The sequence below is a fragment of the Lucilia sericata genome, unplaced genomic scaffold, assembly GCF_015586225.1.
Source record: "Lucilia sericata isolate MDLA Ls3-8-SP2 unplaced genomic scaffold, ASM1558622v1 Contig001330F_arrow, whole genome shotgun sequence".
Taxonomy (NCBI): Eukaryota; Metazoa; Arthropoda; class Insecta; order Diptera; family Calliphoridae; genus Lucilia; species Lucilia sericata.
The window spans coordinates 9,561-81,649 of record NW_023995275.1 but is presented as its reverse complement, the minus strand read 5'-3'; the positions used below and the strand labels follow the sequence as shown (position 1 = coordinate 81,649).

The 72,089-nt window shown below is 32.9% G+C and overlaps 3 protein-coding genes and 1 pseudogene across 3 annotated transcripts; 3 read left to right on the top strand and 1 right to left on the bottom strand.

The window, feature by feature from the left end:
* The first annotated feature begins 46,115 nt into the window (after positions 1-46,115).
* On the top strand, positions 46,116-48,768 carry LOC119610982 (prolactin regulatory element-binding protein). Its single transcript, XM_037966424.1, has 5 exons — positions 46,116-46,685; positions 46,742-47,298; positions 47,372-47,786; positions 47,848-48,010; positions 48,086-48,768. The coding sequence occupies exons 1-5, from the start codon at positions 46,545-46,547 to the stop codon at positions 48,169-48,171; spliced, it is 1,362 nt and encodes a 453-aa protein (XP_037822352.1). The 5' UTR covers positions 46,116-46,544; the 3' UTR covers positions 48,172-48,768.
* A 518-nt stretch (positions 48,769-49,286) lies between these two features.
* On the bottom strand, positions 49,287-50,788 carry LOC119610983. Its single transcript, XM_037966425.1, has 3 exons — positions 50,202-50,788; positions 50,027-50,144; positions 49,287-49,961 (listed from the first exon to the last, which is right to left on the bottom strand). The coding sequence occupies exons 1-3, from the start codon at positions 50,630-50,632 to the stop codon at positions 49,440-49,442; spliced, it is 1,071 nt and encodes a 356-aa protein (XP_037822353.1). The 5' UTR covers positions 50,633-50,788; the 3' UTR covers positions 49,287-49,439.
* A 463-nt stretch (positions 50,789-51,251) lies between these two features.
* LOC119610986 lies at positions 51,252-59,021 on the top strand. Its single transcript, XM_037966427.1, has 3 exons — positions 51,252-51,902; positions 51,962-52,253; positions 57,860-59,021. Exons 1-3 carry the CDS (start codon positions 51,463-51,465, stop codon positions 58,133-58,135), a joined length of 1,008 nt encoding a protein of 335 aa, XP_037822355.1. The 5' UTR covers positions 51,252-51,462; the 3' UTR covers positions 58,136-59,021.
* Positions 58,181-58,604, top strand: LOC119610987 (annotated as a pseudogene).
* Positions 59,022-72,089: the final 13,068 nt, after the last annotated feature.

Below are 72,089 nucleotides of genomic sequence, written 5' to 3'. Positions count from 1 at the left end.
CTAACTAACTAACTAACTAACTAACTAACTAACTAACTAACTAACTAACTAACTACTAACTACTAACTAACTAACTAACTAACTAACTAACTAACTAACTACTAACTAACTACTAACTAACTACTAACTACAACTAACTACTAACTAACTAACTAACTAACTAACTAACTACTAACTAACTAACTAACTAACTAACTAACTAACTAACGAACTAACTAACTAACTAACTAACTAACTACTAACTAACTAACTAACTAACTAACTAACTAACTAACTAACTAACTAACTAACTAACTAACTAACTAACTAACTACTACTAACTAACTAACTACTAACTAACTAACTAACTAACTAACTAACTAACTAACTAACTAACTAACTAACTAACTAACTAACTAACTAACTAACTAACTAACTAACTAACTAACTAACTAACTAACTACTAACTAACTAACTAACACTACTAACTAACTACTAACTACTACTAACTAACTAACTAACTAACTAACTAACTAACTAACTAACTAACTAACTAACTCACTAACTAACTAAAAACAGAACTAGAGTAGAACTAGAACAGAACTAGAACAGAACTAGAACAGAACTAGAACAGAGCTAGAACAGAACTAGAACAGAACTAGAACAGAACTAAAACAGAACTAGAACAGAACTAGAACAGAACTAGAACAGAACTAGAAACAGAACTAGAACAGAACTAGAACAGAACAGAATAGAACTAGAACAGAACTAGAACAGAACCAGAACAGAACTAGAACAGAACTAGAACAGAACTAGAACAGAACTAGAACAGAACTAGAACAGAACTAGAACAGAACAGAACTAGAACAGAACTAGAACAGAACTAGAACAGAACTAGAACAGAACTAGAACAGAACTAGAACAGAACTAGAACAGAACTAGGAACAGAACTAGAACAGAACTAGAACAGAACTAGAACAGAACTAGAACATAACTAGAACAGAACTAGAACAGAACTAGAACAGAACTAGAACAGAACTAGAACAGAACTAGAACAGAACTAGAACAGAACTAGAACAGAACTAGAACAGAACTAGAACAGAACTAGAACAGAACTAGAACAGAACTAGAACAGAACTAGAACAGAACTAGAACAGAACTAGAACAGAACTAGACAGAACTAGAACAGAACTAGAACAGAACTAGAACAGAACTGAACAAACAGAACTAGAACAGAACTAGAACAGAACTAGAACAGAACTAGACAGAACTAGAACAGAACTAGAACAGAACTAGAACAGAACTAGAACAGAACTAGAAACAGAACTAGAACAGAACTAGAACAGAACTAGAACAGAACTAGAACAGAACTAGAACAGAACTAGAACAGAACTAGAACAGAACTAGAACAGAACTAGAACAGAACTAGAACAGAACTAGAACAGAACTAGAACAGAACTAGAACAGAACTAGAACAGAACTAGAACAGAACTAGAACAGAACTAGAACAGAACTAGAAACAGAACTAGAACAGAACTAGAACAGAACTAGAACAGAACTAGAACAGACTAGAACAGAACTAGAACAGAACTAGAACAGAACTAGAACAGAACTAGAACAGAACTAGAACAGAACTAGAACAGAACTAGAACAGAACTAGAACAGAACTAGAACAGAACTAGAACAGAACTAGAACAGAACTAGAACAGAACTAGAACAGAACTAGAACAGAACTAGAACAGAACTAGAACAGAACTAGAACAGAACTAGAACAGAACTAGAACAGAACTAGAACAGAACTAGAACAGAACTAGAACAGAACTAGAACAGAACTAGAACAGAACTAGAACAGAACTAGAACAGAACTAGAACATAGAATAGAACTAGAACAGAACTAGAACAGAACTAGAACAGAACTAGAACAGAACTAGAACAGAACTAGAACAGAACTAGAACAGAACTAGAACAGAACTAGAACAGAACTAGAACAGAACTAGAACAGAACTAGAACAGAACTAGAACAGAACTAGAACAGAACTAGAACAGAACTAGAACAGAACTAGAACAGAACTAGAACAGAACTAGAACAGAACTAGAACAGAACTAGAACAGAACTAGAACAGAACTAGAACAGAAACTAGAACAGAACTAGAACAGAACTAGAACAGAACTAGAACAGAACTAGAACAGAACTAGAACAGACTAGAACAGAACTAGAACAGAACTAGAACAGAACTAGAACAGAACTAGAACAGAACTAGAACAGAACTAGAACAGAACTAGAACAGAACTAGAACAGAACTAGAACAGAACTAGAACAGAACTAGAACAGAACTAGAACAGAACTAGAACAGAACTAGAACAGAACTAGAACAGAAACTAGAACAGAACTAGAACAGAACTAGAACAGAACTAGAACAGAACTAGAACAGATAGAACAGAACTAGAACAGAACTAGAACAGAACTAGAACAGAACTAGAACAGAACTAGAACAGAACTAGAACAGAACTAGAACAGAACTAGAACAGAACTAGAACAGAAACAGAACTGAACTAGAACAGAACTAGAACAGAACTAGAACAGAACTAGAACAGAACTAGAACAGAACTAGAACAGAAACTAGAACAGAACTAGAACAGAACTAGAACAGAACTAGAACAGAACTAGAACAGAACTAGAACAGAACTAGAACAGACTAGAACAGAACTAGAACAGAACTAGAACAGAACTAGAACAGAACTAGAACAGAACTAGAACAGAACTAGAACAGAACTAGAACAGAACTAGAACAGAACTAGAACAGAACTAGAACAGAACTAGAACAGAACTAGAACAGAACTAGAACAGCTGCTATGAAGATCCACTGTTGAACTATTAAAGATCCATGTTTCTCTACATCTCTCTCTCGAAAGCGAGATGAAGATCCATAGTTAAAGTTCGAAAGGTACAAAATTGTTCTGTGAAAGATCAACAGTTTTGATATCAAGAACATCGACATTTTCCTTCGAAAATAATCAAAATTTCGATAGAAAAAGTGAAATATCCGCGATTTCCACTGAAAATATCAACAATATCCTCCGAAAAGCTTCCAGAGCCTCTAGCAAATACACAAATTGGTAAAATTAAATTTATACTTTGCTTTTCACCATAAATTTGTAATAAACTTACAACTGCTGTAAACTAAAGAATAAACTAATAGAAACAAATTTGTCACAAACTGAAAAACAAAGTTTTCAAATCAAGTTTATTTGGGATGCCATAAATTATTTGCTAAATATTTTTTTTCATGTTTTGGAGCAAACATTTTCCTATAAACATGTATGAAAGTTTGTATGGCCAAATCTAACGAAAAAAAAAAATTTTTCTAATGAAATGAAAAAAATTGCCAAAGAGAAGCAAACAAAACATACAAGGATGTACAAAATCCAACCATTTTAAAAGCACATACAATAGTGATACAAATTAAGTTTAAAAGTGCTCAATCTAAGTGCAATTGTGCAATGGAATTAGACAAGTTTTTAAAAGTTTTTGTAACAAAAAAAAAAGAAAAATAAAAAGATTTTAATGTAAAAATAACCACCATTTTAAACTTAAATCCTTAAACAAACCTTGCTTTTCTAATTTTAAATTATGAAAAAAATTAAAATCAATTCCAAAAATCCTTGATCTGATTTTTTATTCAAAAATAATTTATATCATCCCCTCTATTAATGATTATATGCCATTAAATTTCATTTGAATTTAAATGAGATTTTCACACATTTTTCTCCATTAACTAATTTCAACCGTGTGTTAAAGAGTAGATTCTACCATATAAAACACCTATTGTTGTTGTATTACGTGCATGCAAAACAAACGCCACAGCAGCAATAGCATATGACAACTCACTCACTCCCACCAGAGCACCACACCACCCTCCTAAAAATAGTCTACAATTTACACGTGATTATCATAAATGTTAAGGATAATATAACTTATTACCCATTTAACATTGAATGTAAATGTGAAAATATTTGTTTGTCTGTGCCCGATATTCTTTGTATTTCTTTAAGGTGGAGTTTTCAGAAAATTGTGAATATATTAGAAACGAAATAAAATAATAAGATATTGTTTAAGAAGCTGGTGATGATGATGACGATGGAAGAAAATATGTACTTGAATTGAGGCCTTTTTGTGCTTGTTGGGCCTCATATACTTTGGATGGTAGAACTTAAACAAGACAGTAATCATTATTCCGCGTGAGTGATGGTAGGAAAAAAAATATACATTTGAATGAAGTACACTGTTTCCTTGGAAGACTAGAACTAGAACTGAACTAGAACTGAACTAGAACTGACTAGAACTGAACTAGAACTGACTAGAACTGAACTAGAACTGAACTAGAACTGAACTAGAACTGAACTAGAACTGAACTAGAACTGAACTAGAACTGAACTAGAACTGAACTAGAACTGAACTAGAACTGAACTAGAACTGAACTAGAACTGAACTAGAACTGAACTAGAACTGAATTAGAACTGAACTAGAACTGAACTAGAACTGAACTAGAACTGAACTAGAAGTGAACAACAACTGAACTAGAACTGAACTAGCATTGAACTAGAACTGAACTAGAACAGAACTAGAACAGAACTAGAACAGAACTAGAACAGAACTAGAACAGAACTAGAACAGAACTAAACAGAACTAAACAGAACTAGAACAGAACTAGAACAGAACTAGAACAAACTAGAACAGAACTAGAACAGAACTAGAACAGAACTAGAACAGAACTAGAACAGAACTAGAACAGAACTGAAACAGAACTAGAACAGAACTAGAACAAAACTAGAACAGAACGAACAGAACTAGAACAGAACTAGAACAGAACTAGAACAGAACTAGAACAGAACTAGAACAGAACTACAACAGAACTAGAACAGAACTAGAACAGAACTACAACAGAACTAGAACAGAACTAGAACAGAACTACAACAGAACTACAACAGAACTACAACAGAACTAGAACAGAACTAGAACAGAACTAGAACAGAACTAGAACAGAACTAGAACAGAACTAGAACAGAACTAGAACAGAACTAGAACAGAACTAGAACAGAACTAGAACAGAACAGAACTAGAACAGAACTAGAACAGAACTAGAACAGAACTAGAACAGAACTAGAACAGAACTAGAACAGAACTAGAGCAGAACTAGAACAGAACTAGAACAGAACTAGAACAGAACTAGAACAGAACTAGAACAGAACTAGAACAGAACTAGAACAGAACTAGAACAGAACTAGAACAGAACTAGAACAGAACTAGAACAGAACTAGAACAGAACTAGAACAGAACTAGAACAGAACTAGAACAGAACTAGAACAGAACTAGAACAGAACTAGAACAGAACTAGAACAGAACTAGAACAGAACTAGAACAGAACTAGAACAGAACTAGAACAGATCTAGATCAGAACTAGAACAAAACTGGAACTAAAGAAATTTCTGGGTAGAGTAGCCTCTTTCATAATCAGCATTACCTTAGAAACGGTGTAATTCTCTTTAGTCCTTTAGCTTTAAAGACTTCAATCGGATAATGTATTCACAACTCGTACTTATACCAAAAAACAAAAAAAAAAGTTCCTCACACACAGCTCATAACCTTTAAGGCTAAATAGTTGCTTACATTTGCCTCTATTTACAGTACTTTGGCATTTTGTACTTTGTGAAACCCAGTTTGGGTTTTCAGCTTTCTATTAATGTCGCAATGAGAGAGTGGGTGTTTGGTGACAATTGTTATTAGGTTGTTGGGGAATTGAAGGCATTCTTTTTTCTTACTAGCTTCCATATGACTGGTTTTTGCGTTGCTACCCACAACCACCACCCTACTGTGTGTTAATGCATACTCATTTTAGAGAGTTTTGGTTTTTTTTTCGGTAGAGTAACAGGGTTGGTTGGTGAGAGAAATTATAAAAGTACCCAGACAATTGAAAAAGTTGTTCAGTGGGCCTTCAATTTATTCCTATCTTGTTGCATTATTTTACAATTTACTAAAGAAATCATTGATGTTGTGTAATAGCACCAAAAAAGTACCTTAAGGGGCCTTAAAATGGTACATTTGTAGTTAAAGGTTTTGTTTTTTTTGCCTAAAAATAGTCGTCATAGAGTCCATATCTTTGTTTTTCATCTCATTTGATTATGTTTTTCGTCTTATTTTATTTTCGTTTATTTTTTCTTTTTCTATATAAAATGCATAATTTAACCTTTTTGTGTTTTGCTGGGGTTGTCCTGCGGCGGGGGGCGCATTCGTGATGTTATTTTTGGTTGTAAATATGGAAAATGTTTTGTTGTTCTTATCCTGACAATGTCATCTTAATTTAATGTTGTATGTTTTTTGTTAAATGTGATCTTTATACCTTTTGATATGATGTTTTTTTGGGGTTTGTAAGGGGGAAAATAGGATTTAGTGTCTATTGTGTTAACAAGTGTTACCTGTAGCAACTGTAGCAAAGTATTGGTATCTTAATTTAAGGAGTTTATCCTGTTATTAAGCTTTTAAGGTAGTAAATCTTATTAACTTTGATTACATACAGTTTCAATTTCATTGACAAAAGGTTTAGTTATTGTAAGTGGAATGTTTAGCAATAGGATTAGTTTATCAAGGGTTTCAGTGTATTATGTCAAAAGGTCAATTACCGATTTGTAAATTTTACTTTCGTAAAGGTTAATATGTATATTAGTTGATAATTTAGGTAGTTTATTGTCATAAAATGTTAATGATCCAGTTGAACTTATTAGAAAAAGCTTCGTATCAAGGAAAATAAACAATGATCAAGCTGACCATAGGATGACCAATGAAATATAACTTAAAAGGAAAAGCTGCAGTCAAGTCGAACCTCAAAGAAAAAGCTAGGATCAAGCCGATCAAAGAACGATCAATCAAATTTTAAGTCGAACGTTATAGAAAAAGATTTGATTCAGTTGAATTTTAAAGGAAAAGTTGCGGTCAGAAAGAAATTCAAGGCAAAAGTAGTGATCATGCCAATCATAGGAATATCAATCAAATATTAAGTTGAACTTTATAGATGAAGCTGTAATCCCGTTGAACAATCCAGCGATCAAGCCGGTCAATAAAATATTAAGTTAAACTTCAAGAAAAAACTTCGATCAAGTCGAACTTCAAGGAAAAAGTACTGATCTTACCGATCAAGGAACGATCAACAAAATATTAAGTTGAATTTTATAGAAAAAGAAATGATCCAAAGGAAAAGCTGCGATCAAGTCAAACTTCAAGAAAAAAACAACAATCAAACCGATCATAGGACGATCAATCAAGTAGTAAGTTGAAATTTATAGAAAAAGCTGTAATCCAATTGAACTTAAATGAAAAAGTTTCGATCAAGTGAAACTTCAAGGAAAAAGCAGCGACCAAGTCACTCAATGAACGACCAGTCAAATCTAAAGTTAAACTTTATAGAAAAAGTTGTGATCCAGTTGATCTTCTACAGAAAAGCTTCGATCACGTCGAACTTCAAGGAAAATGTAGCGATCATGCCGATCAAAGAACGATTAATCAAATAATTAGTTGAACTTTATTCAAAATGCTGTGATCAAGTTGAACATCGAGGGAAAAGCTTCTATCAAGTTAAAGTTCAAGGAAAATTCAGCGATCATTAAACTTTTTAGAAAAAGCATTTTAGAAAAAGATGTGATCCCGTTGAACTTTAAACGATTAAGATGATCTTTAGGGAAAAAAGCTTCAATCAAGTCGAACTTCAGGGAAAAAGTTTCATTTAAGTCGAGCTTTAAGGAAACGGCTGCAATATAAAAGAAGTGCTGCGATCATGTTGACTTTTTAAGGAGAAAGCTTCGATTAAGATGATCTTTAGAGAAAAAGCTTCCATCAAGTCGGACTTTAGGGAAAAAGTTTCATTTAAGTCGAGCTTTAAGGAAACTGCTGCAAGCAAGTTGATCTTTAGGGATAAAGCTGTAGAAAGTTCAAGTTAGAATCAAGTTGAACTTTAAAGAAAAAACTGCGATCATTAGGAACTTAAAGGAAAGAGCTCAAGCAAAAGATCATGTTCAACATATAAAGTTGAACTTTAAAGAAAACTTTAGAAGAAAAAAACTGAGCTCAATTTCAACTTTTAGCAAAAAGCTGTAATCAAATTGAATTTTAATGAAAAATCAAGTTGAAGTTTGAAGAAAAAGCTATCACCCAATCGAACTATAGGGAAAAACAGTTATCAAGTTCAACTTTTAGGCAAAAGCTACGATTATGTCGTACTTTAAAGAAAAAGCTGCCACCATGTTAAACTTTCGAAAAAAAAAATACTGGGATCAAGTTCAACATTTATGAAAAAGCTATCAAAGTTGAATTTTGAAGAAAAAATAGCGATCAAGTTAAAAGTATCCATAAAGAGCAAAGTTTAAGAAAAAGCTGTGATCAAGTTGAACTTTTAAGAAAAATATGCGATCAAGTGGATCTACAGAAAAAATGATGTGATAGAGTTGAACTTTAAAGAGAAAGCTGAAGCCAAATGGAACTTTTAAGAAAAAAAAAACTGCTATCAAGTTCAACTTTAAGGAAAATTCTGCAATTAAGTTGAACTTTAAGAAAAAAAGAGCGATCAAGTTCAACTTTTAGGTATGAAACGATCAGGTAAAAGCTATGATCAAGTCTAACTTTACGAAAAAAGCTGCAATTAAGTTTAACTTGAAGAAAATCGAATGGAACTTTAAAGGAAAAGCTACGCTCAAGTTGAACTTTAGGAAAAATGCTGTGATCGAGTTGAACTTTAAAGAGAAAGCTGCGATCAAGTTGAACTTTAAGAATAAAACCATTTATGATCAAGTTGAACTCAACAGAATGTTATATTGATCTTCATGATTCATTAACAGGAAGTAGTTTCTTTAGATGTTTAGAATGTTTTAAAATTTAAACTTACCTTCTTTGGACTCAGCAGAGACTTGCTCGGCGACAGCAGCAGCAACAACATTTTCAGCTGGATGAACCATTTTTGTAATAATTATAATTGTATTAAAATCTAAAAAAAACAAAATAATAAAATAAAACAAATTAAAATTATATAAAACAAACAAATTAACTAAATAATAATAAAATTAAATAAATCATATGGACTCCTCATACAACCAACTACCCTCAAGGTAAAAAGTCTTTCTTCATTCACTAACTTCCCCTTATATCATAGTTAATCTTAGTTTAAACTTACTATTACCCTTAATTTATCGTGTCTGCTCTATAATACGCAACAAACTTAAAGTTAATTTGTGTTTTAAAAATAGTTGGCGTAATTTAATTGCCAATGAAATAGCGTGACTGTAACTTTTGCAAAACATCGCCTCAACAGAAGCTTTAAACATTAGACGTTACATTTAGATGATGATGAGTGAAAGACCATACGTCCGACCGACCACACAGCAAGAACCTGCTATATTATATATCTTTAAAAATTAACCGCAATTGTACATTAGTTTATGGTCAAGGTATGCGTGTCACGTTAATAATTCATTAGGAGGATGATAGTTTGAAAATGGTACCGTCACTAAATTAGTCTTTATATACAAGTGCACCGCAACTCATACCATTAGAAAATTTATAATATTTATTAGAGTTTACTATTTTCTTTGGTATTGTTAAGGATGTGTGTGAATTACAAAGTTTAATGTTTTTTTGTGGTCTTCGAGCATTTTATTAAGAGATTGTAAGTTTTCTATTTTACTATTATTATTCATGTTATTGACCATAAAAGTGTGGTTGATCAATTAATATTAAACTTAAAACGTGTTGGTGTTAATCTAGTTAATTAGTTTAGAAAAAATATATACAATATAAATGAACTTTAAGTAAAACCTGAGATCAAGGAAAAAAAATGCTGCTATCAAGTTGAACTTTACTGGAAAAGCTACTATCATATTGAAATTTAGGGAAAAAGTTGGGATCAAATTAAACTAATAGGAAAAAGCTACGATCAAGTTAAACTTAAGAGAGAAAGCTGCTTACAAGTTATACTTAAGGGAAAAGGGCGCTATCAAGTTGAAGTTTAGAAAAAAGGCTCAGATCAAGCTCAACTTGCAAAAACTGCAATTAAGTTTAAATTTTAGAAAAAATATATTATCAAGTTGAACTTAAAAAAAAGCTGCGATTAAGTTAAATTTTAAAGAAAAAACTGAGAAATAGTTGAACTTTAAAGAAAAAACTGTAATCAAATCAAACTTTAGGAAAAAAAGGGATCAAGTTCAACTTTAAGGAAAAAGCTACGATAAAGTTGAACTTTAAAGAAAACTTTAGAAGAAAAAAACTGAGCTCAATTTCAACTTTTAGCAAAAAGCTGTAACCAAGTTAAATTTTAAAGAAAAATCAAGTTGAAGTTTGAAGAAAAAGCTGTCAATCCAATCGAACTATAGAGAAAAAACAGTGACCAAGTTCAACTTTTAGGTAAAAGCTACGATCAAGTTGTACTTTAAAGAAAAAGCTGCCACCATGTTAAACTTTCGAGAAAAAATACTACAATCAAGTTCAACTTTTAGAAAAAAACTGTAATCCAGTTGAATTTTAAAGAAAAAGTTGCAATCAAGTTGAACTTAAAGGAAAAAACTTCGATCAAGTTAAACTACGATCAAGTTGAACTTTAAAGAAAAAGCTACAGCCAAGTTAAGCTTTAAAGGAAAAGCTAACGACAAGTTAAACTTTATGGAAAAAAACTGTCACCAAGTTTAATTTTGAAGAAAAATCTGCGATCAAGTTGAACATGAAATTTATTGAAAAGTTGAACTTTAGGTCTATTGACTAGACTATGGACTAGTCTATTGACTAGACAATGGACTTCTCTATGGACTAGTTTATGAAATAGTCTACGAATTGGCATATAGACTAGTCTATTAACTAATCTATGGACTAGACTATGGACTTGTCTATTGACTAGACTATGGACTAGTTTATGAACTAGCCTATGAACTAGTCTTATGAGTAGTCTATGAACTAGCATATGGACTAGACTACGGACTATTCTAAGGACTAGTGTCTATTGACTAGACTATGTGCTAGTCTTATGACTAGTCTATGAACTAATATATAGAGTAGACTATAGACTAGTCTATTGACTGGACTGTAGACTAGTCTATTGACTAGACTATGGACTAGTCTATTGACTAGACTATGGACTAGTCTAATTACTATTGACTAGTCTATTGACTATTGTCTAGTATATTGACTAGACCATGAACTAGTATATTGACTTGAGCATGGGCTACTCTAATGACTAGCCTATAGATAAGACTATCAACTAATCTATGGATTAGACTATGGACTAGTCTATGAACCAGCCTGTGGATTAGTCTATTAACTAATCTATTGACTAGTCTATAGACAAGAATATCGACTTGTCTATTGACTAAACTATGGAATAGTCTATTGACAAGACTATAGACTAGTCTATGGACTACACTATGGACTACACTATGGACTAAACTAGTACTAGTGTATGTATAACTTTATGAACTAGCCTATGGACTAGTCTATGGTGTAGACTATGGAATTGTATATTGACTATACTAGGGCCTTTAATTTGGCCAAAAATGGACTTTATGTTTTCACTCAAAATGTAGATTTTTGGTGGAAAATCTGGCTAAACTAGGGCCTCTAGTTTATCCAGAAAATGGACTTTTATGTTTTCACTCAAAATATAGATTTTTGGTGGAAAATCAAAGTGATCACAGTGATCACAGAATTTCTTTGTTTTTGTCCTAGGGCCTTTAGTTTAGCCAGAAAATGGACTTTTGTGTTTTCACTCAAAATGTAGATTTTTGGTGGAAATCAAAGTGATCACAGATTTTCTTTGTTTTTGCCCTAGGGCCTTTAGTTTAGCCAGAAAATAGACTTTTATGTTTTTACTCAAAATATAGATTTTCGGTGGAAAATCAAAGTGATCACAGTGATCACAGAATTTCTTTGTTTTTGTCCTAGGGCCTTTAGTTTAGCCAGAAAATGGACTTTTATGTTTTCACTCAAAATGTAGATTTTTGGTGGAAAATCAAAGTGATCACAGATTTTCTTTGTTTTTGGCCTAGGGCCATAGTCTATTGACTAGACTGTGGACTAGTCTATTGACTAGACTATGGACTAGTCTATTGACTAGACTATGGACTAATCCATTAACTAATCTACTGACTAGCTATGGACAAGAACATGGACTTATCTATTGACTAGACTATGGACAAGTCTATTGACTAGACTATGGACTAGTCTATTGACTAGAGTATGCACTAGTTTATTGACTAGACTATAGACTAGTAGTCTATGTACTAGTTTATGAACTAGTCTATTGATAGTAACTAATCTATTTACCGTATTTACTGAAAAAATTACAATAGTAGTGCATTTGCCATGTCTGGTCTTTATACTAAAACTCCCTTTATGTTTTGTTTACAAAAACAAACACACACAAATAAACTTTTGCGGTGTAAAAAAAAACAGGCAAAATATGAATGCAAGAAATAGAAGAACTTGTTTACAATAACAATTGCAGTGTACATAAAATAAAAAAACAGCAACAGTTAAAAATATATGAAAAAAGGGTATACAGCAAACATAACCTCATTAAGTTGAAAGAAAAGAGCAATTTAATTGATTGATTGAGAAAAACTTACCCAAAGGTGGTAAATGAAATAGAAAATAATCCAATAAATGTGATAAATAAGATCAACAAAAAATTTGTTTAAATAGTTGAATGTAGGATTTAAACACTTATTTTTTGGTTAAAATATATAAGCGATCAACGCCTTTTTGTGTTTTAAATAAATATTCTTTTGTTTTTGATTTTTTGCAAAAAATATTCTGATTTTTTTAATATTTCACAACTTTTTCTTAAGTAAGTAATATTTTTTAGCTTTAATTGTTATTTTTTACACAAATTTCAATGGATATTGTAATAATTTCACACACAAAAAATAAAATTATTTAATTTTTTTCACAGCGTCCGCAACAATACGTTCAGAAACTTTGCACAAACTTTAATAAATGAGGTGTACACAAACAACGATCATTTTATACTCCAAGCTAAATTTACAACAAACAAAAAAAAAAAACAGATGTACACAAATGACAATAGCAACAACAACATTACTAGCTAGATGTGGATGATGAAAATGAAATTAAGAAAAAAGACGAAACAAACTAAAGCAACAAAACAAAAAAACAAACGATCTGTTGTGCAGAAACTTCTTTTGTTTTGTTATTGTTGTTGTGCCACTACTTGTTACAGTTGTTTTTTTTTTTCATTTTTGCAAACATTGTTTTTGTTGTTTAGCATTGAAAAAGTCAACAACAAAGACTTGAAATGGGAAGAAGAACAACAAAACCTCAAACACACACACACTCAGGCACAAATAAAAATAAACAACAAATGAGCAGGAATCAAAAATTGAAGAGAGATCATCTGCTCATTTTAAAAGCTCTCATTTTGTGGATGATAACAGTGCTGCTAACTCTAACAAGAGGAAAACTCTACATTCAAAACTATGAAATAACAAAACTACAGTGGACGTCCAATAGTACGTATACTCTTTATTACGAATATCCAATAATACGAATGGCAAAATTGTTGCATTGTCTACTCTATAGTACGAATAAAGTCTCAATTTTTCTGTTCGATAGTACGAATAATGCATTTTTTATGGGAATTTTGGTTTTATTTACGTATGAATGAAGTTTTTATTATGTTTTTATTTTATTATTTCGGTATCATTCACCTTAAGCTCAGTAATTTTGAAGTTTTTTTGTATTTATTACAAGTGTTTTGTATTTTTAAAAATCCTATACACACAATTTACTGCATATATATTTACAAATCAACAATTATTTAGTGTTATTAATTTATTTTATTGGAATTTTGATGACCCAAGAGAAGAAATTAAATTGGATGATAACGCCAATGAGGAAAGTATTTTATTAGTTCCCGACAATAACTCTGCTGACAACAATATTGAAGCCTCAAAAGCGATGTTATTGAAAAAGCCGTAAGAATCATTTTACAATGTAATAAACATCGATGTTAAATGATGGATTTTTTAATAAGTAAAATGATATTTATATACATATGTATGTATGAACTGTTAATTTTGAAAGTAGTGTGACTCCACATTCCAAGCAATGGGTTTAAGGATAACTATTCTAATTTTTAAGAGAAAATTTTAAATTAGAGAATTTTGGTATATTCCATTCAAGTTTCTAATAAAAGTTTTATGCAATCTGAACATTTTAATACATTTTAGAACACATATGTAAATTGCAAATTGTCTTTGGCACACATCTTTTTAAAAACATTAAAATTTAAAACCTTCTACATATATCTCATTTCAACCATTGGACTCACAATACTTTCAAAATTAACAATTCATATACGTAAATATGTCCCTTTTATGCCTGTTTATGTACAAGAAATTTATTTAAAATAATAAACATTTATTATATTTTGTTCCGTTACGTAATTTTTCATGAAAAATAAAACAAAAATAAATAAAATCCAATATTTTATGTGTATTATTTGAATTTAAACATACAAAATGTGTTGTTCAATAATACGAATTTTTCGGTATTACGAAAGGGCCTGACACTATATAATTCGTACTAGTGGACGTCCACTGTATAAAGTTTCTTTCAAATTAACTTTAACTATTTCAGTTCTATTCCATTATTTAAACAATTTCGCACAAGAATTGTTTAATTAACAATTCATTTTACCCGGTTTTATGCCAATTTCCCATAGTTCCCTTTAACCGTTAAAAAAATTTTTAAATATCATTTCAAACTCTCCCATAATCCACAAAACGGTTATTTAATATTAAGCAATTTATTTACTTTTTATTGCTATTGTTGTTCTAATGTTTTTTTTTTTGCCCGAAATATTTAAACTAGTTTTTTTCTTTTTTCTTCTTTCAATTGCCCGGCTTGTTGATCTTTTTCTATCATATCAAAGTAAAGAAGTAGAATTATTAATGAGATAACAATGTTTATAAGAAATTTGTGAAATATGACAAATTTTTAATAAAAATTTGTTGAAAATAATGGTGATGAGGTCACACTCACTACCGTGTGCGTTCAAAAAAATTAGAAAGAAATTAGGGAATCTGTAGGTATAAATTTTAATTGTTGTTTAAGATTTTTTAAAAGAGATTTTCAAAAATACTTAAATTTTTGAATAGCGTGTTCAGCTAAAATGTTTTTGTTTTTAATCAGTTTAGTTCCAGTTCATGTCCAGTTCTAGTTTTGTTCTAGTTCAGTTCTAGTTCTGTTCTAGTTCAGTTCTAGTTCTGTTCTAGTTCTGTTCTAGTTCTGTTCTAGTTCTGTTCTAGTTCTGTTCTAGTTCTGTTCTAGTTCTGTTCTAGTTCTGTTCTAGTTCTGTTCTAGTTCTGTTCAGTTCTGTTCTAGTTCTGTTCTAGTTCTGTTCTAGTTCTGTTCTAGTTCTGTTCTAGCTCAGTTCTAGTTCAGTTCTAGTTCAGTTCTAGTTCTAATTCAGTTCTAGTTCTGTTCTAGTTCTGTTCTAGTTCTATTCTAGTTCTGTTCTAGTTCTGTTCTAGTTCTGTTCTAGTTCTGTTCTAGTTCTGTTCTAGTTCTGTTCTAGTTCTGTTCTAGTTCTGTTCTAGCTCAGTTCTAGTTCAGTTCTAGTTCAGTTCTAGTTCTAATTCAGTTCTAGTTCTGTTCTAGTTCTGTTCTAGTTCTATTCTAGTTCTGTTCTAGTTCTGTTCTAGTTCTGTTCTAGTTCTGTTCTAGTTCTGTTCTAGTTCTGTTCTATTCTAGTTCTGTTCTATTCTAGTTCTGTTCTAGTTCTAGTTCTGTTCTAGTTCTAGTTCTGTTCTAGTTCTGTTCTAGTTCTGTTCTAGTTCTGTTCTAGTTCTGTTCTAGTTCTGTTCTAGTTCTGTTCTAGTTCTGTTCTAGTTCTGTTCTAGTTCTGTTCTAGTTCTGTTCTAGTTCTGTTCTAGTTCTGTTCTAGTTCTGTTCTAGTTCTGTTCTAGTTCTGTTCTAGTTCTGTTCTAGTTCTGTTCTAGTTCTGTTCTAGTTCTGTTCTAGTTCTGTTCTAGTTCTGTTCTAGTTCTGTTCTAGTTCTGTTCTAGTTCTGTTCTAGTTCTGTTCTAGTTCTGTTCTAGTTCTGTTCTAGTTCTGTTCTAGTTCTGTTCTAGTTCTGTTCTAGTTCTGTTCTAGTTCTGTTCTAGTTCTGTTCTAGTTCTGTTCTAGTTCTGTTCTAGTTCTGTTCTAGTTCTGTTCTAGTTCTGTTCTAGTTCTAGTTCTAGTTCTTTCTAGTTCTGTTCTAGTTCTGTTCTAGTTCTGTTCTAGTTCTGTTCTAGTTCTGTTCTAGTTCTGTTCTAGTTCTGTTCTAGTTCTGTTCTAGTTCTGTTCTAGTTCTGTTCTAGTTCTGTTCTAGTTCTGTTCTAGTTCTGTTCTAGTTCTGTTCTAGTTCTGTTCTAGTTCTGTTCTAGTTCTGTTCTAGTTCTGTTCTAGTTCTGTTCTAGTTCTGTTCTAGTTCTGTTCTAGTTCTGTTCTAGTTCTGTTCTAGTTCTGTTCTAGTTCTGTTCTAGTTCTGTTCTAGTTCTGTTCTAGTTCTGTTCTAGTTCTGTTCTAGTTCTGTTCTAGTTCTGTTCTACTTCTGTTCTAGTTCAGTTCTAGTTCAGTTCTAGTTCAGTTCTAGTTCAGTTCTAGTTCAGTTCTAGTTTAGTTCTAGTTCAGTTCTAGTTCAGTTCTAGTTCAGTTCTAGTTCAGTTCTAGTTCAGTTCTAGTTCAGTTCTAGTTCAGTTCTAGTTCAGTTCTAGTTCAGTTCTAGTTCAGTTCTAGTTCAGTTCTAGTTCAGTTCTAGTTCAGTTCTAGTTCAGTTCTAGTTCAGTTCTAGTTCAGTTCTAGTTCAGTTCTAGTTCAGTTCTAGTTCGATTCTAGTTCAGTTCTAATTCAGTTCTAGTTCAGTTCTAGTTCAGTTCTAGTTCAGTTCTAGTTCAGTTCTAGTTCAGTTCTAGTTCGATTCTAGTTCAGTTCTAATTCAGTTCTAGTTCAGTTCTAGTTCAGTTCTAGTTCAGTTCTAGTTCAGTTCTAGTTCAGTTCTAGTTCAGTTCTAGTTCAGTTGTAGTTCAGTTGTAGTTCAGTTGTAGTTCAGTTGTAGTTCAGTTCTAGTTCAGTTCTAGTTCAGTTCTAGTTCAGTTCTAGTTCAGTTCTAGTTCAGTTCTAGTTCAGTTCTAGTTCAGTTCTAGTTCAGTTCTAGTTCAGTTCTAGTTCAGTTCTAGTTCTAGTTCAGTTCTAGTTCAGTTCTAGTTCAGTTCTAGTTCAGTTCTAGTTCAGTTCTAGTTCAGTTCTAGTTCAGTTCTAGTTCAGTTCTAGTTCAGTTCTAGTTCAGTTCTCGTTCAGTTCTCGTTCAGTTCTAGTTCAGTTCTAGTTCAGTTCTAGTTCAGTTCTAGTTCAGTTCTAGTTCAGTTCTAGTTCAGTTCTAGTTCTGTTCTAGTACTAGTTCAGTTCTAGTTCATTTCTATTTCATTTCTAGTTCAGTTCTGGTTCAGTTCAGTTCTAGTTCAGTTCTAGTTCAGTTCTTGTTCAGTTCTAGTTTAGTTCTAGTTCAGTTCTAGTTCAGTTCTAGTTCAGTTCTAGTTCAGTTCTAGTTCAGTTCTAGTTCAGTTCTAGTTCAGTTCTAGTTCAGTTCTAGTTCAGTTCTAGTTCAGTTCTAGTTCATTTCTAGTTCAGTTCTAGTTCAGTTCTAGTTCAGTTCTAGTTCAGTTCTAGTTCAGTTCTAGTTCAGTTCTAGTTCAGTTCTAGTTCAGTTCTAGTTCAGTTCTAGTTCAGTTCTAGTTCAGTTCTAGTTCAGTTTTAGTTCAGTTCTAGTTCAGTTTTAGTTCTAGTTCTGCTCTAGTGCTGTTCTAGTTCTGTTCTAGTTCGGTTCTAGTTCTGTTCTAGTTCTGTTCTAGTTCTGTTCTAGTTCTCTTCTAGTTCTGTTCTAGTTCTAGTTCAGTTCTAGTTAAGTTCTAGTTAAGTTCTAGTTCAGTTCTAGTTCAGTTCTATCTGAGTTCTAGTTCAGTTCTAGTTCAGTTCTAGTTCAGTTCTAGTTCAGTTCTAGTTCAGTTCTAGTTCAGTTCTAGTTCAGTTCTAGTTCAGTTCTAGTTCAGTTCTAGTTCAGTTCTAGTTCAGTTCTAGTTCAGTTCTAGTTCAGTTCTAGTTCAGTTCTAGTTCAGTTCTAGTTCAGTTCTAGTTCAGTTCTAGTTCAGTTCTAGTTCAGTTCTAGTTCAGTTCTAGTTCAGTTCTAGTTCAGTTCTAGTTCAGTTCTAGTTCAGTTCTAGTTCAGTTCTAGTTCAGTTCTAGTTCAGTTCTAGTTCAGTTCTAATTCAGTTCTAGTTCAGTTCTAGTTCAGTTCAGTTCTAGTTCAGTTCTAGTTCAGTTCTAGTTCAGTTCTAGTTCAGTTCTAGTTCAGTTCTAGTTCAGTTCTGGTTCAGTTCTGGTTCAGTTCTAGTTCAGTTCTAGTTCAGTTTTAGTTCAGTTCTAGTTCAGTTCTAGTTCAGATCTAGTTCAGTTCTAGTTCAGTTCTAGTTCAGTTCTAGTTCAGTTCTAGTTCAGTTCTAGTTCAGTTCTAGTTCAGTTCTAGTTCAGTTCTAGTTCAGTTCTAATTCAGTTCTAATTCAGTTCAGTTATGGTTCAGTTCTAGTTCAGTTCAAGTTCAGTTGAGACGACTAGACTATAGTGTGGAATTCTCAATAGACTACACTCTAGACTACGCTATATACTACAATATAATATGGAGTATAGTCTAGACTATGTATATAGAGTAGACTAGACTCTAGACTAGACTTTAGACTACTCTATAGACTATAGAATACCCTATAGACTAGACTACACTATAGACTAGATTTGACTGCCTTGTTAATTTCTCTGCTAACATTTTACTATTATTTTAATCCATTTTCCAATTATTTTTATTAACATTTAATAATATTAAATGTATCCATCCATCCTATCTTAATTGCTATCATGTTTTTTATTTTATTTAGTTTTTTTTTTGCGAAAATAATCATTAAACTATAATGTAATAAAATTTGATTAAAAGTGAAATTTTTCATGAACGCAACAAACCACATTTTCTTTAAATTACTTTGTTTTTTAACTAAAACTGGATTTTACGCACTTCAACGCAATTAAATGAGGCGCGTAAACTATTCAACGAAAGATATTAGAGAAAATAAGAAATGTGTCGTCTACGCCCCTATGTTAAACGGGTAACCCAATAGTTTTTGCCAGGAGTCGATGTATCTGTGTAAATTTTAATAAATATCTTGGGCATAAATGTTATTTTGGAACTACGGACACCACTTTAGTTTCCCCAAATTTCCCCACTTTTGTATCCCTAAGGAATCTAACGGAAAGTCACTTTATACCTATTTTCTGGACTGTACTTTAGATTAAATTTATTTTACCCAGAAGTAATGTAATGAGAGAAGTGTGTTAGTAATATAAGTACATAGTACCAAGTAGTTCGAGACAGTCTGCCCGAACTGCAGGGTTATTTTGTTGTATAAACCAAATTAATTTTAACTACATAAGCTTATAATACAAATTGATAATAATTTATGATGAACATAAAACATTACAATGACAGCGAAATAAAATTAAAAATTTTTAAACATTTTATTACAATTTTCCAAATTACACTCAACACGTTTTAGGGTTAATCGAAAACTGCATTACTGTCATAACATGTGATACGTTTTGAAAGAGTAGATCCAGTTTACTTCTCTGACTCCTGGCAGTAATTTCAAATGTTTGACTGTTACAAAAATCACACTTTCATGCTAAAAAATTGCAACGTTTTTTTTTTTGTAATTTTTTTTTAAAGTATGTTTGTTTAAACATTTTTTTAATATGTTTAAGAAAATATACAAATCACACCTTTTTTCTACAAGATTTGCATACATACTCTAGGTAATTGCCAGCACATATTAAGATCAGTTTTAAGTACATTTTTTGCTGTACTTTACACCTCTATCAAGTAGTAATACAACATCAAAACCCACACACGATTTTGAACCTGAAACATTTGTACGAAATGTAACACAAAGTATAATGTGCCAAAAAAACAAAAACAAGAGAAACAAATGAGCAGTTTTATTCGTGAATATAAATCTAAAATATATGCACAAATAATAATGATTTAAAATGAACTAGAAAAAAATAATTATTAGGTAAATGACGACATTTGAAGACCCTATACACTTCAATTATACTTAGCAGTCCTCGAATACTAGTCGGTTTCAGTTTTGATCTTGTTCTGTTTTAGTTCTGTTCTAGTACTGTTCTAGTTCTGCTCTAGTTCTGTTCTAGTACTGTTCTAGTACTGTTCTAGTTCTGCTCTAGTTCTGTTCTAGTTCTGTTCTAGTTCTGTTCTAGTTCTGTTCTAGTTCTGTTCTAGTTCTGTTCTAGTTCTGTTCTAGTTCTGTTCTAGTTCTGTTCTAGTTCTGTTCTAGTTCTGTTCTAGTTCTGTTCTAGTTCTGTTCTAGTTCTGTTCTAGTTCTGTTCTAGTTCTGTTCCAGTTCTGTTCTAGTTCTATTCTAGTTCTGTTCAAGTTCTGTTCTAGTTCTGTTCTAGTTCTGTTCTAGTTCTGTTCTAGTTCTGTTCTGTTCTAGTTCTGTTCTAGTTCTGTTCTAGTTCTGTTCTAGTTCTGTTCTAGTTCTGTTCTAGTTCTGTTCTAGTTCTGTTCTAGTTCTGTTCAAGTTCTATTCTAGTTCTAGTTGTGTTCTAGTTCTGTTCTAGTTCTGTTCTAGTTCTGTTCTAGTTCTGTTCTAGTTCTGTTCTAGTTCTGTTCTAGTTCTGTTCTAGTTCTGTTCTAGTTCTGTTCTAGTTCTGTTCTAGTTCTGTTCTAGTTCTGTTCTAGTTCTGTTCTAGTTCTGTTCTAGTTCTGTTCTAGTTCTGTTCTAGTTCTGTTCTAGTTCTGTTCTAGTTCTGTTCTAGTTCTGTTCATGTTCTATTCTAGTTCTATTCTAGTTCTGTTCTGGTTCTATTCTAGTTCTGTTCTAGTTCTGTTGTAGTTCTGTTCTAGTTCTGTTCTAGTTCTGTTTTAGTTCTGTTCTAGTTCTGTTCCAGTTCTGTTCTAGTTCTGTTCTAGTTCTGTTCTAGTTCTGTTCCAGTTCCGTTCTAGTTTTGTTCTAGTTCTGTTCTAGTTCTGTTCTAGTTCTGTTCTAGTTCTGTTCTAGTTCTGTTCTAGTTCTGTTCTAGTTCTGTTCTAGTTCTGTTCTAGTTCTGTTCAAGTTCTATTCTAGTTCTAGTTGTGTTCTAGTTCTGTTCTAGTTCTGTTCTAGTTCTGTTCTAGTTCCGTTCTAGTTCTGTTCTAGTTCTGTTCTAGTTCTGTTCTAGTTCTGTTCTAGTTCTGTTCTAGTTCTGTTCTAGTTCTGTTCTAGTTCTGTTCTAGTTCTGTTCTAGTTCTAGTTCTGTTCTAGTTCTGTTCATGTTCTATTCTAGTTCTATTCTAGTTCTGTTCTGGTTCTATTCTAGTTCTGTTCTAGTTCTGTTGTAGTTCTGTTCTGGTTCTATTCTAGTTCTGTTCTAGTTCTGTTCTAGTTCTGTTCTAGTTCTGTTCTAGTTCTGTTCTAGTTCTGTTCTAGTTCTGTTCTAGTTCTGTTCTAGTTCTGTTCTAGTTCTGTTCTAGTTCTGTTCTAGTTCTGTTCTAGTTCTGTTCTAGTTTTGTTCTAGTTCTGTTCTAGTTCTGTTCTAGTTCTGTTCTAGTTCTGTTCTAGTTCTGTTCTAGTTCTGTTCTAGTTCTGTTCTAGTTCTGTTCTAGTTCTGTTCCAGTTCCGTTCTAGTTTTGTTCTAGTTCTGTTCTAGTTTTGTTCTAGTTCTGTTCTAGTTCTGTTCTAGTTCTGTTCTAGTTCTGTTCTAGTTCTGTTCTAGTTCTGTTCATGTTCTGTTCTGTTCTGTTCTATTTCTATTCTAGTTCTATCCTAGTTCTGCTCTAGTTCTGTTCTAGTTCTCTTCTAGTTCTGTATTGTTCTAATACTGTTTAGTTCTGTTCTAATTCTTTTGTCTAGACTCTGAATTAAAGAGATTAACTTCAGAAACAATTGTTTAATCGACATGATCTATCAACCGCTTGAACTTGTGTACCTCCTTTTCGTGTAGCTCACTTAAACACGAGACACTGTGGGCTACAATTTAAAATGAAGATTATAGAAAATTATCTGGGTAAAATATATTTATGTATGTACACGAAAATGTATAATCTTGTCTAAAATATGATACAAAGTAGAAAAAAACATCAGTATAACATATAAAACGTATTTGTATCTCAGGCTAAGAAGAATGGCAATATGTTTAGTAATACATAAGTGAACTCACATCCAACATAAATACATACAGACACAACAAATCTAAAACAAACGAATAAACATGTCTCTAAGCATTTGTTGCTGCCACCACTTCTGCAGCACAACTCCTACTGTTGGTGGTGCTGCTACTGATACTACTGGCAGTGTTGTTTTCGATTCGAGTGATGTTTATAAGGTTCAGAGACTTTTTAACCCAGATTTTTTTAATACAACTGCTGTCTTTTTTCATACACAAGTTGTTAGTTGAAATGGCTTAAAGGTGTGAAAATGTATAAAATAAAGAAAATTTGTTTGTAACAAATTAGACAGAAAAAATGCAGAATGAATAAATGATTTAAACCCTTTTGTTTAGTCTTATAGTTTGTGCAAATTTGTATGAAATTATGTAAAAAAAAATATTTAATTTGTTGTGTTATAATTTGTTTCTGCAAAATAATTGTTGGTTGTCAGCCGAGATCGTGTTAAGAGATTTCATGTCATTGTTTTTGGAATTTGATTTGATTTCATAATTAAAAATAATTTGCAAAAAACTAAGTTATTATAAAGAAATTATTGTTGTTAGTGTTGTTGTTTAATGAGTTTGTTTTTGTCCTTAGGCGAAATTGATCAATATTTATTTTAAATAATTTTAAACAAAATTTATTAAAAAGTAGATTGTTTAAACCATTTCATTTCAAATTTTATTATATAATCTAGTTCTAGTTCAATTCTAGTTCAGTTGTAGTTCAGTTCTAGTTCAGTTCTAGTTCAGTTCTAGTTCAGTTCTAGTTCAGTTCTAGTTCAGTTTCTAGTTCAGTTCTAGTTCAGTTCTAGTTCAGTTCTAGTTCTAGTTCAGTTCTAGTTCAGTTCTAGTTCAGTTCTAGTTCAGTTCTAGTTCAGTTCTAGTTCAGTTCTAGTTCAGTTCTAGTTCAGTTCTAGTTCAGTTCTAGTTCAGTTCTAGTTCAGTTCTAGTTCAGTTCTAGTTCAGTTTCTAGTTCAGTTCTAGTTCAGTTCTAGTTCAGTTCTAGTTCAGTTCTAGTTCAGTTCTAGTTCAGTTCTAGTTCAGTTCTAGTTCAGATCAGTTCAGTTCTAGTTCAGTTCTAGTTCAGTTCTAGTTCAGTTCTAGTTCAGTTCTAGTTCAGTTCTAGTTCTGTTCTAGTTCAGTTCTAGTTCTAGTTCTAGTTCAGTTCTAGTTCAGTTTTAGTTCAGTTCTAGTTCAGTTCTAGTTCAGTTCTAGTTCAGTTCTAGTTCAGTTCTAGTTCAGTTCTAGTTCAGTTCTAGTTCAGTTCTAGTTCAGTTCTAGTTCAGTTCTAGTTCAGTTCTAGTTCAGTCTAGTTCAGTTCTAGTTCAGTTCTAGTTCAGTTCTAGTTCAGTTCTAGTTCAGTTCTAGTTCAGTTCTAGTTCAGTTCTAGTTCAGTTCTAGTTCAGTTCTAGTTCAGTTCTAGTTCAGTTCTAGTTCAGTTCTAGTTCAGTTCTAGTTCAGTTCTAGTTCAGTTCTAGTTCAGTTCTAGTTCAGTTCTAGTTCAGTTCTAGTTCAGTTCTAGTTCAGTTCTAGTTCAGTTCTAGTTCAGTTCTAGTTCAGTTCTAGTTCAGTTCTAGTTCAGTTCTAGTTCAGTTCTAGTTCAGTTCTAGTTCAGTTCTAGTTCAGTTCTAGTTCAGTTCTAGTTCAGTTAGTAGTTCAGTTCTAGTTCAGTTCTAGTTCAGTTCTAGTTCAGTTCTAGTTCAGTTCTAGTTCTAGTTCTAGTTCAGTTCTAGTTCAGTTCTAGTTCTAGTTCTAGTTCAGTTTCTAGTTCTAGTTCGTTAGTTCTGTTCTAGTCAGTTCTAGTTCAGTTCTAGTTCAGTTCTATTCGTTCTAGTTCAGTTCTAGTTCAGTTCTAGTTCAGTTCTAGTTCAGTTCTAGTTCAGTTCTAGTTCAGTTCTAGTTCAGTTCTAGTTCAGTTCTAGTTCAGTTCTAGTTTCAGTTCTAGTTCAGTTCTAGTTCAGTCTAGTTCAGTTCTAGTTCAGTTCTAGTTCAGTTCTAGTTCAGTTCTAGTTCTGTTCTAGTTCTGTTCTAGTTCTGTTCTAGTTTTGTTCTAGTTCCTGTTCTAGTTCTGTTCTAGTTCTGTTCAGTTCCGTTCTAGTTATGTTCTAGTTTCTGTTCTAGTTCTGTTCTAGTTCTGTTCTAGTTCTGTTCTAGTTCTGTTCTAGTTCTGTTCTAGTTCTGTTCTAGTTCTGTTCTAGTTCTGTTCTAGTTCTGTTCTAGTTCTGTTCTAGTTCTGTTCTAGTTCTGTTCTAGTTCTGTTCTAGTTCTGTTCTAGTTCTGTTCTAGTTCTGTTCTAGTTCTGTTCTAGTTCTGTTCTAGTTCTGTTCTAGTTCTGTTCTAGTTCTGTTCTAGTTCTGTTCTAGTTCTGTTCTAGTTCTGTTCTAGTTCTGTTCTAGTTCTGTTCTAGTTCTGTTCTAGTTCTGTTCTAGTTCTGTTCTAGTTCTGTTCTAGTTCTGTTCTAGTTCTGTTCTAGTTCTGTTCTAGTTCTGTTCTAGTTCTGTTCTAGTTCTGTTCTAGTTCTGTTCTAGTTCTGTTCTAGTTCTGTTCTAGTTCTGTTCTAGTTCTGTTCTAGTTCTGTTCTAGTTCTGTTCTAGTTCTGTTCTAGTTCTAGTTCAGTTCTAGTTCAGTTCTAGTTCAGTTCTAGTTCAGTAGTTCAGTCTAGTTCAGTTTCTAGTTCAGTCTAGTTCAGTTCTAGTTCAGTCTAGTTCAGTTCTAGTTCAGTTCTAGTTCAGTTCTAGTTCAGTTCTAGTTCAGTTCTAGTCAGTTCTAGTTCAGTCTGAGTCAGTTCTAGTCAGTTCTAGTTCTGTCTAGTTCAGTCTAGTTCAGTTCTTTTTTGTTCAGTTCTAGTTCAGTTCTAGTTCAGTTCTAGTTCTGTTATAGGGGGCTCTGTTCTAGTTCAGTTCTAGTTCAGTTATAGTTCAGTTCTATCAGTTCTAGTCAGTTAGTTCAGTTCTAGTTCAGTTCTAGGTTCAGTTTCTAGTTAGTTCTAGTTCAGTTCTAGTTCAGTTCTAGTTTGTTCTAGTTCGTTCTAGTTCAGTTCTAGTTCAGTTCTAGTTCAGTTCTAGTTCAGTTCTAGTTCAGTTCTAGTTCAGTTCTAGTTCAGTTCTAGTTCAGTTCTAGTTCAGTTCTAGTTCAGTTCTAGTTCAGTTCTAGTTCAGTTCTAGTTCAGTTCTAGTTCAGTTCTAGTTCAGTTCTAGTTCAGTTCTAGTTCAGTTCTAGTTCAGTTCTAGTTCTAGTTCAGTTCTAGTTCAGTTCTAGTTCAGTTCTAGTTCAGTTCTAGTTCTTCTAGTTCAGTTCTAGTTCAGTTCTAGTTCAGTTCTAGTTCAGTTCTAGTTCAGTTCTAGTTCAGTTCTTGTTCAGTTCTAGTTCAGTTCTAGTTCAGTTCTAGTTCAGTTCTGTTCAGTTCTAGTTCAGTTCTAGTTCAGTTCTAGTTCAGTTCTAGTTCAGTTCTAGTTCAGTTCTAGTTCAGTTCTAGTTCAGTTCTAGTTCAGTTCTAGTTCAGTTCTAGTACAGTTCTAGTTCAGTTCTAGTTCAGTTCTAGTTCAGTTTTAGTTCAGTTCTAGTTCAGTTCTAGTTCAGTTCTAGTTCAGTTCTAGTTCAGTTCTAGTTCAGTTCTAGTTCAGTTCTAGTTCAGTTCTAGTTCAGTTCTAGTTCAGTTCTAGTTCAGTTCTAGTTCAGTTCTAGTTCAGTTCTAGTTCAGTTCTAGTTCAGTTCTAGTTCAGTTCTAGTTCAGTTCTTGTTCAGTTCTAGTTCAGTTCTAGTTCAGTTCTAGTTCAGTCTAGTTCAGTTCTAGTTCAGTTCTTGTTCAGTTCTAGTTCAGTTCTAGTTCAGTTCTAGTTCAGTTCTAGTTCAGTTCTAGTTCAGTTCTAGTTCAGTTCTAGTTCAGTTCTAGTTCAGTTCTAGTTCAGTTCTAGTTCAGTTCTAGTTCAGTTCTAGTTCAGTTCTAGTTCAGTTCTAGTTCAGTTCTAGTTCAGTTCTAGTTCAGTTCTAGTTCAGTTCTAGTTCAATTCTAGTTCACTTCTAGTTCAATTCAGTGTTCAGTTTTAGTTCAGGACTGGATGTATTGGTGTTAATGTTTTTTTTTTGGGGGGGGGGGGGGGAATTTTAAGAGAAATGTTTAAATTTAAACCATATTTAAAATTTTTCTCAAATTAAATTTTACACTTTCCTCTTTGGTTTCACTCCAACAAATCCCCAAGGCACCATTACCAAATAATTATGCCCATAATAATGTAAATTTAAATCAATAATTCATACATAATAATAACAAATTATTAGTTATAATAAAATTAACTTTACGCCCTCACTAAAAAAGCAAAAAATAGATAAGAGATCCCCTTTAGATTCATAAAAAAAATACGAAAAATACCCTTAAAAATTGCATAACAACTTTCTATGGAGTTTGCAGCAGTAACTATACGGAAAACATTAATCATTTAACTGCTCTTTGGAGTAACATAAAAGAAATAATAAATAAATTCAAATAGAAAATCTTACACATTTGTACTTGTAATTCAATATGGGAAATAAAACATTGATAATGTTTATTATTGAAAAATAAAAGAAATATTGTACAAAAAATACTCACTCACGAATGAAATCAATGCCTAAGGCAATAAATGATGCTGATACTGGAAAAGATGTTCATTTCTTATCGGCTACAAGTGAGCCGTCTTCTTCTTGATATGGTTACAATAATAAATTATCATATAAGAAATGTTTTTTGTTGTAGAGTTTTTTTCTTTGTTCTATAATGGCAAACACTTTGAAGAGGTCATTGGAAGCTCAAGCTCAATAAATTGAGTTTGATTTTTTTTTTTTATTATATTTTTGTAACAATTTGTACTTGATTTTTCTTAGAAAATCTTTTAAGATTTCTTTATGTTTAAAACATTTTAACTAAATTAAATTTGTTGATTTATCAAAAAGTATGAAATACTTTTTCTTATTTTTTAAGAAATAAATTTGTTATTTTTGAATTGTTTCAATGAAACTTTGATGCGTAACTAAATTTTGAGATGTTTGAAATATTTAAATAAGGAATAGGGTAGATGAACTGAGATGTTTAATTTTTAGATGATAAAGAGCCATGAGTTTCTAGTTCACAATGATAATTAAATGTACTAAAACAAAACAGAACTAGAACAGAACCAGAACAGAACTAGAACAGAACTAGAACAGAACTAGAACAGAACTAGAACAGAACTAGAACAGAACTAGAACAGAACTAGAACAGAAATAGAACAGAACTAGAACAGAACTAGAACAGAACTAGAACAGAACTAGAACAGAACTAGAACAGAACTAGAACAGAACTAGAACTAGAATAGAACAGAACAGAACAGAACAGAACTAGAACAGAACTAGAACAGAACTAGAACAGAACTAGAACAGAACTAGAACAGAACTAGAACAGAACTAGAACAGAACTAGAACAGAACTGAACAGAACTAGAACAGAACTAGAACAGAACTAGAACAGAACTAGAACAGAACTAGAACAGAACTAGAACAGAACTAGAACAGAACTAGAACAGAACTAGAACAGAACTAGAACAGAACTAGAACAGAACTAGAACAGAACTAGAACAGAACTAGAACAGAACTAGAACAGAACTAGAAACAGAACTAGAACAGAACTAGAACAGAACTAGAACAGAACTAGAACAGAACTAGAACAGAACTAGAACAGAACTAGAACAGAACTAGAACAGAACTAGAACAGAACTAGAACAGAACTAGAACAGAACTAGAACAGAACTAGAACAGAACTAGAACAGAACTAGAACAGAACTAGAACAGAACTAGAACAGAACTAGAACAGAACTAGAACAGAACTAGAATAGAACTAGAACAGAACTAGAACAGAACTAGAACAGAACTAGAACAGAACTAGAACAGAATTAGAACAGAACTAGAACAGAACTAGAACAGAACTAGAACAGAACTAGAACAGAACTAGAACAGAACTAGAACAGAACTAGAACAGAACTAGAACAGAATTAGAACAGAACTAGAACAGAACTAGAACAGAACTAGAACAGAACTAGAACAGAACTAGAACAGAACTAGAACAGAACTAGAACAGAACTAGAACAGAACTAGAACAGAACTAGAACAGAACTAGAACAGAACAGAACAGAACTAGAACAGAACTAGAAAGAACAAGAACAGAACTAGAACAGAACTAGAACAGAACTAGAACAGAACTAGAAGAGAACTAGAACAGAACTGGAACAGAACTAGAACAGAACTAGAACAGAACTAGAACAGAACTAGAACAGAACTAGAACAGAACTAGAACAGAACTAGAACAGAACTAGAACAGAACTAGAACAGAACTAGAACAGAACTAGAACAGAACTAGAACAGAACTAGAACAGAACTAGAACAGAACTAGAACGAACTAGAACAGAACTAGAACAGAACTAGAACAGAACTAGAACAGAACTAGAACAGAACTAGAACAGAACTAGAACAGAACTAGAACAGAACTAGAACAGAACTAGAACAGAACTAGAACAGAACTAGAACAGAACTAGAACAGAACTAGAACAGAACTAGAACAGAACTAGAACAGAACTAGAACAGAACTAGAACAGAACTAGAACAGAACTAGAACAGAACTAGAACAGAACTAGAACAGAACTAGAACAGAACTAGAACAGAACTAGAACAGAATTAGAACAGAACTAGGACAGAACTAGAACAGAACTAGAACAGAACTAGAAATATTATATAAAAAATTAATTTTCAGTCATCTTACCCCCCAAAATGTTTAGCCCAGCATCTTTCACTATAAACTAATCGAGCATTCTACACATTAGTTGAATTACACATGACAAAAATCTGGACAAAGTCAATCTTTTGTTAATGAATTGAAAAAGAAAATCTAAAAAAGAAACAAATCTTCATAAAAAGAATTTCACTTAATGTCAACTCACATCTAAAGTAAGTACCAGAGTATGTTCATTAAGCACATTTATCATTATTTCAATTTGCTTTCTTAAATCATGTTTGGCTTTTAAAGTAATAAAAAAAAGCATTTTTCGCAAGTCTCCTCTAATGTCAATGTCTTGTCTGTATGTTAGCCGAGTAGTGTTGTAGTTGCACATTCATAATATTTTTTATTTTATTTGAGAAATGCGTCAGTCAATTTAAACTGGTTCATTGTTTGACCATTAAACATTAACAAAAAAAAAAAAAAAAACAGAAAAGGCACCAACGCATTTAATTTGTTTACCAGTTTGGTCTATGTATTTATTTCTTTAACAGAAAGCAATTTCTATTTTTGCAGGCATTTGTATTATATTGCTGGGTGATTAGTTAAAAAAGATAGTAGCAGCAGCTATAATTTGAAATACGCATTGGCATAAATTTAATAAAAACAGCAATTAATCTCAACATTTTTAAACGATTTTGCGTATTTAACAAATATGGTGGCATGTTTGGAATTTAAGAGCTGTGATAATTGTACAGGGTTTTATAAATAAAGTAAATGAGGATTCTCCATAAAAATTGTAGCAATTTTGTTGAACCTGTTAATAGGGTGTCGGAAAATATCAGTAAAATGTTTGATTTGTAATGTTTAAACAAGTAAGGTGAAACATTTACATTTATAGTCTAGTCTATAGTCTAGTCTATAGTCTAGTCTATAGTCTAGTCTATAGTCTAGTCTATAGTCTAGTCTATAGTCTAGTCTATAGTCTAGTCTATAGTCTAGTCTATAGTCTAGTCTATAGTCTAGTCTATAGTTAGTCTATAGTCTAGTCTATAGTATAGTCTATAGTCTGGTCTATAGTCTAGTCTATATTCTAGTCTATAGTCTAGTCTATATTCTAGTCTATAGTCTAGTCTATAGTCTAGTCTATAGTCTAGTCTATAGTCTAGTCTATAGTCTAGTCTATAGTCTAGTCTATAGTCTAGTCTATAGTCTAGTCTATAGTCTAGTCTATAGTCTAGTCTATAGCCTAGTCTATAGTCTAGTCTATAGTCTAGTCTATAGTCTAGTTTATAGTCGAGTCTATAGTCTTGTCTATAGTCTAGTCATAGTCTAGTCTATAGTCTAGTCTATAGTCTAGTCTATAGTCTAGTCTATAGTCTAGTCTATAGTCTAGTCTATAGTCTAGTCTATAGTCTAGTCTATAGTCTAGTCTATAGTCTAGTCTATAGTCTAGTCTATAGTCTAGTCTATAGTCTTGTCTATAGTCTAGTCTATAGTCTAGTCTATAGTCTAGTCTATAGTCTAGTTATAGTCTAGTCTATAGTTTGTCTATAGTCTAGTCTATAGTCTAGTCTATAGCCTAGTCTATAGTCTAGTCTATAGTCTAGTCTATAGTCTAGTTTATAGTCGAGTCTATAGTCTTGTCTATAGTCTAGTCTATAGTCTAGTCTATAGTCTAGTCTATAGTCTAGTCTATAGTCTAGTCTATAGTCTAGTCTATAGTCTAGTCTATAGTCTAGTCTATAGTCTAGTCTATAGTCTAGTCTATAGTCTAGTCTATAGTCTAGTCTATAGTCTTGTCTATAGTCTAGTCTATAGTCTAGTCTATAGTCTAGTCTATAGTCTAGTCTATAGTCTAGTCTATAGTCTTGTCTATAGTCTAGTCTATAGTCTAGTCTATAGCCTAGTCTATAGCCTAGTCTATAGTCTAGTCTATAGTCTAGTCTATAGTCTAGTTTATAGTCGAGTCTATAGTCTTGTCTATAGTCTAGTCTATAGTCTAGTCTATAGTCTAGTCTATAGTCTAGTCTATAGTCTAGTCTATAGTCTAGTCATAGTCTAGTCTATAGTCTAGTCTATAGTCTAGTCTATAGTCTAGTCTATATTCTAGTCTATAGTCTAGTCTATAGTCTAGTCTATAGTCTAGTCTATAGTCTAGTCTATAGTCTAGTCTATAGTCTAGTCTATAGTCTAGTCTATAGTCTAGTCTATAGTCTAGTCTATAGTCTAGTCTATAGCCTAGTCTATAGTCTAGTCTATAGTTAGTCTATAGTCTAGTTTATAGTCGAGTCTATAGTCTTGTCTATAGTCTAGTCTATAGTCTAGTCTATAGTCTAGTCTAGTCTATAGTCTAGTCTAATAGTCTAGTCTATAGTCTAGTCTATAGTCTAGTCTATAGTCTAGTCTATAGTCTAGTCTATAGTCTAGTCTATAGTCTAGTCTATAGTCTAGTCTATAGTCTAGTCTATAGTCTAGTCTATAGTCTAGTCTATAGTCTAGTCTATAGTTAGTCTATAGTCTAGTCTATAGTCTAGTCTATAGTCTAGTCTATAGTCTAGTTTATAGTCGAGTCTATAGTCTTGTCTATAGTCTAGTCTATAGTCTAGTCTATAGTCTAGTATAGTCTAGTCTATAGTCTAGTCTATAGTCTAGTCTATAGTCTAGTCTATAGTCTAGTCTATAGTCTAGTCTATAGTCTAGTCTATAGTCTAGTCTATAGTCTAGTCTATAGTCTAGTCTATAGTCTAGTCTATAGTCTAGTCTATAGTCTAGTCTATAGTCTCTCTATAGTCTAGTCTATAGTCTAGTCTATAGTCTAGTCTATAGTCTAGTCTATAGTCTAGTATATAGTCTAGTCTATAGTCTAATCTATAGTCTAGTCTATAATCTAGTCTATAGTCTAATCTATAGTCTAGTCTATAATCTAGTCTATAGTCTAATCTATAGTCTAGTCTATAGTCTAGTCTGAAGAGAACAGAATTGAACAAGAACTGACCTAGAACTGAACTAGAACTGGACTAGAACTGAACTAGAACTGAACTAGAACTGAACTAGAACTGAACTAGAACTGGACTAGAACTGAACTAGAACTGAACTAGAACTAAACTAGAACTGAACTGGAACTGAACTAGAACTGAACTAGAACTGAACTAGAACTGAACTAGAACTGAACTAGAACTGAACTAGAACTGAACTAAAACTGAACTAGAACTGAACTAGAACTGAACTAGAACTGAGAACTGAACTAGAACTGAACTCGAACTGAACTAGAACGAACTGACTGAACTAGAACTGAACTAGAACTGAACTAGAACTGAACAGAACTGAACTAGAACTGAACTAGAACTGAACTAGAACTGAACTAGAACTGAACTAGAACTGAACTAGAACTGAACTAGAACTGAACTAGAACTGAACTAGAACTGAACTAGAACTGAACTAGAAAAACTGAACTAGAACTGAAACTAAACTGAACTAACTGAACTAGAACTGAACTAGAACTGAAACTAGAACTGAACTAGAACTGAACCTAGAACTGAACTAGAACTGAACTAGAACTGAACTAGAACTGAACTAGAACTGAACTAGAACTGAACTAGAACTGAACTAGAACTGAACTAGAACTGAACTAGAACTGAACTAGAACTGAACTAGAACTTACTAGAACTGACTAGAACTGAACTAGAACTGAACTAGAACTGAACTAGAACTGAATTAGAACTGAACTAGAACTGGACTAGAACTGAACTAAAACTGAACTAGAACTGAACTAGAATTGAACTAGAACTAGAACTGAACTAGAACTAGAACTGAACTAGAACTAGAACTGAACTAGAACAGAACTAGAACTGAACTAGAACTGAATTAAAACTGAACTACAAATGAACGGTAGTCTTGTCTTTATGCTTTTTATAGTTTGATCTGTAGTCTGGATTATAGAATTGTCTACAGTCTGTTCTATATCCTGGTCTATAGTTTGGTCTCGAGTATGGACTTAAATACTGCATGTCCTTGCTTCGTGATCCATTTATTATATCGGTGACAATTATTTAACTTACTTCCTTAAAAATCGTTTATTTCTTACAGATTTTTGTTAACCTTACAATTCATAAAGTTCATAAATAAAGCCAACAATTGCATTTTAAATACTACCGCCTCCAACAAAAAAACAAAATTTCCATTACTGCAACAAAGAAGACTTATTAAAAAATAAATGGTTCATCATCATCGAAACCCCAAGCAGAAGAACGTATGTACGAACGAAACAACAATGATGATGATGATGAAGCAGCTGACAAAAAAAACATTTAAACTCCAAATATGGAGCAACAAGTCAAGTTAGTTTTTTGTCGCTGTGTTCTTTATTCACAATTTAATTTATTTATTTAACAGACAGTTTGTTTGTTTTTTTTTTTTAAGTTGTCCCATTGTCTCTTGGTGACATCTTTTAGAACCGAAGAATAAACCAGCGAGCGAGGTGAACAGCAGCACAGTCAAGAGTAACCAACAACAATGTCGACAAAATTAATTATTGAAAGTAATAATAATGCGGAATTTGTAATCAAAATAAAAATAAAAGTAAAATGGTGTAATTGATTTGGATGACTAAAAAATGCTCTACAGAAATTCAGATATTAATCAACCATTTTAAGACGAGACTATATATTAAAATTACACTTTTCACCGAACTACAAGGGAGACTGCAGTTCTATCTATAGGTAATCATAATAATAGGAATTTTGGAACAAATTTAAACATCTTTAATTTGAAATTGATTTTCACTTCAAACTAAAATTTAACTCTCTCCAAAAAATCCTATTAAACATTTAACATTTGTGGCTACATATTAAAGTAAAATACCTTATGTTTAATATATGAGATACAAGGATACTATAAGGATAAACAATTTATGGGCCTAGACGTTAAGCTGTTTTCTTGCACCGCCTCCTCTAACTTCTAAAACCTTTTACCATCTTATTTAAACTTGAGCACATTAAAGTCTTATCACTATCGACTAGACCGTAAAAAAACCTAAAGAATAAAATGTAATGTAATGAAAAAAGCAAACAAAACAAGGTAGACTTATACAAGAAAGCAACAAAAAAATATAAATAAAATTATAATAAAACAAGATAAAAACACGTAAGAAACATTTACAAAACGCAACATGTTGTGATATATTTTTAAGATGGGGATCAGTCTAAACATAACATTCTCTAAACACACTCACTCCCATTGAATGTACAATGTACGTATGTACCTCATTCCCCTTGGTAAACACTATATCCTACAACTAGGCAGGCTACTAAATGGAATTAGATTTTTTGAGAAGATGCTATGTTTCTTGTACGTTTGATGTTACTTTGGTATGTGGATTAGGCATCAGTGATGAGCAAAGAGTAGATGAATTGGTACCAAAGATATTGAATATATATATATAGAGTGGACTGTATTCTAGACTACATATAAACTGGACTAGAGCGGAGATTGGAAGTATATACTAGGCAATAGACTAGACTATAGACTATAGATCTAGACTATCGACTAGACTATAGACTAGGACTATGACTAGACTATAGACTAGGACTATAGACTAGAACTATAGAACTAGACTATAGACTAGACTATAGACTAGACTATAGACTACTAATAGACTAGGACTAGACTAGACTATAGGACTAGACTATAGACTAGACTATAGACTAGACTATAGACTAGACTATAGACTAGACTATAGACATAGACTATAGGACTAGACTATAGACTAGACATAGACTAGGACTATAGACGACCTATAGACTAGGACTATAGACTAGACTATATAGACTATGACTATAGACTAGACTCATAGACTACGACTAGAGACTAGACTATAGACCTATAACTATAGACTAGACTATAGACTAGACTATAGGACTAGACCATAGACTAGACAAATAGACTAGACTATAGACTAGACTATAGACTATGCCTATAGATAGACAATCGACTAGACTATAGACTAGACTATAGGACTAGACTATAGACTAGACTAGACTATAAACTAGGATATAGACTACTAGACTAGACTATAGACTAGACTATAGACTAGACTATAGACTAGACTATAGACTAGACTATAGACTAGACTATAGACTAGACTATAGACGACTATAGACTAGACTATAGACTAGACTATAGACTAGACTATAGACTAGACTATAGACTAGACTATAGACTAGACTATAGACTAGACTATAGACTAGACTATAGACTAGACTATAGACTAGACTAGACTAGACTATAGACTAGACTATAGACTAGACTATAGACTAGACTATAGACTAGACTATAGACTAGACTATAGACTAGACTATAGACTAGACTATAGACTAGACTATAGACTAGACTATAGACTAGACTATAGACTAGACTATAGACTAGACTATAGACTAGACTATAGACTAGACTATAGACTAGACTATAGACTAGACTATAGACTAGACTATAGACTAGACTATAGACTAGACTATAGACTAGACTATAGACTAGACTATAGACTAGACTATAGACTAGACTATAGACTATAGACTAACTATAGACTAGACTATAGACTAGACTATAGACTAGACTATAGACTAGACTATAGACTAGACTAGACGACTATAGACTAGACTATAGACTAGACTATAGACTAGACTATAGACTAGACTAGACTAGACTATAGACTAGACTATAGACTAGACTATAGACTAGACTAGACTATAGACTAGACTATAGACTAGACTATAGACTAGACTATAGACTAGACTATAGACTAGACTATAGACTAGACTATAGACTAGACTATAGACTAGACTATAGACTAGACTATATAGACTAGACTAGACTAGACTAGACTATAGACTAGACTATAGACTAGACTATAGACTAGACTATAGACTAGACTATAGACTAGACTATAGACTAGACTATAGACTAGACTATAGACTAGACTATAGACTAGACTATAGACTAGACTATAGACTAGACTATAGACTAGACTATAGACTAGACTATAGACTAGACTATAGACTAGACTATAGACTAGACTATAGACTAGACTATAGACTAGACTATAGACTAGACTATAGACTAGACTATAGACTAGACTATAGACTAGACTATAGACTAGACTATAGACTAGACTATAGACTAGACTATAGACTAGACTATAGACTAGACTATAGACTAGACTATAGACTAGACTATAGACTAGACTATAGACTAGACTATAGACTAGACTATAGACTAGACTATAGACTAGACTATAGACTAGACTATAGACTAGACTATAGACTAGACTATAGACTAGACTATAGACTAGACTATAGACTAGACTATAGACTAGACTATAGACTAGACTATAGACTAGACTATAGACTAGACTATAGACTAGACTATAGACTAGACTATAGACTAGACTATAGACTAGACTATAGACTAGACTATAGACTAGACTATAGACTAGACTATAGACTAGACTATAGACTAGACTATAGACTAGACTATAGACTAGACTATAGACTAGACTATAGACTAGACTAGAATAGACTATAGACTAGACTATAGACTAGACTATAGACTAGACTATAGATAGGGCCTAGCTCGGGCTACTATCGGGGTCAGCGGGTGGCGGATAGCTGAACGACCTACAGATATGTAGGCCAGCTGCGATAAATAAGCAGTCCCCGACCATGAGCGGCAAAGTCCGAGGGTGTGCTAAAAAAAGGCACAGAAGCCTGACGACGACTTTGTGACATGGCGATTAGATGCCGCCAGTAAGTAGGCATCTCCCACAGGAGGTACCCTCCAGAGAGGTGTAGTTGGAAGCGTGACGTCTTCGTGGTTCCTCCAGTCGAAATTAAACCCAGAAGCGTCTGTCTCAAATTGAGCGGCTCCCTGGTCAGCGTCTGTTTCCCATGTTAGGGTCGGCTGCAATTAAAACTCCTGGCGGTTAGGACAAAAACGCTACGGGTAGGATCCCGGAACAAAAAACAAAAATGGAAAAGCTCAATGAAGGAAATTCACTTACGGTGCAGGGGCTAATGACCCCAGTACCGGCGGCTCAAGGTGGTGCGCGAGCAGGCCACCAGTCGTCGATATCCAACGACTGCAATGTTACTCCGGTAAGCTTGGCTAGGGTAACACAAAATGCTACAAGCAACTCAGCACAGCAATCACCACTTGGAAGAAACTCGGTGACTAAGAAAGCCTCACCCGCGTGCAATACCGTTAAAACAACGAAAACGGGTCAGAAACCAGTGGCAGTATACAACGAAGGAACAAAAACTAGTTCAGTTCCCGAAGGAATGGAGTCGGATCCAAAACCAGAGGCATTAGAGCACGACGCCGATGGTACGAAAACAGGTCCAAAGTCAGTGACAGTAGAGCACAAAGCTCCAACAATAGTCTCCGACTTTGCCAGGCTAGGCGATAAGATCTGGGAACTTGTGTTATTCTTGCGCAAGAAAACAAATATCCACAAAGACGTCGGGGCAATGGCAAACGAGATGCAAGCACTCTATATTCTAGTAAGGGAAGACAAATGTGAAATGTGTCGCCGTGGATGTAAGGGAGCTGCTGATATTAGGTTAACCCAGAAAGAGGAGGGTACAACTCCCAAAAGCATGGAAACCTCTGCAAGGAAACGACCAGCAAAGATGATGAGCCCTAAGGATAACAAACCAAAAAAGAAGAACAAGAGAGAGTTGCCAGCTCGAAAAAATGGTCCAGAAGTGATTCCGGATACACCAGCTGAAAGTGCTGCTCCGGAAGAAACCGAAAATGGCGAGTGGAAAACTGTAAAGAAGAAGAAGATACGAAAACACGGGCATGTGGAGTACTACACAACCCAATTCCTTAGCGGACACGGTGCCTATAGGCACTACTTACATCGATTTGGACTGACCGAATCACCTTTATGTCCAATTTGCCATGACCTAGAAGATGCAGAACACGTCTTCTTCTTCTGTCCCAGGTTCAACTCAAAAAGAGAGGATCTTCAAACAGAGCTAGGAACTGAAATAAGAGTAGATAATATTATCCAGCTCATGATGAGTTCGCCTACGTACTGGGGATATATAGCAAAGTATATAAAACTTGTTCTTCTAGAACTCAGTAGAAACTGAAAACAATAGTGGAGGTCAAATGACCTACCCATCCCGGCGAAGAAATACTTCGCGGTCGTCCCGCCGGGATTGGGAAGACGTTTGGGGTGTTTTAGCGTGTTAAAGTCTCGCACAAAGTCTTTCGATGATTTCACCTCGTTAAAAAAAAAAAAAAAAAAAAAAGACTAGACTATAGACTAGACTATAGACTAGACTATAGACTAGACTATAGACTAGACTATAGACTAGACTATAGACTAGACTATAGACTAGACTATAGACTAGACTATAGACTAGACTATAGACTAGACTATAGACTAGACTATGGACTAGACTATAGACTAGACTATAGACTAGACTATAGACTAGACTATAGACTAGACTATAGGCTAGACTATAGACTAGACTATAGACTAGACTATAGACTAACTAGACTATAGACTAGACTATAGACTAACTAGACTATAGACTAGACTATAGACTAGACTTAAGACTAGACTATATACTAACTAACTAACTAGACTATAGGTTAAACTATTTATAATTCATTGTCCATTTTTGTTAAAATAAGTACCAATGGGTTACCACAATTGTACTCCAACATTCATCCCCATTATTGTGGAAGATATAAAAAAACCAACACGTAATGATTTTTTGGGGAAAAACAAGAAAAACTTTGTTCTTTCTTTAAATACATTTTCTATAAAATTATATTAAGTGTTGTTGCTTGGAAATATTGAAGACTATAAAACAGGCAGCATAACACATGAAAATGGAAAGGGAAAGGTCTACTACTACTACTACTGGCTTACAACTACTTACATATGGAATGCATAATAGACATGCGACATTTTTATGAGCTTTTCCGTTACGTTTTTTACGACTCTCAACGATGACGACATCATTTTCTTATGGGTTTTCTTGCGTTTCTTATGCATAATTGAAGTCGACTAAGGGAGGTGAGGGGTAAATGTAAATGAAGAAAAAACCACCCCCTACAAAGTTTAAAATGTATGGTCATAAAATTGGCTTATACAGGCAGCATATATTGGTATAAACATGGTCAAAATGTTATAAAACAAACGAAAAAATAAACATTTTTAAAAGTAACGTAAATATTGTGGCATATATGTATACGCTTATGAGATGAATTGTAGTCAAAGGTGTCGTATGCGTAAAATTTTTTATCTGCCTTCTTTATCGTTAAAGTCAAATGACTTAAACTAAAGTCATATATATTTTTGTTGTTTTACTACTATAAGGATCAAGTCTAGGGTTGTAAAATTTTATATTTTTCCACATACTTCATAAATATATGGGGATTTTTAGAGGTTTAACAAATTTATTTATATGCTACATAAACGTATTTTTTAGTAGTGACAAAATTATTGCGAAATTTTGTAAATAATCATTTTAAAATAAGTAAAAATTGTCCATTACTCACATGTATACTAACACCGATGTACAGGGGTAGCTACCCGAAAATATGGTACCAACGGCAACAAATCAACTTTCAACGCCAGTGAGGATACACATCCATCTAGAGCCACGGCTGTAGGAAGCCTTTCTGTTTGCCCTGAACTAGAACTGAACTAGAACTAGAACTGAACTAGAACTGAACTAGAACTGAACTAGAACTAAACTAGAACTAAACTAGAACTGAACTAGAACTGAACTAGAACTGAACTAGAACTGAACTAGAACTGAACTAGAACTAAACTAGAACTAAACTAGAACTGAACTAGAACTGAACTAGAACAGAACTAGAACTGAACTAGAACTGAACTAGAACTGAACTAGAACTGAACTAGAACTGAACTAGAACTGAACTAGAACTGAACTAGAACTGAACTAGCACTGAACTAGAACTGAACTAGAACTGAACTAGAACTGAACTAGAACTGAACTAGAACTGAACTAGAACTGAACTAGAACTGAACTAGAACTGAACTAGAACTGAACTAGAACTGAATGAACTGAACTAGAACTGAACTAGAAACTGAACTAGAACTGAACTAGAACTGAACTAGAACTGAACTAGAACTGAACTAGAACTGAAACTAGAAACTGAACTAGAAACTGAACTAGAACTGAAACTAGAACTGAACTAGAACTGAACTAGACGACTAGAACTGACTAGAACTGAACTAGAACTGAAACTAGAACTGATCTGAACTAGAAACTGAAACTAGAACTGAACTAGAACTGAAACTAGAACTGAACTAGAACGAACTAGAACTGAACTAGAACTGAACTAGAACTGAACTAGAACTGAACTAGAACTGAAACTAGAACTGAACTAGAACTGAACTAAATGAACTAGAACTGAAGCTAGAACTGAACTAGAACTGAACTAGAACTGACCTAGAACTGAACTAGAACTGAACTAGAACTGAACTAGAACTGAACTAGAACTGAACTAGAACTGAACAGAACTGAACTAGAACTGAACTAGAATGAACTAGAACTGAACTAGAACTGAACTAGAACTGAACTAGAACTGAACTAGAACTGAACTAGAACTGAACTAGAACTGAACTAGAACTGAACTAGAACTGAACTAGAACTGAACTACTAGAACTGAACTAGAACTGAACTAGAACTGAACTAGAAACTGAACTAGAACTGAACTAGAACTGAACTAGAACTGAACTAGAACTGAACTAGAACTGAACTAGAACTGAACTAGAACTGAACTAGAACTGAACTAGAACTGAACTAGAACTGAACTAGAACTGAACTAGAACTGAACTAGAACTGAACTAGAACTGAACTAGAACTGAACTAGAACTGAACTAGAACTGAACTAGAACTGAACTAGAACTGAACTAGAACTGAACTAGAACTGAACTAGAACTGAACTAGAACTGAACTAGAACTGAACTAGAACTGAACTAGAACTGAACTAGAACTGAACTAGAACTGAACTAGAACTGAACTAGAACTGAACTAGAACTGAACTAGAACTGAACTAGAACTGAACTAGAACTGAACTAGAACTGAACTAGAACTGAACTAGAACTGAACTAGAACTGAACTAGACTGAACTAGAACTGAACTAGAACTGACTAGAACTGAACTAGAACTGAACTAGAACTGAACTAGAAACTAGAACTGAACTAGAACTGAACTAGAACTGAACTAGAACTGAACTAGAACTGAACTAGAACTGAACTAGACTGAACTAGAACTGAACTAGAACTGAACTAGAACTGAACTAGAACTGAACTAGAACTGAACTAGAACTGAACTAGAACTGAACTAGAACTGAACTAGAACTGAACTAGAACTGAACTAGAACTGAACTAGAACTGAACTAACTAGAACTGAACTAGAACTGAACTAGAACTGAACTAGAACTGAACTAGAACTGAACTAGAACTGAACTAGAACTGAACTAGAACTGAACTAGAACTGAACTAGAACTGAACTAGAACTGAACTAGAACTGAACTAGAACTGAACTAGAACTGAACTAGAACTGAACTAGAACTGAACTAGAACTGAACTAGAACTGAACTAGAACTGAACTAGAACTGAACTAGAACTGAACTAGAACTGAACTAGAACTGAACTAGAACTGAACTAGAACTGAACTAGAACTGAACTAGAACTGACTAGAACTGAACTAGAACTGAACTAGAACTGAACTAGAACTGAAGTATAACTGAACTAGAACTGAACTAGAATTTCTATCATAATTTCGTGCAGCAAAATTTATCTCAACATTGGCTTCCGCTTCGTGACCACAAAGGTGTTGATCATTATGGAAATTATCATAATTTTCCTAAAATATAAAAGAATCAAAATCAGTAATTCTTGTTGTTTTAAGAAAAAAAAAAACTTACATAACCATTTGTACTTCTGCCTTTCTATCTCCGCCTCCACTGTCCACTAACATTTCCACTGCGTACATAGGAAAATTCACTCCGGCCAATAGTTTGTGATTTCTGCTTCGTCTTTTATTATAATTCGCCTATTATTTGCATTTTGATCTTGAGTTGTTGTTGTCTTAGCTATAGATGCTCCTGCTGAGCGAGCATTAGGTAAAATTTCTACTTCCGAAGATGTGGTACGAGCTTATCTAACCCCATTTTCATTAGACGGCTATTAACTAGGGAAGTTCATTTCACAGTGAGACTCTTGGTCGGTACATTGTAGTATTTTAGCCCCATCTTCTACCGCTGCATGACTATTAGTTTTCCATTCCAGATTCTGTTGGTTGACATTACACTGTCAAGCGGAATGTTCTCTTCCTGTGTTACAGAAGTCGCTCGCCCCTTGCGTGGCATTAACAAAAAATACTTTTGGCAGAGAATTGCTTGGCCTGCTCTAAAATGATGATCAGGACTGTCATGTAAACATATAATTTTTTGTCGCGACAGCTGTATCTTAGCTTTGGAACGACACAAGTCTTACCCCGTCAAAGATTAACAACATTGTATTAATTAACCACCCTCAAGATGTGAAATACTTAAACCTTTTTGTAAAAGAATCCACGTTTGGTTTATCTATTTTTATCCAAATGGAAAAACAAGCCTTGAACTTACCTTTCAATCTTAGGATATTGTTTTAACATTTTGGAAAACCACTATGTAAAAAATCCAACTTGAAATTCTCTTGAAATTGACACACGTCTATTTCGCGCCGTTTTTAAGCTTAAACTGCTGTAAGTAGGGATTATGTTGTAGGGATAATTGTACTAATTTTAGGACAAAAAGTTATAAAAAAATTCCCTTAACAAAAATTGTCCGTTAAAATTTTCATATTTAAAAAATTACATTAAATTGCCTAGTTTTATTAAAATTTAGTACAAGATTATTCCCTTCGATTTTTTTTTTTCAATTATTTTCATAAAATAGTTATTTTATACATACTTATGAGAAAATGTTAAAAATAACATAAAGTGTTTTACAAAATAACAGGTTATTTGCAATATTTTCATAGATTGTATGTATAATTATATTATACATACGTATTTAGTTCGTTTTTGAATTTGTTACAAAATGTTGTTTATTACATAAATATGTTAATAATTTTAATTTTTTCTAATTTTCTTTCATTTGTTTATAATTTTTTGTAAACAAATAATAAACACTGCCTTATGCAAAAACGAACTTTAAAACACACAACAACTATCGTCACTAACGATAACTTCATTATCGACACTGCCTTATCAATTTATATGTCATATATGTATCTTCTTCGATCAGACGATAAGACCGTTTATTTATCAATAAAGAAAACAACGGTTTATTGCCAGAAATTTGTGTTGATAAATTAAAATATGAATACATAATTGCATTTTTTTAATCTTTTTATTTTTTTAAATTGTAAGAGTTACATAATTAAATATTTCAATTCATTTTTAATTTTTTTCCATCCCGGCATATTTATCCACACAATTTTCCTTCCCGGATTTTGGGCAATAACAAAAGATTTTTATTTTATTTTATTTAACAATATTCAATAACCTAGCCTATAGGCCATAAGCGGTTACAAATTTTTACTAGATTTTTGAAATATTTGCTTCAAAATTCCATTTTATTATCTCTCGGGTTCCGTTTTTATTTAAAATCGTAGAAATTTTAAAAACTTATCTGAAAACTTTGCCGGCTTACTAGAGATTTTAAGCCGTTGCCAACATTCACCTACTATTCACTACACCACCAGAGACCCGATTCGGCTTTAAGCCGACTATGTTTTTGATTAAATTGTTGTCAGTAGGGTTCTATAGTTGAAACGAAAAGTCGACTTTTCGACTTTTTTCATTTAGTTAAAAGTCGACTTTTCGACTTTTTGCATTTTATGAAAAGTCGATTTTTCGACTTTTCGACTTTTTTCATTTAAATAAAAGTCGACTTTGAGACTTTTCGACTATAAGTATTTTATAAATAGTCGACTTTTTTCGACTTTTCGACTTTTTTCGACTTTTTCGACTTTTCGACTTTTTTCGACTTTTCGATTTTTTTCGACTTTTTGACTATTTTCGACTTCTTTCTACTTTTTTCCGACTATTTTTTGACTTTTTTCGAGTTTTTCCGACTATTTTAGAGTTTTTGACTTTTTTTCCACTTTTTTAAAATTTTTGACTATTTTCGACTTTTTACGACTTCTCGACTTTTTTCGACTTTTTTCGACTTTATTCGACTTTTTTCGACTTATCGACTTTTTTCGACTTTTATTCACAAAGTCGACTTTTTTCACAGACGATAGTCGAGTTATCGACTTTTTTGAAACAAAATAGTCGACTTCGACTTTTCGACTTTTTTCGACAAAAAGTCGATTGTTCGATTATTCGAAAGTCGATTTATAGAACCCTAGTTGTCAGTACTGACAAAGTTAACTGCTCATAAATCCATAACTGAAAAACACAATCATCGGTTAAAGTCCGCCTAAATTTGTTCCGAGTTTAATCTAACAGCAATTTATGCCTAGTTTGGCTGAGTAGTAAGAAACCCGCCTTTACTTGTTAATTACACATAGTCCGCAAATACCGTCAACGCATGGAAAGTCGAATGACCCTTCCTAAAACCAAATTTTTCATCCAGTAAGGAATTACCCTCAGTCAAACCGTCAATTAGCTTCGTCAGTAAAAATGTTTCCAATAATTTACCGAAGGGAGATAGTAGTGATATCGGCCTGTAGCTGGCACATTGTCCTGGATCAGTCCTTGGTTTAAGAATTGGCACTATATTTGCCCTTTCCATGCCCTGGGGAAATATCCGAAATATTCAGGTAGTGATTAAACAACACTGCCATAAAAACGCCAGGTGTTACGGTGTGTTTTCCTAAGTACAAAATAGGGTTCTATAAATCGACTTTCGAATAATCGAACAATCGACGTTTTGTCGAAAAAAGTCGAAAAGTCGAAGTCGACTATTTTGTTCCAAAAAAGTCGATAACTCGACTATCGTCTATGAAAAAAGTCGAAAAGTCGACTTCGTAAATAAAAGTCGAAAAGTCGAAAAAAGTCGAAAAATCGAAAAAAGTCGAAAAGTCGAAAAAAGTCGATAAGTCGAAAAAAGTCGAAAAGTCGAAAAAAGTCGAATAGTCGGAAAAAGTCGAAAAGTCGGAAAAAGTCGAAAAAAGTCGAAAAGTCGAAAATAGTCGAAAATTTTAAAAAAGTGGAAAAGAGGTCAAAAACTCTAAAATAGTCGGAAAAACTCGAAAAAAGTAAAAAATAGTCGAAAAAAGTCGAAAAAAAGTCGAAATAAGTCGAAAATAGTCAAAAAGTCGTAAAAAATCGAAAAGTCGGAAAAAGTCGAAAAGTTGAAAAAAGTCGGAAAAAGTCGAAAAAAGTCGAAAAGTCGAAAAAAGTCGAAAAAAGTCGGAAAAAGTCGGAAAAAGTCGAAAAGTCGAAAAAAGTCGGAAAAGGTCGAAAAGTCGGAAAAAGTCGAAAAGTCGACCATTTATAAAATACTAAAAGTCGAAAAGTCTAAAAGTCGACTTTTAAATAAATGAAAAAGGTCGAAAAGTCGAAAAATCAACTTTTCATAAAATGGAAAAAGTCGAAAGGTCGAAAAGTCGAGTTTTAACTAAATGCAAAAAGTCGAAAAGTCGACTTTTCGTTTCAACTATAGAACCCTAGTACGAAATCATTGATTCTTTTTGGATCTTTTCCCAGAGTCACCAAAATTGCCGATCATCATAAAACTCGCTGAAAGGATTTGTTTTTAATTTTTAAGAATTAATCAAATTTTTTAAAATATATATATTTTTTTATTTTTTTCCATCCCTGCATAATTTCTCACACAACTTTTGTGCTTGCTATATTTTGTTGTTATAAATTATACATATACAAAATCCAACTTTTTTCTCTCGAATTCCGTTTTTATTTGAAATCTTTGAAAATTTAAAAAACTTAGCTGTAAACCTTGCCGGCTTACAGTAGATTTTATGCCGTTGCCGACGTTTTTGGTGTCTGCCGCCGGTGTCGCTGTCAATGTTTGTCGGCACAGGGCTCCGTTCACTACACCACAATACGTACGTGGAACTTTCTCAATACAAAAAAACTAGAAAAAATGAATAAAATACTAAAATTTTGTTTAAAAAACTAACAAAATAATTATTGTAAACAATTACATTAAGGCCATACTTAACAACAATATAGCAATTAAATAAAAATCCTAAATAAATATCAAAAAAACAGAAGCAGTCAAGAAAAAAGGAGGCGAGACTCTGACGGAAAAAATAGATTGGTGACAAAATAGATTTTTTACAACAAAAGAAAAAACTAAACCTAGTAATTTTGTTAGACAATAGCAGCAGCTGATAAAAAGCCAATAATTTGTTACAAAAAAAAAAACAATAGTTTATAAATTGTTAAGTAAATAGGGGAAAGGTCAAAGACAGACCACAAAAAGATAAGCAGACATGGCACCAACTAGAAAACCAAGTGATGGTCTATTGGCCAGAGTGAATTTTCCTTTGTATGCAGTGGAAATGTTAACTAGTCGACATGTTTTAGTGGCTGGTGGTGGCGGTGCCAGTAAGACAGGAGTAGCAAATGGTTTTGTAAGTTTTTTTTTATGAAAACCACAAGAATTCTTACTAATTATTTTATATTTTAGGAAATTTATGAAATTTACCATAACGGACAACACTTTTGTGCCCAAGAGGTGGTACGTCACGAAACTGGAGCCAATGTGGTAATGAATTTTGCTGTCCGCAATGATGGTAGACGCTCATTTTTGTGTGCCGGCCAAGAGTCTCATTGTCAAATGTATTTTGTTAATCCCCGAGTAGTGAGTGAGGATGGTAAAGAGGAAATTTCTGTTACACAAGAAGAAAAATCTCAAAAATCACCCCTAGAAATGCATGTCAATGAAAATGGTGTAAGACAACGTCGTACCACAGCTTCGGGTGTAGAAGATTTACCTAATGGTCATGCTGCGGGAGGAGCAGAGGCTAAGACCACAAATAAACAAGATCAAAATGCAAATCTCAGGCGTATTTTAAAATTCGATATTAAGGCAGCGGATTCTATACAAACAGATTTCCTAACCGCAGATCCTCTACAAAGAGTAGTGAGGATTTCACCTAATGGTCATATAATGTGTACTGGTGGTACCGATGGTCATCTGAGAGTGTGGTCTTTTCCACAAATGATTAAATCCGCTGATATAGAGTAAGTTTTTTATATTTTTTATGATAATTTAAAAAATTTATTGATGTTTTTAATTTTTTTTTTTTTGTTTTAGAGCTCATACTAAGGAGATAGATGATATTGACATAAGTCCTGATTCGAAATATATCGTTACCATTGCCAAAGATGGTCAAGGCATCGTATGGGATGTGGCCACTACGAAAAAGGTCTATGATTTAAAATGGGATACACCAGAGGGAGCTAAATATCTATTTAAACGTTGTCGTTATGGTACTATAGAGGCCCAAAGGGATAAATATCGTCTCTTTACCATTACCAATCCTCTGGGTAAAGTAGGCAAACAGAGGGGTTACTTACAGCAGTGGGAAAGTACGACGGGTAAAATACGTTTAGCTGTGGCCATAGATGAAAGTTTAGCCTCTTTGGCCGTGAGAGATGATGGTCGTTTTGTTGCCGTTGGTACCATGTTTTCGGGTAGTATTTCCATGTATATTGGCTTTAGTTTACAGGTGAGTAATAATGGAAAGAAATAAACTTAAAAGGTCTCTTAACATTGTATTTGTATTTTAGCGTGTTCTCCTTATACCCAATGCTCACTCAATGTTTGTGACTGGTTTACAATTCTTGCCCGTAACCAATGAGGAAGGACCACCCATATCTAGTGATACCGAAGCTGCAGTTTTATCTATATCCGTAGACAATAAAGTGTGCATACACAGTTTGCAACATAGACGTAAGTTTCCTTATATTACCCGTATGACGGACAAATTGTTATACATTTCTAATTTGTTTTTATATTTTCCTACAGGCACCATGCCCGCTTGGTTGGCTATAATGCTCATAGTTTTGGTGCTATTTGGCGCATTTACTTTATGCTCATATCTAGGCCTTTAGAGTTAATAAAACACTAACAAACTAAATAGAATCACAACAACCTATAAACAAATTAAACGAAAAACATTGTTATTTAAACACAGACAGACAGGCGTACAGTATAATTGAATGGAAAAAAACAATAATTTAATAAATAATTACAAAAATTACTAGGCATTTATATAAAACTAACGAAATCTTATACAATTATAAAGAAAAACAACATAAAATACATAAATATAAGAACTTAAAACGAAATGTAAGAGAAAAAACAATTTAAAATGTTTAATAACAGACTCTTTTTAGCATTAAAAGATATTTAAATTTGTTAAAAAGCAAATTATTAAACAAATTATAAAATTTGTTTTAATTTGTTAAAAGTCAAAATATTGTATTTATCAAAACAAAAATAGCAAACAATTTAACGATTTTTTAATTAGTTTTCTTTTAAACATTAATCTGCCTTTCAAAATTATTTCTCTCTCTCTCTCTAAACATGTTTATATATATTAATAATTTTATTTAAATAATTAATTTTAAGCTTCTTTAAACATTCTTTGGTTTAAAACTCTCCCATTTTTCGTTTAAAATAATAACAAAAATATAATTTTATTATTATATCAAATCTACAATTTATTTAAATTCTTTTATTTTTAAGTATAAAGTTTTAAGTTAATTTAAAATATATAAAACAATTTTAACTAAATGGATTTTGGAAATTGAGAAAAGAAAACTTTTAAGTAGAAAAAAAAAGAGATTTTATTCAAAATAAACGAAAGGAAACTAAAAAAAATTGTTTTAAATGGAACTTATTAAAAACTTTTTAATTTTTTAACAGAAATTTCATCATGACATAAAATTGTCTTAACAAAAATATGTCATGATATAAAAATTTCTTAACAAAAATATGTCATGACATGAAAACTCCACAGAAAATATAATGAACATTTTATTAATAAAAAAACATGCCATAATATAAAAATTTTCTTAACAGAAAACATGTCACTCCGATTGTTAAGAACATTTTTCTCCATAGAACATATCAGGCGTCCAGACATGAAAAATTTCTTATGTCAATTTAGGCAATACTAAAACTAACGATGAATTAAAGCGAAATCTTAGTTTAATTTTAAAATCAAGTCAATTTTTATTAAAAATAATTACGTTTTTTTTTTTTAAACACAACACAAAAAAATTTCACAATTCTGCAAAAGTTTCGATGCAGAATATTTTAATAATAATCCAAATAACTAAAATATAAATAAAGTCAATACTAAGTAATAATTATATCATTTAGCTGTTACTGTTTCCTGCAGCTGATGCTGCTCGACATTCTGATTTTCTTCATTTTCTATACTAATAACATTTTGTTCAGACATTAGTTGAACACGTCTTAATTCCATTTCCTTCTGTTCCGTCCAGATGCGTATGAAAGTCTCAAAACAACGGAAATTTTCTTCTTCCAAATGTAAAGATTTAAGATCAGCATCTCGTTGTTCGGCTAAACGATTGTTATCCTGGCGCAATTGTTCAATTTTCTCCATGGTTATATTGCGGAAGGGTAAAATAGACGGTTTTTCAAAACGACCCTGTGACGAAGATTGTAGCCGATTGTAAGGTGAATAGGAATCTGTATAGACGCCAGAGGAAACGTGAGTACGGTGCTGATAAGAATTGACTTGAGTTGAAGTGGGAGGATTGCGTGTTTGATAAGTAGGATACTGATGGCTGTTGTTTTGATGGTTTAGGGCTAGTGTGGGGGCGTCAACTTCCACTGGTTTGGGTATTTTATCTAAGAGCTTTTTGATAATCTGAGAATAGGAAGAAATATAAGTTTAAAATTATTAAACAAATTAAAAAAATATACTATACTTACAATCGTTTCATGCCAAGGATCAAATTCTTTAATTTTAGGTTGCAAAACACAGTGTATAAGAGGAAACAAACGCCATTCGGATTTGCAACCAGATGATTCCATTTTCTGTAATTCTTGCCTAGAAATTCAAAACAAATAAGCATTAATCAATCTATTCGTTAAATTAAAAACTTACTTGTATCTCGTGTTAAGGGTATTGACCTTACGCCGGCAATCCTGAGCTGTAACTATCATATTCCGATTACGCATGGCTATCATCATCTTACGATACACCGGCAAAGGCACATTCACTATGGTCAATTCTTCCTTGTAGCGACGCCACAATTCTACCAAATACAACTCCTCCCAGGAATTCCAGTAACGTTGTTTCTTGTGATTACTCAAATGTTCTTCACCCGTCTTATCCACCGGTGGTTGATGGCGTCTCGGCGGTATACGTACCATATCTCCCGAGCAACTTCTTAAAGATCTCCACTGTTGAGGAGTGCTGGCTGCTATAGGTTGAGGAGTGTTCACTGCTATAGATCCATTTTTGAGGGCTGGCTGTTCGAGAGGTTTGCTGAGATATATCTTTTTAGGTTCCCCATTGGGTTGTAAATCAGTCATTATTTCAAGTTGTTTTTAAAATTTCGCAGAAAATTGTAATCGATTGCAAAAAGAAAATTTTTCAGTCGCAAATTTTTCCCAAGAAAAAATATAAACAAAACAACTGGGGTGAAAATGTTAAAAACAGCAACAACAACTACATTTAAAACTTGACGAGAGTAACAGAGTTGTATTTTTGATGTATAATGACAAAAGTGTTGCCTGACAGTAAACTACAACTGCTGAAAGCAAATGTAGAAAATCACTAATACTAAAATAAATAAATAAATAAAATTAGCCTAGAATTTTTTTATATAAAATTCTAGTATGGTCTAGTTTATAGTCTAGTCTAAAAAATATTTGGTGCAATAAGAATAAAAAAATACAAATATGGTCTAGTTTAAAGTCTAGTCTAAAAAATAATAAAAAAAGAATCAAAAAATCAAAATTTTTTAATGCTGTTTTATACAATTATAATATTGTAATTCCATCTCTGATATATATATGTCAACTCTTTCTCTATGATATTATTCCACAATGAATATTTTCGGCAAGAAGAGGAATTCGTACGTGAGTGAGTGCAAAAAATGATGCCAACTCCTTTCTTTATACAATAACCGCTGTTTAATTAACAGAAATAGCTCTTATTAGCTATTAAAAAGCAATTACGTTGTAGAAATCGCTAAATTAACTACACCACAAATAATACAAAAATTTTTCGCCGCTACGGCTGCAATAAAAATACTAATAATTATTTCAGATTACAAGAAAAAAGTGTGCAAATTTTTCACTAAATAAATAAAAAACAGAAATATAAACAGTAAATAATTTGTAAGATAAACGTGTGCAAAATGCTAGAAGTTAAAACAGAGGAGAATACAGAAAATGAAGCACCACCTAAAGAAAATATTGACACAACAGAGGATTCTAATGCAACGACGGAGTCGACGGCAGCAGCAGCAGTTGATGCATCGGAGCCCCCAGCACAACCACCGCCGCCACCAAAAGCACAAGCAGAACACAACAATGAAGTTGCAATGCTTAATCCCCTAAATGAGCAGGAAAACAATATAGACGCCGAGTCAAAAACTAAACACAGGCGCTACTGGACGCCCAAGGAAGAGGAGAAATTCTATGAAATATGGGGTAGGGAAAATTGGCGATTAACCAGACATGGTAAAAATACCATATTCTTTGCCAAATGGTCGGATGAGATGAGGGAACGTTTTAATATAGATGTCAAGCCTGAGGAAGTGCAGTGTAAAGTTAATCAGACAAGGGCTAAGTTCAGGTAAAGTTTTTTTGATCAATTTTAACCAGCAAATATTAACTCTTGTAATTTCTTTACAGACAAGTTAAAAAGAATTTAGAAATGGATAAAAATGCCGTAAAATGGAAGAAATACGATATTGTGGAGAGAATCTTAAAGAATCAATATCGTTCTAAAGACGATGAACCGGTGCCCCCGGAAGCATTGGAAAATAATCGTGATGTTTCGCCTACAGAGTTATTAAATTGTGCTACCCAACCCCCATCTCCCAGCAGTATATCGAATATGTCCAATTTAACAGAGCAGGGCATTAATCTAAGCCAGTCCCATAACACCGATCATCAGTTAACCGATGAAGTTAATATGAGCAGTGTAAGTAGTATAGCAGAACCACAAGTAAACTAGCACTAAACTAGAACTGAACTAGAACTGAACTAGAACTGAACTAGAACTGAACTAGAACTGAACTAGAACTGAACTAGAACTGAACTAGAACTGAACTAGAACTGAACTAGAACTGAACTAGAACTGAACTAGAACTGAACTAGAACTGAACTAGAACTGAACTAGAACTGAACTAGAACTGAACTAGAACTGAACTAGAACTGAACTAGAACTGAACTAGAACTGAACTAGAACTGAACGAACTGAACTAGAACTGAACTAGAACTGAACTAGAACTGAACTAGAACTGAACTAGAACTGAACTAGAACTGAACTAGAACTGAACTAGAACTGAACTAGAACTGAACTAGAACTGAACTAGAACTGAACTAGAACTGAACTAGAACTGAACTAGAACTGAACTAGAACTGAACTAGAACTGAACTAGAACTGAACTAGAACTGAACTAGAACTGAACTAGAACTGAACTAGAACTGAACTAGAACTGAACTAGAACTGAACTAGAACTGAACTAGAACTGAACTAGAACTGAACTAGAACTGAACTAGAACTGAACTAGAACTGAACTAGAACTGAACTAGAACTGAACTAGAACTGAATTAGAACTGAACTAGAACTGAACTAGAACTGAACTAGAACTGAACTAGAACTGAACTAGAACTGAACTACAACTGAACTAGAACTGAACTAAACTAAACTAGAACTGAACTAGAACTGAACTAGAACTGAACTAGAATTGAACTAGAATTGAACTAGAACTGAACTAGAACTGAACTAGAACTGAACTAGAACTGAACTAGAACTGAACTAGAACTGAACTAGAACTGAACTAGAACTGAACTAGAACTGAACTAGAACTGAACTAGAACTGAACTAGAACTGAACTAGAACTGAACTAGAACTGAACTAGAACTGAACTAGAACTGAACTAGAACTGAACTAGAACTGAACTAGAATGAACTAGAACTGAACTAGAACTGAACTAGAACTGAACTAGAACTGAACTAGAACTGAACTGAATACTAGAACGAACTAGAACTGAACTAGAACTGAACTAGAACTGAACTAGAACTGAACTAGAACTGAACTAGAACTGAACTTAGAACTGACTGAACTAGAACTAGAACTGAACTAGAACTGACTAGAACTAGAACTGAACTAGAACTGAACTAGAACTGAACTAGAACTGAACTAGACTGAACTATAACGAACTAGAACTGAACTAGAACTGAACTAGAACTGAACTAGAACTGACTAAGAACTGAACTAGAACTGAACTAGAACTGAACTAGAACTGAACTAGAACTGAACTAGAACTGAACTAGAACTGAACTAGAACTGAACTAGAACTGACTAGAACTGAACTAGAACTGAACTAGACTGAACTAGACTGAACTAGAACTGAACTAGAACTGAACTAACTGAACTAGAACTGACTAGAACTGAATTAGAACTAACTAGAACTGATTAGAACTGAACTAGAACTGAACTAGAACTGAACTTAGAACTGACTAGAAACGGAACTGAACTGAACTAGAACTGAACTAGAACTGAACTTAGAACTGAACTAGAACTGACTAGAACGGAACTAGAACTGAACTAGAACTGAACTAGAACTGAACTAGAACTAAACTATAACTGACTAGAACTGAACTAGCACCTAGAAACTAGAACTGAACTAGAACTGAACTAGAACTGAACTAGAACTGAACTAGAACTGAACTAGAACTGAACTAGAACTGAACTAGAACTGAACTAGAACTGAACTAGAACTGAACTAGAACTGAACTAGAACTGAACTAGAACTGAACTAGAAACTGAACTAGAACTGAACTAGAACTGAACTAGAACTGAACTAGAACTGAACTAGAACTGAACTAGAACTGAACTAGAACTGAACTAGAACTGAACTAGAACTGAACTAGAACTGAACTAGAACTGAATTAGAACTGAATTAGAACTGAACTAGAACTGAACTAGAACTGAACTAGAACTGAACTAGAACTGAACTAGAACTGAACTAGAACTGAACTAGAACTGAACTAGAACTGAACTAGAACTGAACTAGAACTGAACTAGAACTGAACTAGAACTGAACTAGAACTGAACTAGAACTGAACTAGAACTGAACTAGAACTGAACTAGAACTGAACTAGAACTGAACTAGAACTGAACTAGAACTGAACTAGAACTGAACTAGAACTGAACTAGAACTGAACTAGAACTGAACTAGAACTGAACTAGAACTGAACTAGAACTGAACTAGAACTGAACTAGAACTGAACTAGAACTGAACTAGAAACTGAACTAGAACTGAATTAGAACTGAATTAGAATTGAATTAGAACTGAACTAGAACTGAACTAGAACTGAACTAGAACTGAACTAGAACTGAACTAGAACTGAACTAGAACTGAACTAGAACTGAACTAGAACTGAACTAGAACTGAACTAGAACTGAACTAGAACTGAACTGAACTGAACTAGAACTGAACTAGAACTGAACTAGAACTGAACTAGAACTGAACTAGAACTGAACTAGAACTGAATTAGAACTGAACTAGAACTGAATTAGAACTGAACTAGAACTGAACTAGAACTGAACTAGAACTAGAACTGAACTAGAACTGAACTAGAACTGAACTAGAACTGAACTAGAACTGAACTAGAACTAGAACTGAACTAAAACTGAACTAGAACTGAACTAGAACTGAACTAGAACTGAACTAGAACTGAACTAGAACTAACTAGAACTGAACTAAAACTGAACTAGAACTGAACTAGAACTGAACTAGAACTGAACTAGAACTGAACTAGAACTGAACTAGAACTGAACTAGAACTGAACTAGAACTGAACTAGAACTGAACTAGAACTGAACTAGAACTGAACTAGAGCTGAACTAGAACTGAACTAGAACTGAACTAGAACTGAACTAGAACTGAACTAGAACTGAACTAGAACTGAACTAGAACTGAACTAGAACTGAACTAGAACTGAACTAGAACTGAACTAGAACTGAACTAGAACTGAACTAGAACTGAACTAGAACTGAACTAGAACTGAACTAGAACTGAACTAGAACTGAACTAGAACTGAACTAGAACTGAACTAGAACTGAACTAGAACTGAACTAGAACTGAACTAGAACTGAACTAGAACTGAACTAGAACTGAACTAGAACTGAACTAGAACTGAACTAGAACTGAACTAGAACTGAACTAGAACAACTAGAACTGAACTAGAACTGAACTAGAACTGAACTAGAACTGAACTAGAACTGAACTAGAACTGAACTAGAACTGAACTAGAACTGAACTAGAACTGAACTAGAACTAACTAGAACTGAACTAGAACTGAACTAGAACTGAACTAGAACTGAACTAGAACTGAACTAGAACTGAACTAGACTGAACTAGAACTGAACTAGAACTGAACTAGAACTGAACTAGAACTGAACTAGAACTGAACTAGAACTGAACTAGAACTGAACTAGAACTGAACTAGAACTGAACTAGAACTGAACTAGAACTGAACTAGAACTGAACTAGAACTGAACTAGAACTGAACTAGAACTGAACTAGAACTGAACTAGAACTGAACTAGAACTGAACTAGAACTGAACTAGAACTGAACTAGAACTGAACTAGAACTGAACTAGAACTGAACTAGAACTAGAACTGAACTAGAACTGAACTAGAACTGAACTAGAACTGAACTAGAACTGAACTAGAACTGAACTAGAACTGAACTAGAACTGAACTAGAACTGAACTAGAACTGAACTAGAACTGAACTAGAACTGAACTAGAACTGAACTAGAACTGAACTAGAACTGAACTAGAACTGAACTAGAACTGAACTAGAACTGAACTAGAACTGAACTAGAACTGAACTAGAACTGAACTAGAACTGAACTAGAACTTAACTAGAACTTAACTAGAACTGAACTAGAACTGAACTAGAACTGAACTAGAACTGAACTAGAACTGAACTAGAACTGAACTAGAACTGAACTAGAACTGAACTAGAACTGAACTAGAACTGAACTAGAACTGAACTAGAACTGAACTAGAACTGAACTAGAACTGAACTAGAACTGAACTAGAACTGAACTAGAACTGAACTAGAACTGAACTAGAACTGAACTAGAACTGAACTAGAACTGAACTAGAACTGAACTAGAACTGAACTAGAACTGAACTAGAACTGAACTAGAACTGAACTAGAACTGAACTAGAACTGAACTAGATCTGAACTAGAACTGAACTAGAACTGAACTAGAACTGAACTAGAACTGAACTAGAACTGAACTAGAACTGAACTAGAACTGAACTAGAACTGAACTAGAACTGAACTAGAACTGAACTAGAACTGAACTAGAACTGAACTAGAACTGAACTAGAACTGAACTAGAACTGAACTAGAACTGAACTAGAACTGAACTAGAACTGAACTAGAACTGAACTAGAACTGAACTAGAACTGAACTAGAACTGAACTAGAACTGAACTAGAACTGAACTAGAACTGAACTAGAACTGAACTAGAACTGAACTAGAACTGAACTAGAACTGAACTAGAACTGAACTAGAACTGTACTAGAACTGTACTAGAACTGAACTAGAACTGAACTAGAACTGAACTAGAACTGAACTAGAACTGAACTAGAACTGAACTAGAACTAGAACTGAACTAGAACTGAACTAGAACTGAACTAGAACTGAACTAGAACTGAACTAGAACTGAACTAGAACTGAACAAGAACTGAACTAGAACTGAACTAGAACTGAACTAGAACTGAACTAGAACTGAACTAGAACTGAACAGAACTGAACTAGAACTGAACTAGAACTGAACTAGAACTGAACTAGAACTGAACTAGAACTGAACTAGAACTGAACTAGAACTGAACTAGAACTGAACTAGAACTGAACTAGAACTGAACTAGAACTGAACTAGAACTGAACTAGAACTGAACTAGAACTGAACTAGAACTGAACTAGAACTGAACTAGAACTGAACTAGAACTGAACTAGAACTGAACTAGAACTGAATGAACTAGAACTGAACTAGAACTGAACTAGAACTGAACTAGAACTGAACTAGAACTGAACTAGAACTGAACTAGAACCGAACTAGAACTGAACTAGAACTGAACTAGAACTGAACTAGAACTGAACTAGAACTGAACTAGAACTGAACTAGAACTGAACAAGAACTGAACTAGAACTGAACTAGAATTGAACTAGAACTGAACTAGAACTGAACTAGAACTGAACTAGAACTGAACTAGAACTGAACTAGAACTGAACTAGAACTGAACTAGAACTGAACTAGAACTGAACTAGAACTGAACTAGAACTGAACTAGAACTGAACTAGAACTGAACTAGTACTGAACTAGAACTGAACTAGAACTGAACTAGAACTGAACTAGAACTGAACTAGAACTGATTTAGAACTGAACTGGATCTCAACTAAAACTGTACTAGAACTGTAGTAGAACTGAACTAGAACTGAACTTAAACAAGCTTCATACCAATGTCTCTAACTTACAATTTTCAAATTTTTTGCAGTCATCATTATCCGACCAAAATCTCTTCAGCAACAATTCACAATCGGGTAATATTTTCAGTACCGATTTATTTGGCAGCGATCAATTGGAAATCAAACAAGAAATCGAAAATGATTTAAAACAAGAAGGTTTCACTGAGCTAACGCTAACAAATGAGCTAAGGACGGATGGTGGCACAGATGATGGCATGAATAATTCAACTGATATACATATGCTAGATAATCAATCATTACATTCATCACAAGTTCCTCATGCAGCAGAAATTCTACAAATTTAGAAAACTCACAAATACACAGTAATAATCCCAATTCTCTGTTGATAAGAAATCGTACGGTACAAAATCATAATAATAATGCAAACGCCGATGGTATTGTCAATTTTACAATCATGCCCCCTAACAACAATTTAGCCATGCAACCACCAAAAGCAATGGCTGTAGCAGCCTCTCCACGTAAACGTAATCGCTCATCGTCCATTAGTGCGGCCGTTACACCCGTAACAAGTGATTCTTTGGAGGGACTTTATTAGAAGAGGTGCGTAAAAGAATGTTCTACTTGTCGAGCAAGGAGAAATCAATCGTAAACGTTTACGTCTAGAGGAACGTAAAGTTAAATTAATGGAGGAATTTTTCCCAAAATTTATGAATCTACAACAGGAAATTTTGCAGAAATTGGAAAATGTAACAAAATCCTCTACAGATTTAACAAATTAGAAGATAAGCTAAATCATAAAACAATAAACAAAAAACATTGTTAAATAGCTAAGCAAACGTGGCGTAAAAAGAAACCAAGCAACCAGCAAACAAACGTAAGATGTATTAGGACAAAAAACCTTAAGTTTAGTTTTACATAAGTTTAATAAAAATATTAATATATAACAAACCCTATTTCGATAACCAATGATTATAATCAAGAGATTTTATACTCTTTATTACAACAATAACAAAATCAGCAAAAAAATCTAATATATTATTAGTATCAAACAGTTCTTTTTTAATAGACTTATTGTATTATACACAGAACAATGCTATAAATTCAGTTATGGCAAATATGTATATGTTATCGATTTTATAAAACAAAAACAAACAATTTATAAACAATTATTAGTAGTTTAACAAAAAGTAAAAAGAAACAATAGTTTTTAGCAAAATAAAATAAACCATTAAGTTGGCATTTTAATTAAGTAAAAATTAATGTAGAAGTTAAACAAAACGGTTACGTTATCATTACACAAATTTACTGTGGTAGGTACTCGAGAAATTCTAGTTGTATCATACACACTTTTAATTTTTATCCAATATTTGGACTATGGAGCCTTCAATACGTTGAAGATATACAACGACGGGGATGAAGCTAATCAGAATCTGATATAAGGGATCTCAATTGGAATAAACTGTCTAGTTTAGTCCAAGTTCAGTTCTAGTTCTATTCTAGTTCAGTACTAGTTCAGTTCTAGTTCAGCTCTACTTCAGTTCTAGTTCAGTTCTAGTTCAGTTCTAGTTCAGTTCTAGTTCAGTTCTAGTTCAGTTCTAGTTCAGTACTAGTTCAGTTCTAGTTCAGTATTAGTTCAGTTCTATTCAGTCCTAGTTCAGTTCTAGTTCAGTTCTAGTTAGTCCAAGTTCAGTTCTAGTTCTGTTCTAGTTCAGTACTAGTTCAGTTCTAGTTCAGTACTAGTTCAGTTCTAATTCAGTCCTAGTTCAGTTCTAGTTCAGGTCTAGTTCAGTTCTAGTTCAATTCTAGTTCAGTTCGTTCAGTACTAGTTCAGTTCTAATTCAGTCCTAGTTCAGTTCTAGTTCAGTTCTAGTTCAGTTCTAATTCAGTTCTAGTTCAGTTAGTTCAGTTCTAGTCAGTTCTAGTTCAGTTCTAGTTCAGTTCTAGTTCAGTTCTAGTTCTTCTAGTTCTCTAGTTCAGTTCTAGTTCAGTTCTAGTTCAGTTCTAGTTCAGTTCTAGTTCAGTTCTAGTTCAGTTCTAGTTCAGTTCTAGTTCAGTTCTAGTCAGTTCTAGTTCAGTTCTAGTTCAGTTCTAGTTCAGTTCTAGTTCAGTTCTAGTTCAGTTCTAGTTCAGTTCTAGTTCAGTTCTAGTTCAGTTCTAGTTCAGTTCTAGTTCAGTTCTAGTTCAGTTCTAGTTCAGTTCTAGTTCAGTTCTAGTTCAGTTCTAGTTCAGTTCTAGTTCAGTTCTAGTTCAGTTCTAGTTCAGTTCTAGTTCAGTTCTAGTTCAGTTCTAGTTCAGTTCTAGTTCAGTTCTAGTTCAGTTCTAGTTCAGTTCTAGTTCAGTTCTAGTTCAGTTCTAGTTCAGTTTAGTTCAGTTCTTTCAGTTCTAGTTCAGTTCTAGTTCAGTTCTAGTTCAGTTCTAGTTCAGTTCTAGTTCAGTTCTAGTTCAGTTCTAGTTCAGTTCTAGTTCAGTTCTAGTTCAGTTCTAGTTCAGTTCTAGTTCAGTTCTAGTTCAGTTCTAGTTCAGTTCTAGTTCAGTTCTAGTTCAGTTCTAGTTCAGTTCTAGTTCAGTTCTAGTTCAGTTCTAGTTCAGTTCTAGTTCAGTTCTAGTTCAGTTCTAGTTCAGTTCTAGTTCAGTTCTAGTTCAGTTCTAGTTCAGTTCTAGTTCAGTTCTAGTTCAGTTCTAGTTCAGTTCTAGTTCAGTTCTAGTTCAGTTCTAGTTCAGTTCTAGTTCAGTTCTAGTTCAGTTCTAGTTCAGTTCTAGTTCAGTCTAGTTCAGTTCTAGTTCAGTTCTAGTTCAGTTCTAGTTCAGTTCTAGTTCAGTTCTAGTTCAGTTCTAGTTCAGTTCTAGTTCAGTTCTAGTTCAGTTCTAGTTCAGTTCTAGTTCAGTTCTAGTTCAGTTCTAGTTCAGTTCTAGTTCAGTTCTAGTTCAGTTCTAGTTCAGTTCTAGTTCAGTTCTAGTTCAGTTCTAGTTCAGTTCTAGTTCAGTTCTAGTTCAGTTCTAGTTCAGTTCTAGTTCAGTTCTAGTTCAGTTCTAGTTCAGTTCTAGTTCAGTTCTAGTTCAGTTCTAGTTCAGTTCTAGTTCAGTTCTAGTTCAGTTCTAGTTCAGTTCTAGTTCAGTTCTAGTTCAGTTCTAGTTCAGTTCTAGTTCAGTTCTAGTTCAGTTCTAGTTCAGTTCTAGTTCAGTTCTAGTTCAGTTCTAGTTCAGTTCTAGTTCAGTTCTAGTTTAGTTCTAGTTTAGTTCTAGGGAGAAGACTATAATACGGACTTTAGATAAGATTTTCGTTTAATTTTCAGTTTTTGGAAAATTTTGGATTAAGTCTTTACATCTAAGTATTTTTACAAAATTTTCTGTGTATGGAAATGATTTCCTATGTATTGCGAATGTATGGCAGTGTAACGATGATAGTTTTTTTGTTTAATTTCGATATTTTCTAATATTTCAGTATTCGTTTTTTTGTTTTTATCACATCTATAATTTATTGTTATTATAAAAAAATAATTTAATTATTATACATAGCAGCATAATAACTGCGTTATTAGAATTAAGCATATAAATGAAAATCTCTTATTTTCTATTCTGTTTATTTGTAACTTATCTTATAATTTTAACTATAACCTAAGATTACAATTGTAATTGAAAAACTATTTTATTAATAATAAAAAAATACTAGATTATTTATTAATTAAATATTAAAAAGCTCTGAACTACTACATCCTTTTCCATTTTTATTTTGAAGTCTATTATTAATAATTTTATTTTATGTTACTCTGTTTTATTATTAAACATATTACTACTTAAGTCCATGTATGTCCATGTTTCTCAATCATTTTAACTCTCTATTTACATGAAATTATTTATAATACCAAACCCCACTCCCACCCGTTCTTTAAAAAAATCGTATTAATTAAATAAAAAAAAAATCTTTTATTTCATTTGTAAAAAATATGTAAAACGTAAGAATAATATCTTAATAAAGTATAAATGTAAGTCACGTTTTCATTAAATGCATTTTTATTATTTTTTTTTTTTTTTTGTGGGATTTTAATTTTTTGCAATTTTTTGTTTCTTCAAAAGTCAATGTCTCATCTTTTAGCGATAAATGTGAAATTATTGGTCAATGAAACAATTTTTTCTTTTTTAATCGGGTTTTGTTTAAGGCTTAACGCCTTAAGCGGGACCAGACAGACTTAAGCCAGACAGAGATTAATTTAAACTTTTTATAAATTTCTTTAAAAAACGGAAAAAATATTTTAAGGTATTTCTTATAGTTACATAAAGTTATTGAGGGAATCCATGGCATGTATACATATATACAAGACTAGACTATAGACTAGACTAGACTAGACTATAGACTAGATTATAGACTAGACTATTAACTAGACTATAGACTAGACTATAGACTAGACTATAGACTAGACTATGACTAGACTATAGACTAGACTATAGACTAGACTATAGACTAGACTATAGACGACTTATAGACTATAGACTAGACTATAGACTAGACTATAGACTAGACTATAGACTAGACTATAGACTAGACTATAGACTAGACTATAGACTAGACTATAGACTAGACTATAGACTAGACTATAGACTAGACTATAGACTAGACTATAGACTAGACTATAGACTAGACTATAGACTAGACTATAGACTAGACTATAGACTAGACTATAGACTAGACTATAGACTAGACTATAGACTAGACTATAGACTAGACTATAGACTAGACTATAGACTAGACTATAGACTAGACTATAGACTAGACTATAGACTAGACTATAGACTAGACTATAGACTAGACTATAGACTAGACTATAGACTAGACTATAGACTAGACTATAGACTAGACTATAGACTAGACTATAGACTAGACTATAGACTAGACTATAGACTAGACTATAGACTAGACTATAGACTAGACTATAGACTAGACTATAGACTAGACTATAGACTAGACTATAGACTAGACTATAGACTAGACTATAGACTAGACTATAGACTAGACTATAGACTAGACTATAGACTAGACTATAGACTAGACTATAGACTAGACTATAGACTAGACTATAGACTAGACTATAGACTAGACTATAGACTAGACTATAGACTAGACTATAGATAGACTATAGACTAGACTATAGACTAGACTAGACTAGAATAGACTAGACTAGATAGACTAGACTATAGACTAGACTATAGACTAGACTATAGACTAGACTATAGACTAGACTATAGACTAGACTATAGACTAGACTATAGACTAGACTATAGACTAGACTATAGACTAGACTATAGACTAGACTATAGACTAGACTATAGACTAGACTATAGACTAGACTATAGACTAGACTATAGACTAGACTATAGACTAGACTATAGACTAGACTATAGACTAGACTATAGACTAGACTATAGACTAGACTATAGACTAGACTATAGACTAGACTATAGACTAGACTATAGACTAGACTATAGACTAGACTATAGACTAGACTATAGACTAGACTATAGACTAGACTATAGACTAGACTATAGACTAGACTATAGACTAGACTATAGACTAGACTATAGACTAGACTATAGAATAGACTATAGACTAGACTATAGACTAGACTAGACTAGACTATAGACTAGACTATAGACTAGACTATAGACTAGACTATAGACTAGACTATAGACTAGACTATAGACTAGACTATAGACTAGACTAGACTAGACTATAGACTAGACTATAGACTAGACTATAGACTAGACTATAGACTAGACTATAGACTAGACTATAGACTAGACTATAGACTAGACTATAGACTAGACTATAGACTAGACTATAGACTATAGACTAGACTATAGACTAGACTATAGACTAGACTATAGACTAGACTATAGACTAGACTATAGACTAGACTATAGACTAGACTATAGACTAGACTATAGACTAGACTATAGACTAGACTATAGACTAGACTATAGACTAGACTAAAGACTAGACTATAGACTACTATAGACTAGACTATAGACTAGACTATAGACTAGACTATAGACTAGACTATAGACTAGACTATAGACTAGACTATGACTAGACTATAGACTAGACTATAGACTAGACTATAGACTAGACTATAGACTAGACTATAGACTAGACTATAGACTAGACTATAGACTAGACTATAGACTAGACTATAGACTAGACTATAGACTAGACTATAGACTAGACTATAGACTAGACTATAAACTAGACTATAGACTAGACTATAGACAAGACTGTAGACTAGACAATAGACTCGACTATAAAATAGACTATAGACTAAACTATAGAAAAAACTATAGACTAGACTATAGACTAGACTATAGACTATACTATAGACTAGACTATAGACTATACTATAGAGAGACTATAGAATAGACTATAGACTAGACTATAGACTAGACTATAGACTAGACTATAGACTAGACTATAGACTAGACTATAGACTAGACTAAAGACTAGACTGTAGACTAGACTAAAGACTAAACTATAGACTAGATATACACTAGACTATAGACTAGACTATAGATTAGAATATAGACTAGACTATAGACTAGACTATAGACTAGACTATAGACTAGACTATAGACTAGACTATAGACTAGACTATAGACTAGACTATAGACTAGACTATAGACTAGACTATAGACTAGACTATAGACTAGACTATAGACTAGACTATAGACTAGACTATAGACTAGACTATAGACTAGACTATAGACTAGACTATAGACTAGACTATAGACTAGACTATAGACTAGACTATAGACTAGACTATAGACTAGACTATAGACTAGACTATAGACTAGACTATAGACTAGACTATAGACTAGACTATAGACTAGACTATAGACTAGACTATAGACTAGACTATAGACTAGACCATAGACTAGACTATAGACTAGACTATAGACTAGACTATAGACTAGACTATAGACTAGACTATAGACTAGACCATAGACTAGACTATAGACTAGACATAGACTAGACTATAGACGAGACTATAGACTAGACTATAGACTAGACTATAGACTAGACTATAGACTAGACTATAGACTAGACTATAGACTAGACTATAGACTAGACTATAGACTAACTATAGACTAGACTATAGACTAGACTATAGACTAGACTATAGACTAGACTATAGACTAGACTATAGATAGACTATAGACTAGACTATAGACTAGACTATAGACTAGACTATAGACTAGACTATAGACGACTATAGACTAGACTATAGACTAGACTATAGACTAGACTATAGACTAGACTATAGACTAGACTATAGACTAGACTATAGACTAGACTATAGACTAGACTATAGACTAGACTATAGACTAGACTATAGACTAGACTATAGACTAGACTATAGACTAAATATAGACTAGACTATAGACTACACTATAGACTAGACTATAGACTAGACTATAGACTACACTATAGACTACACTAGACTACACTATAGACTACACTATAGACTAGACTATAGACTAGACTATAGACTAGACTATAGACTAGACTATAGACTAGACTATAGACTAGACTATAGACTAGACTATAGACTAGACTATAGACTAGACTATAGACTAGACTATAGACTAGACTATAGACTAGACTATAGACTAGACTATAGACTAGACTATAGACTAGACTATAGACTAGACTATAGACTAGACTATAGACTAGACTATAGACTAGACTATAGACTAGACTATAGACTAGACTATAGACTAGACTATAGACTAGACTATAGACTAGACTATAGACTAGACTATAGACTAGACTATAGACTAGACTATAGACTAGACTATAGACTAGACTATAGACTAGACTATAGACTAGACTATAGACTAGACTATAGACGACTATAGACTAGACTATAGACTAGACTATAGACTAGACTATAGACTAGACTATAGACTAGACTATAGACTAGACTATAGACTAGACTATAGACTAGACTATAGACTAGACTATAGACTAGACTATAGACTAGACTATAGACTAGACTATAGACTAGACTATAGACTAGACTATAGACTAGACTATAGACTAGACATAGACTAGACTATAGACTAGACTATAGACTAGACTATAGACTAGACTATAGACTAGACTATAGACTAGACTATAGACTAGACTATAGACTAGACTATAGACTAGACTATAGACTAGATATAGACTAGACTATAGACTAGACTATAGACTAGACTATAGACTAGACTATAGACTAGACTATAGACTAGACTAGACTAGACTAGACTAGACTATAGACTAGACTATAGACTAGACTATAGACTAGACTATAGACTAGACTATAGACTAGACTATATACTAGACTATAGACTAGACTATAGACTAGACTATAGACTAGACTATAGACTAGACTATAGACTAGACTATAACTAGACTATAGACTAGACTATAGACTAGACTATAGACTAGACTATAGACTAGACTATAGACTAGACTATAGACTAGACTATAGACTAGACTATAGACTAGACTATAGACTAGACTATAGACTAGACTATAGACTAGACTATAGACTAGACTATAGACTAGACTATAGACTAGACTATAGACTACTATAGACTAGACTATAGACTAGACTATAGACTAGACTAAAGACTAGACTATAGACTAGACTATAGACTAGACTATAGACTAGACTATAGACTAGACTATAGACTAGACTATAGACTAGACTATAGACTAGACTATAGACTAGACTATAGACTAGACTATAGACTAGACTATAGACTAGACTATAGACTAGACTATAGACTAGACTATAGACTAGACTATAGACTAGACTATAGACTAGACTATAGACTAGACTATAGACTAGACTATAGACTAGACTATAGACTAGACTATAGACTAGACTAAAGACTAGACATAGACTCGACTATAAAATAGACTATAGACTAAACTATAGAAAAAACTATAGACTAGACTATAGACTAGACTATAGACTAGACTATAGACTATACTATAGACTAGACTATAGACTATACTATAGACTAGACTATAGAATAGACTATAGACTAGACTATAGACTAGACTATAGACTAGACTATAGACTAGACTATAGACTAGACTATAGACTAGACTAAAGACTAGACTGTAGACTAGACTAAAGACTAAACTATAGACTAGACTATACACTAGACTATAGACTAGACTATAGATTAGAATATAGACTAGACTATAGACTAGACTATAGACTAGACTATAGACTAGACTATAGACTAGACTATAGACTAGACTATAGACTAGACTATAGACTAGACTATAGACTAGACTATAGACTAGACTATAGACTAGACTATAGACTAGACTATAGACTAGACTATAGACTAGACTATAGACTAGACTATAGACTAGACTATAGACTAGACTATAGACTAGACTATAGACTAGACTATAGACTAGACTATAGACTAGACTATAGACTAGACTATAGACTAGACTATAGACTAGACTATAGACTAGACTATAGACTAGACTATAGACTAGACTATAGACTAGACTATAGACTAGACTATAGACTAGACTATAGACTAGACCATAGACTAGACTATAGTCTAGACTATAGACTAGACTATAGACGAGACTATAGACTAGACTATAGACTAGACTATAGACTAGACTATAGACTAGATAGACTAAACTATAGACTAGACTATAGACTAGACTATAGACGAGACTATAGACTAGACTATAGACTAGACTATAGACTAGACTATAGACTAGACTATAGACTAGACTATAGACTAGACTATAGACTAGACTAGACTAGACTATAGACTAGACTATAGACTAGACTATAGACTAGACTATAGACTAGACTATAGACTAGACTATAGACTAGACTATAGACTAGACTATAGACTAGACTATAGACTAGACTATAGACTAGACTATAGACTAGACTATAGACTAGACTATAGACTAGACTATAGACTAGACTATAGACTAGACTATAGACTAGACTATAGACTAGACTATAGACTAGACTATAGACTAGACTATAGACTAGACTATAGACTAGACTATAGACTAGACTATAGACTAGACTATAGACTAGACTATAGATTAGACTATGGACTAGACTATAGACTAGACTATAGACTAGACTTTAGACTAGACTATAGACTAGACTATAGACTAGACTATAGACTAGACTATAGACTGGACTATAGACTAGACTATAGACTAGACTATAGACTAGACTATAGACTAGACTATAGACTAGACTATAGACTAGACTATAGACTAGACTATAGACTAGACTATAGACTAGACTATAGACTAGACTAGACTAGACTATAGACTAGACTATAGACTAGACTATAGACTAGACTATAGACTAGACTATAGACTAGACTATAGACTAGACTATAGACTAGACTATAGACTAGACTATAGACTAGACTATAGACTGGACTATAGACTAGACTATAGACTAGACTATAGACTAGACTATAGACTAGACTATAGAGACTATAGACTAGACTATAGACTAGACTATAGACTAGACTATAGACTAGACTATAGACTAGACTATAGACTAGACTATAGACTAGACTATAGACTAGACTATAGACTAGACTATAGACTAGACTATAGACTAGACTATAGACTAGACTATAGACTAGACTATAGACTAGACTATAGACTAGACTATAGACTAGACTATAGACTAGACTATAGACTAGACTATAGACTAGACTATAGACTAGACTATAGACTAGACTATAGACTAGACTATAGACTAGACTATAGACTAGAATATAGACTAGACTATAGACTACACTATAGACTAGACTATAGACTAGACTATAGACTACACTATAGACTACACTATAGACTACACTATAGACTACACTATAGACTAGACTATAGACTAGACTATAGACTAGACTATAGACTAGACTATAGACTAGACTATAGACTAGACTATAGACTAGACTATAGACTAGACTGTAGACTAGACTATAGACTAGACTATAGACTAGACTATAGACTAGAATAGACTAGACTGTAGACTAGACTATAGACTAGACTATAGACTAGACTATAGACTAGACTATAGACTAGACTATAGACTAGACTATAGACTAGACTATAGACTAGACTATAGACTAGACTATAGACTAGACTATAGACTAGACTATAGACTAGACTATAGACTAGACTATAGACTAGACTATAGACTAGACTATAGACTAGACTATAGACTAGACTATAGACTAGACTATAGACTAGACTATAGACTAGACTATAGACTAGACTATAGACTAGACTATAGACTAGACTAGACTATAGACTAGACTATAGACTAGACTAGACTATAGACTAGACTATAGACTAGACTATAGACTAGACTATAGACTAGACTATAGACTAGACTATAGACTAGACTATAGACTAGACTATAGACTAGACTATAGACTAGACTATAGACTAGACTATAGACTAGACTATAGACTAGACTATAGACTAGACTATATACTAGACTATAGACTAGACTATAGACTAGACTATAAACTAGACTATAGACTAGACTATACTAGACTATAAACTAGACTATAGACTAGACTATAGACTGGACTATAGACTGGACTATAGACTAGACTATAGACTGGACTATAGACCAGACGATAGACCAGACTATAGACTAGACTATAGACAAGACTAAGTATAAACTAGACTATACACTAGACTGTACACTAGACTATACACTAGACTGTACACTAGACTATAGGCTAGACTAATCACTGGACTATAGTCATACATCCATATTAGATTATTTGACATTTTTAACTTATCCCGTAAACCTCGCATTAATATTAAATTTTATGTTTATTGTAATATGCAAAATTTTAAAATATTAACTATAGTTTTTTAAACATATAAACTATAAGGAAATTATCATCATTTGATTAATTTATAAATTAGCAATTCAAAAATCCCCCTCATAAAGATACAGATTTTACGAACAAAATAGTATATTAAATCATCTTAAAGCATCATCAACATTAAAAAGATTTTACGGTAATTAATTGTATATCCTACACTGATAAATATGACATTATATAACATGCTGATGTTTGTAATACGAGATTAAAGTTTCAGTTGTTTTTTTGAAAAATTAGAAATTTGACCATATAGTTGCTATATAAGGGTCACTACTTATCCAAACATCTATAGACGGACTTCATCATATTCTATCATATTCTGCAAAGATAGATACATTTATGGACTAAGTTCCTAAATTAGGTAGGTACCTTCTCAAATACAATTAAAATTGTTGTTATTTAAGCCTATAAATGGGTACATCTTTGAAGAGTAGTTTACATTTAACCCGAGCCTCTCACAGCTCTTGTATGATAACTTATAGTCGGTTTTGATCAACCGTACAATCATATTTATATATTTTGTTTTGAATTTACAATTTCTAAGTGTTTTAGTAATTTAATTAATCAAAATTGAATTGCAAGTTTTAACTAGTTTTAGGTTTTTTGAATGAAATTATGAAGAAAAAGGGGAACGCGAACCTTGAGTAATGTTTAAAATTAATTTCTCTTTCATTTGGTTTTTAATGTGGTTTAAACTTGAATAGGTTGGATTCTTAATTTGTTAAAAATGTTAAACTTATTTTTAAATGCAAATTTAACAGCAAAAGAGAGAAATAAGAAGAAGTAAATGATCGTTATAAGAAATTAAAATTTAAAATTCAATTATTATTATTTGCTGCTTATCTCTTCCAGTCTATGCTGAATTCTAATTGCCAAATAAATTATCAGAATTTATGACCTAAATGCAGTTTTAAACACAAATATTAATTCTCTTATTAGACAGGCACTCTATGTACATATGTACATAACAAGATCTTAAGAAACCACCAGTTGCAATTCAAAGTCATTGACGTTATATAAAAACTTAAAGAATACCATTAAATAAACATCATCATAAACTAACTAACCAAACGATACAAACCACAACTGGAGGGAAACAAACTTTAAAGAACTGGAACTGATAAGCATGATTGATTGATCGGTCGTTCGTACGTTTAATTGTAAGTAATGCTGATGAAGATGAATGGACATTGGGTGACAAATATCTATATAAATAAATAAGCGAAATCGGCAGACAATTAATGCGTTAAGATAAATTACTAGTTTGAGTGTTTACTATAATCTGAGTAATTTTATTGTAAACATGGAGGCAATTCTGAAAGTATAATGTAAATAAAGAGGAAAATAAATAACAGAAAGGTTTCGAATGGAAACAGTGGAATAGTAATTGTTTTGATTTCATAGTGGGAGTTACTAACTAACTAACTAACTAACTAACTAACTAACTACTAACTACTAACTAACTAACTACTAACTACTACTAACTACTAACTAACTAACTAACTAACTAACTAACTAACTAACTAACTAACTAACTAACTAACTAACTAACTAACTAACTAACTAACTACTAACTACTACTAACTAACTAACTAACTACTAACTAACTAACTAACTAACTACTAACTAACTAACTAACTAACTAACTACTAACTAACTAACTAACTAACTAAACTAACTCTAACTAACTAACTACTAACTAACTAACTAACTACTAACTACTACTAACTAACTAACTAACTAACTAACTAACTACTAACTAACTACTAACTAACTAACTAACTACTAACTAACTAACTAACTACCTTAACTAACTAACTACTAACTACAACTAACTAACTAACTACTAACTAACTAACTAACTAACTACTAACTACTAACTAACTAACTAACTAACTAACTAACTACTACTAACTAACTACTAACTAACTAACTAACTAACTAAACTAACTACTACTAACTAACTAACTAACTCTAACTAACTAACTAACTAACTAACTAACTACTAACTAACTAACTACTACTACTAACTAACTAACTACAACTAAACTACTAACTAACTAACTAACTAACTAACTAACTAACTAACTACTACTAACTAACTAACTAACTAACTAACTAACTAACTAACTAACTAACTAACTAACTAACTAACTAACTAACTAACTAACTAACTAACTAACACTAACTAACTAACTAACTAACTAACTACTAACTAACTAACTAACTAACTAACTACCTAACTACTAACTAACTACTAACTAACTAACTAACTAACTAACTAACTAACTAACTAACTAACTAACTAACTACTAACTAACTAACTAACTACTACTA

Bases quoted from the DNA above. Each gene is read 5' to 3' on its own strand.
- LOC119610983 (XM_037966425.1), bottom strand. From the start codon at position 50,632: ATGACTGATTTACAACCCAATGGGGAACCTAAAAAGATATATCTCAGC. The intron at 50,145-50,201 runs GTAAGTTTTTAA...TTGAATTTCTAG, and splicing joins ACCCTTAACACGAGATACAA to GCAAGAATTACAGAAAATGG. The intron at 49,962-50,026 runs GTAAGTATAGTA...TCCTATTCTCAG, and splicing joins ATCCTTGGCATGAAACGATT to ATTATCAAAAAGCTCTTAGA.
- LOC119610986 (XM_037966427.1), top strand. From the start codon at position 51,463: ATGCTAGAAGTTAAAACAGAGGAGAATACAGAAAATGAAGCACCACCT. The intron at 51,903-51,961 runs GTAAAGTTTTTT...ATTTCTTTACAG, and splicing joins CAGACAAGGGCTAAGTTCAG to ACAAGTTAAAAAGAATTTAG. The intron at 52,254-57,859 runs GTAAGTAGTATA...AATTTTTTGCAG, and splicing joins ATGAAGTTAATATGAGCAGT to TCATCATTATCCGACCAAAA.
- LOC119610982 (XM_037966424.1), top strand. From the start codon at position 46,545: ATGGCACCAACTAGAAAACCAAGTGATGGTCTATTGGCCAGAGTGAAT. The intron at 47,787-47,847 runs GTGAGTAATAAT...TTTGTATTTTAG, and splicing joins ATATTGGCTTTAGTTTACAG to CGTGTTCTCCTTATACCCAA. The intron at 48,011-48,085 runs GTAAGTTTCCTT...ATTTTCCTACAG, and splicing joins ACACAGTTTGCAACATAGAC to GCACCATGCCCGCTTGGTTG.